Source organism: Humulus lupulus, chromosome 8 (genome assembly GCF_963169125.1).
Source record: "Humulus lupulus chromosome 8, drHumLupu1.1, whole genome shotgun sequence".
Lineage (NCBI taxonomy): Eukaryota > Viridiplantae > Streptophyta > Magnoliopsida > Rosales > Cannabaceae > Humulus > Humulus lupulus.
Window position 1 is genome coordinate 68,254,303 of NC_084800.1, and position 72,089 is coordinate 68,326,391.

General features: G+C 33.1%; 4 protein-coding genes across 5 annotated transcripts; 3 read left to right on the top strand and 1 right to left on the bottom strand.

Annotated features, from left to right (window-relative positions):
• The first annotated feature begins 1,138 nt into the window (after nucleotides 1-1,138).
• On the top strand, nucleotides 1,139-16,727 carry LOC133797664 (DNA gyrase subunit A, chloroplastic/mitochondrial). The gene is made up of 27 exons (XM_062235646.1): nucleotides 1,139-1,645; nucleotides 1,788-1,857; nucleotides 1,985-2,050; nucleotides 3,411-3,512; nucleotides 3,775-3,819; nucleotides 3,907-4,005; nucleotides 4,349-4,435; nucleotides 6,974-7,044; nucleotides 7,201-7,309; nucleotides 7,492-7,554; nucleotides 8,005-8,070; nucleotides 8,175-8,263; nucleotides 9,542-9,590; nucleotides 11,079-11,165; nucleotides 11,542-11,635; nucleotides 12,269-12,339; nucleotides 12,452-12,541; nucleotides 12,910-13,035; nucleotides 13,182-13,339; nucleotides 13,843-13,924; nucleotides 14,002-14,166; nucleotides 14,257-14,358; nucleotides 14,764-14,894; nucleotides 15,610-15,730; nucleotides 15,815-15,869; nucleotides 15,954-16,053; nucleotides 16,279-16,727. Exons 1-27 carry the CDS (start codon nucleotides 1,182-1,184, stop codon nucleotides 16,385-16,387), a joined length of 2,871 nt encoding a protein of 956 aa, XP_062091630.1. The 5' UTR covers nucleotides 1,139-1,181; the 3' UTR covers nucleotides 16,388-16,727.
• A 520-nt stretch (nucleotides 16,728-17,247) lies between these two features.
• LOC133797665 (uncharacterized) lies at nucleotides 17,248-19,899 on the bottom strand. Its single transcript, XM_062235647.1, has 4 exons — nucleotides 19,649-19,899; nucleotides 19,465-19,558; nucleotides 19,253-19,357; nucleotides 17,248-17,845 (listed from the first exon to the last, which is right to left on the bottom strand). The coding sequence occupies exons 1-4, from the start codon at nucleotides 19,807-19,809 to the stop codon at nucleotides 17,576-17,578; spliced, it is 630 nt and encodes a 209-aa protein (XP_062091631.1). The 5' UTR covers nucleotides 19,810-19,899; the 3' UTR covers nucleotides 17,248-17,575.
• Nucleotides 19,900-25,710: 5,811 nt separating this feature from the next.
• LOC133797667 (vacuolar protein sorting-associated protein 36) lies at nucleotides 25,711-30,832 on the top strand. Its single transcript, XM_062235648.1, has 8 exons — nucleotides 25,711-26,511; nucleotides 26,964-27,167; nucleotides 28,169-28,262; nucleotides 28,384-28,441; nucleotides 28,539-28,608; nucleotides 29,237-29,372; nucleotides 29,453-29,537; nucleotides 30,209-30,832. Exons 1-8 carry the CDS (start codon nucleotides 25,846-25,848, stop codon nucleotides 30,261-30,263), a joined length of 1,368 nt encoding a protein of 455 aa, XP_062091632.1. The 5' UTR covers nucleotides 25,711-25,845; the 3' UTR covers nucleotides 30,264-30,832.
• Nucleotides 30,833-33,542: 2,710 nt separating this feature from the next.
• On the top strand, nucleotides 33,543-38,249 carry LOC133797668 (uncharacterized). 2 transcript variants are annotated; one of them, XM_062235649.1, is made up of 8 exons: nucleotides 33,543-33,726; nucleotides 33,845-34,561; nucleotides 34,965-35,068; nucleotides 35,159-35,235; nucleotides 35,617-35,686; nucleotides 36,414-36,504; nucleotides 36,584-36,646; nucleotides 37,394-38,249. In XM_062235649.1, exons 1-8 carry the CDS (start codon nucleotides 33,628-33,630, stop codon nucleotides 37,982-37,984), a joined length of 1,812 nt encoding a protein of 603 aa, XP_062091633.1. In that variant the 5' UTR covers nucleotides 33,543-33,627; the 3' UTR covers nucleotides 37,985-38,249. The 2 variants fall into 2 exon arrangements, with proteins under 2 accessions (XP_062091633.1, XP_062091634.1); XM_062235650.1 differs by having other exon boundaries at nucleotides 33,848-34,561.
• Nucleotides 38,250-72,089: the final 33,840 nt, after the last annotated feature.

Sequence of the window (72,089 nt, forward strand, 5' to 3'; positions counted from 1 at the left end):
CGCAAGCTACGGAGGCTGCCAATACCGCGACTCGTGAAGCTAGGCAAGCTTCGAAAGCAGACCCTGTCGTCGATCTTGTAGAGGAGGTCATGAGAGGCAGCCAAGAGTAAAACTTTATTTGTTTACTCCTTGGGCTTGCGTGCCATTTCTTTTTGTTCTTGTTTTGGGGCAAAATGACTTTTGTGAAATCATTATTGTTTTTGCATCTCTTTGTGCCTAAAAAGTTCCACCATGTATTTAACCAATCACGAATGAATAATGAGTTGTCCCCTGTGATACCACTTAAAAGCTTCCAAGATTGCCATCAACCCAACCTTTGAAAGGGGGTTGGCTCGTGCATACCTAGTGTGTAAAATAACATATTAGACACCCCATATCATCCCTGATAACTGTCCCAAACCCCAACAATCCATGCTCGGTACTAAGTGCAACATCAACATTCATTTTGAACTTTGAATAGTTAGGCGACTTCCAAATACTACTAATATTGGACTGTTTATGCACTGCATCAACATGAATTCCGACCCCGTTGCTGCCAGTGTCGATTAGTTTGGTTTGGCTAATGGGTAATCCAACACGAGTCACTTAGAGCTTTCCTCATATTCAAACATAAAAAAACCAATTGCTTCACACACCTTGAATACATGCCTCAATGTCAACTTTAGCTAGCTGAAATAACCTTCTTGACACCACTTCCACTTCTTCAAACGTCACCCTTCTCCACTCCTATACCTTATCCCTCTCCATGGTGAATAGAGCCAACAGTAGGATGAAAATGGACAGTCAAAAATGGCATGAGAAATGTAGTATAATTTTTAATATTATATTACATGTATTTTCTTTCTAAAACGCCAAAACATAGTATTATCATCGCTTTTATTTATTTTTAGACAGGATTTTTTTTTTATTTTACAAAAAAAGATTACAAAAATTGTTCGCTCTCAAAATAATGTATTGCAAATAAGTTAAAAATTTGGCGCCCAAATTAAACAAAGTGAAGCCTATCCAAATTCAACTCTTTCTCATTTTCTTCCCTAGGGTTTTATAGCTTTTTTGTTTACTTTTATTTTTTCACGAGAGGGTTTTACCTGTTCAGACATAGATATTATATTTTCTAATTGTAAAGCTTTTAATTTAAAATAAATAAAAAAACTAATGGGATTCCTCTCTCTCACTCTCCTATGAGACCGTTCTCCGCCAAATCCCCACTTACACTACCACCACCACCACCACCACCGTCACCGCTTTCTTCAACAATGGCTTTCTCCTCCGGCCTTCGCTTCTCTTCCCTCCTCCGCTGCCGTCTCGCTTCTCCCGCCTTATCCTCATCTACTCACTTTTTCAGGCTCCGCCGCACCCTCCCGGACTTCCGATTCCTCTCTACTGCTCCTCCTTCACGGAGAGTCCGCCCCATCAAGTCCCGCCAGAGGGACGAGCCCGTCACAGATTCTTCTGGGTCCATGGGCCCGAATGGTAACGGCAGCGTTCTGCTCAAGGACGGGTCTGTAAATGATGGTAGGATTGTGCCCACTGAGCTCCACAAGGAAGCCACTGAGGCCTATATGTCTTACGCCATGTCGGTTTTGCTCGGCCGGGCTTTGCCGGATATTCGTGACGGTTTGAAGCCGGTTCACCGCCGGATACTGTGAGTTCTTTCTGGGTGTTGTTCTGTAGATAGTTGTATGTGTTTGTTGTGCTTACTTCACTCAACTGTACTCAAACACATTTGTGGAATTTGGTATTTGCTTTTATGTTTTTACCAACGTGAGATATTTCTCAAACTACAGGTATGCAATGCATGAATTGGGACTTGCATCGAAGAAACCATTCAAGAAATGTGCTAGAGTTGTTGGAGAGGTTAATAATATGAGATATTCTATATAAAAACCTCAACACGGACTCTTCCTAAGTCCCATTAGAATGGTATAGTGTTTTGTCTATCTTTTCTCTGTATTAGATGCAGCTAACATGTATCTTTTTGCAGGTTTTAGGTAAATTTCACCCGCATGGAGACACTGCTGTGTATGATTCTTTAGTGCGAATGGCTCAGGTAATTGTTCTCTTTATTTATTAGTTTACTTATGTGAAATGTAGGTGTTAGACTGGAGCAAGTCCATTAAGGAAGGATTAAAGATTACTATTCTTTTTATATTAGAAGGCATTGTCTATTGTGTAAGGAGGTCAGGTCAGACAAAGGAGAGTCAAAAAATTGTGGGATGAGTGAAAAATTAACCGATGTAGGACAGGGGGAAAGAAAAACAAGAGATGAAAAGGTCTGGCATATTTAAGAAGTATGAGAAAGGGATTGCTTAAGAAGTTCAGCTTGGACATGGGGGAGTCAAATTTTATTGGGATAATTGCAGCATGACCTTTAATAGAACATAGAAGTGACTGTCTTTTTAAGGTATCCAAACAGATACCATATCCATAAGTAAATTTTATCTACTTCGCTTTCCTACATTACAAAGTCAAGTTAGCATTGTATAATATTTCATTAAATGTCTGCCACATTGTTCAAGTGGTCTATGATATGCACACATAGAATATGTGTTTGTTTGTCTAATTTACTCTTTTGGGTTGGCATAGATGGAATTTGAATTGTGGTGCAAGAGAGAAATGATTTCGCTAGCTGATTAAATGCAACTAGTTTTTTTTTATGACCCTATATGAGATATTTTGCTTTTTGTTAGTAGCAGAGGAGAAGTAAAACCTATAGTATTTTTAAATATCGGTCGTAAACTAAATCCTCAAAATCAAAAAGTGCTTGATAGGACAAAATTTTAGTCTTCGGCTTTGATATTGAGAATAAAAAGGTTAAATTATTGATCATAAATTTTTTATTACACAGATTCAGTCACTCAAGTATCCATTTTTTCTTGAAAAGATTTTTGGAAAAGCTACAGTTATTAGCTATTGCTCAAAGCTTTTTTGAAATGTTAAAGCTGTTCTTAAGATTTATCCAAAAACTTTTAAGTGACTCCATACCTATAAGCCAAAAGCATCTTAGAACCATGCTTAACAAAAACTTTTATTAGAATGAGATGATCTCTAGTGATCATAGTTGTTTGATCCCTACCAGCTGTATTCATTCTCAAAATTATTGAGTGAAGATAAATCTCTCCAAGAAACACAAAGTTTCTTAATTATAACTCTGAAATGTACATTCAAAGCTTCTCGAAGAGCCATAAGCGCTAATTCAGTCTTTTCTGTTTATTATGTAGCTCTTGTGACAGTGCTCCAATCCACTTTTTCTATTTCCTTTTATAATTTTGTTTCGTTTATTTAAAGTGGATTAATTCCTTTTTTGGCGCTCCGATTCACTTCTCTGTTTCCTTTATAATGGTTTACTTACAATTGATTAATTCCTTATCTTTTGTTCTTTATAAGTACTTGAATTCTTACTTCTCCAGGATTTTTCCTTACGGTCCCCACTCATTCAAGGGCATGGCAATTTTGGCTCAATCGATGCTGATCCTGCTGCTGCAATGCGTTACACGGAGTGCAGATTAGATGTATGTTTGATATTTTAGTTTGTCTTGACTCATTATGTGTGTGCTCAATATGAAGAAAAAAATCTCTAAATTTGTACCTATTCCTCTGCTCTGCTTTCTCCTTGTGGTTTAAATTTCAAGTAAAATTATTATTTATCTTGTTGCTGTCAACAGATTTTCTTTCTTTTCTTGTGGTACATCATCATATATGATGTTGTTGTGAGTTTTCTGTTGGCAACTATGACTATTAGTAGTAGGCTTTTACTTATGCTTTGTTTTGCAGCCACTCACAGAAGCAATGTTACTGGTGGATTTAGAGCTTGATACAGTGAGTTGTATTTCTTACATTAATTTCACACAAGCTTATGAATCTAGTTTTATGTCATCTTCAACCACAAATGTTTATTTTCTACAGGTTGATTTTGTTCCAAATTTTGATAATTCACAAAAAGAACCATCACTTCTTCCTGCCCGGCTACCAACTTTATTGTTAAATGGTTCGTCTGGGATTGCGGTAATATTCTCTTAGTCAATTATCTTATACAGTTTACAGAATATTTGCAGATGTGGAGGGGTAATTGGATTCTACGGGCCAGGGTCAAATATTGGACTGCTTTTAAATACAAAAAAATTCAAAGATATATTGTTTTTGGATTTAGTTATGAACTAAAGTTATTGTTTATATATATGAAGAAGATCTATTGTCATCTTTTACTGTGGTAATGTTTTTGTTATACTAATCATATCAGCCCCTGTTTCTTATGGAAAATGAGAATCATACTAAAATGTGCTGCCATTTTTTTTTCTTCTTTCGTTTTGGCTATTTCTTATTCATACTTGGGTAAAATTAATTTCAGGTTGGCATGGCGACCAATATTCCTCCTCACAATCTTGGGGAGTTGGTTGATGTGCTTTGTGTGTTGATTCAAAACCCAGAAGCTACAGTAAGTATTAGTGTATATGAGTTCTTACATAATTCACTAACGGTTAAATTAGTTTTCATTTGCATTGTTATAATTTTAAATGGGTGTGGTTCACAAAGTTGTTGCAACAAGATATTTTTACGAAATCAACTTTGTGAAATAGCTTTATAAGGGTAGTCTTTTGAAATATTGCAAAGCAGAGGAAATTTAATTTTGTTTTATTAGTATCAATATCCTTTAATAGTATACATTCAACTTGATGGTATTACGTGGCAGCATTTTTTTAATAGGTTTATGTTGCAATATTAAAAATACTTTTTAAGTTTTTGGCTGAATTTCATTGTTTTTGTATGATAGACTGCATGTGACCAACAACCATATTTACATGCAAACTTATTAGATCTTAGTTTTCCAGCCCTACAAAAAGCTTAAGCTCAGAAGGATTACAAATATTAGGATTTTTATTCCAGCACATTCCCCTTCCACATACAAGTTTTGTTACATATTAGTTTTCCAGCTCTGTGAAAAGCTTAAGCTCAGAAGGATTACAAATATTAGGATTTTTATTCCAGCACATTCCCCTTTCACATACAAGTTTTGTTACATATCAGTTTTCCAACTTTGCGAAAAGCTTAAGCTTAAGCTTTTTAGGCGGTTGACCAATATTAGGATTTTTATTCCAGAGTACTTCCCTTTCACACCTGCACACAATAATGAAAAATCATGCTGACATTTAATATGAGAATATTTAGGGACAATGCCTGAAACGTATCGAAAGGCTTAACACATGGTGACAAATAGGTGTTTATTGCCTTGATGTCACACTTTTTAGGTTATATTCCAACCACTTTGCACACACACATGTTTTAAATTAAGTCTAGTACACAATTCTTATAAAATGAAAATTTAACTGATCCAATGTAATTTTCAAAATTGCAGATTAGATTGGTTATATTGGTTACACATGGTTGGTTAGTGTAATAAAGATTTTAGTAAAATTTTTTCAGCTGCAGTCTCCATTCTTTACATTTTGTAACATTTAGGTCTCAAAAGTTGATTTTGTACCAATTAGGTCATCATTTAGGGACCTAAATGCTATTTTTATTTCTTTTTTCTTTTAAAATACATAAAAAAATACACAATAAATGGAGAATTATTCTTAAAATATTTGGATACTTAATTTATGATAATAACAAACACAACATGAGAGAAAAAATATTTTCATAGAATTTTTAAAAATATTTAATAATTTTTATAAATTAAATTAATGTTTCATTAAAACAAATATTCTTATCTACATTATTGTTTTATAATTAATATTTATAACTATAGTATCTTGCTTATCTTGATATCATCAATTTTTATAATATTTATGCTTGTTTATTTCATACGCTTTTTTTTTGTAAATAATGCAACTTAATGGTGTATATAAAATCATTTATGTGCGTATATATATATATTTATATAATTAGTTATAAGTTGTATTATAGAAAAAATTTACAAAAAATAAATAAATATGTACATGTTAAGTATTGATAATTTCGTGATAGTTCAGTTATTAATATAAAAAAATATAGTTAAGAATTTTTTTAATGAAAAATTAATTTACTTTATAAAACTATTAGATAGTTTAATAGTTTTTAAAATGTCATGTTTGGTATTGTCATAAATTAAGTGGTCCAATTTCTTTTTTATGTATTTTGAAAGAAAAAAAAAATTGCATTTAGGTACCTAAATGATATAATTTGAAAAGGTTGGTGGCCTAATTGATACAAAATTAATCTTTGGGACTTAAGTGTTACAAAGTCTAAAGAATGAGGACTGTAGCTGAAAAAAAACCTTTTTAGTATTAATAGGTGTATAAAATCCAGTGTTGGACTATCTGCTATTAGCTTAAGATTTGGGTATAAACGATACACTCTTTGAGCTAAATATCTTTGACATTTTTATTTGGCAGTGATATTATCTTTAATGGATGACCATATTTTTGGAGAAAAATAATATGATCTTTTAGGATTTGGAATATGATTTCCTCTCCTTGGGGGATGGAGTAAAATATTGGGGGCTATTTGGATCTTTAAAACTAGGGAGGTTGAAGCACTATATTTTTCAGTGCTAAATAACCATTGGCACCTGTGGCTGTAACTTAAGATTATGTCTTATCATCTTTTTTATTGTTTTTTTTAATATTAAAATACAATTTTTCTTACAAAAAAATTGTTATATAAAAACTTTGATTTTCATCAAACAACCTTTCAAAGAGGTTACCTTGTATTAAGGACAATATTCGTCTCATCACGAAGCATACGCAAAAGCATTTTGAAGCACAAAATTTGTGCAAGGGGAAAGATGCTCACGATTTTTACAAGTTTTGTCTTTCTTTAAGGGCAGTCTTTTACTTGATATGAGGAACTAAAAAAGTTCTTTGTAGGGCATACAAAAAAAATAGTATCCACTACTTAGCACAGTCATTTCTCATGTATAGTAAGCAGTTAGTTCTAGTCACTTGTCGTTCAGTTTTGCTTTTGACCTTTAACATTTGGTTTCCCTTTTTGATAGCTGCAAGAATTGTTAGAATACATGCCAGGGCCTGACTTTCCAACTGGAGGATTGATCATGGGCAATATTGGGTAAGTTAGATATGAACTATTGTTGCTTAAATTAATTTTACATAAAAATATTCTAACCATACTAATTTTATGTGTTATTTTTTTTAATCTATTTATTTCTGTAGATATGAGCTTGCAATTCTTTTTTATGTTTTAATGTATGTTTAATCTGTTAAGCATCTTAGAGGCATACCGTACTGGGCGAGGACGTGTCGTAGTCAGAGGAAAAACTGATGTTGAATTGCTTGATTCTAGGACAAAGAGAACTGCAATTATCATAAAAGAGGTAATTGCTTTTTGTGATTTGTCTGGTTTGGCCATGCGTATTAAAATGTTTTTTTTTTTTTTTTGGGTCCTTAAGGGTATCTTATCCTCTTTTTTAAGTTTTATTGAGTTTTTGATCTTTTATAAAAGTTTTTGTTTCTTATAAAAAATTAAATTGCTATTTCGTTGCTGTGAATGATGCAGATACCTTACCTAACCAACAAATCTGCTCTAGTGGAAAAGATAGCTGAACTTGTGGAAAATAAGGTAAATCATATTTGTATGAAATTTTAGATGGTGAAATATAAATTTATTCTTTGTTGAAGGTACTTTGGTAGCTATTCAAGCTTTTTGTTGCAAATAATTGATTGACTGCTTTCTAGATTTCTGCGATTCATCCCTAGTTTGGCATTCATTTAATTTTTAGCTTCTTTTACTCTGTTTTCTATTTTTATTGTAATTGTTTATTTTTGTTTTGGAGGTCATATATCTCTCATGGAGTCGTGGGTATGATTCCTGTGCTTTTTGACTTTCACTATATATTTCTTATGCTAGAGATTTATGGCATGTGGTTGAAATGGATATTTAACTCTTACTATGACAGTGTTCCTTGGACATTATTTGTGGTTTATGGCTTTATTGTGTAGATAGACATTTTTGACATGCTTATGTTTTTTTGGTTGATATTTTTGTCTCTTTGATCTTTTCCCAAAACAGAATATAGATGGCATAAGTGATATCAGGGACGAAAGTGACCGAACTGGAATGCGCATTGTTATTGAGGTTAGAATACTTGTTGGTGTTGTGTTATTTTTCATTTCAACAACATAAAAACAATATTTAAGAAAGTTTCTATTGTTGAAAGTTTCCAAATTTATTTGTTTCAGCTCAAACGGGGATCAGACCCTTCAATTGTTCTAAACAATCTCTTCCGGCTTACATCTCTTCAGTCGAGTTTTAGCTGTAACATGGTGGGGTGAGTCATTTCTTTTTCACTATTAAATATGACTAAAAATTCAGGTTATTTACCTCTTGTTGCATTAGAATATCAGCTGTAAGTCACCCTAAAGAATGTAATGGTGACAGATGCTTGTATAATACTTGATTTTTGTGTTGTGTTGTGTTGTTTCGTTTTATTTATTTTACACTCTACAATTCTGTTTTTTCTTTATATTGAGAGGGGGGAGGGGTGGGTGGGTGGAAAGCAATCGAGAAAGTATATTAAAGATGAGGAAACAGGTCTCAGGCAACACGAAAACAAAATAGAAACTTAAACTATATTATTCCAGTTACAACAAATAGTGAACAATGAAAAGGACAGCTCCTAAATTGTTTAGTAGAAGAGACACCGAAGAATGCACTTTCTCCCACAGAAAGTCTTCATCTTAACCTCACTTTAAATCTTAAGAAATGCTGGTATTCTGTTCTAACCATGTACCCAGAAAATGTCCAAAACCAAGAATCTCCATAAAACCCTTATCCCTCCTCCCTCTTCCAAATCTGGAAACAGTAAGCTATGAGGGAAACTGAAAGAAGGGTAAGGCAAAGAGATCACAGATGTTATTTGCATTTAGCTCATCCTTTTATGATAGATTAAAATCCTGATATTGGGTGTTCTTCGGAAACGTACACTAGCCGAATGACTTTGATGGGTAACCTAGGGTGAGTTTACCAATCTGCAATCAATGAGGGATGAAAATAAATTAAAATGAAAAACAATTGTAATGGTAATTGGGCATTGGGTTAACTATTTTGGCCTGTGATGGGAGTAACTGTTTTGGTCTATATTAGTTCAATTTAATTTTTTGTCCAAAGTAAACAAAGCAATAGACAGGAGTAACTGGAATGACTTTGATGGGTAGCCTAGGGTGAGTTTACTGATCTGCAATCAATGAGGGATGAAAATAAATTGAAATGAAAAACAATTGTAATGGGAATTGGGCATTTATCAGGTGTTTACTTTACTTTTTTTGGCCTGTGATGGGAGTAAATGTTTTGGTCTATATTAGTTCAATTTAATTTTTTGTCCAAAGCAAACAAAAGAATAGGCAGGAGTAGCCCATTCTCTTAATAAAAAAAATCTAGTTATGTTTGTAACCTATTCAAAAGATATATTTTCTCTTCTTTTTTAATACAGCTACTTTTAAACCATTTTAAAAAAAATGAAAGTAAAAGCTACCATTTCTTTGCATTAATGAATGACACGTTGAATTTATTTACTCCAAGTCTTGTTTCACGGTGTATCTTTCTGCAGTATTCTCAATGGACAACCAAGACGAATGGGTCTGAAGGAATTGCTGGAGGTGACTACTTACCTAATATTTCTCTCTCTCTCTAGATATATGCGTGTGTGCGCACATGTGCAAGTATGTATTTAGGTATGTGCATGCATGCATATGTGTGTATATTTAAAGGTGAGCTGATGAATAGTCAAACACAAGGACACGTCTAATTTATGTACGCATATAATAAGTTGTGTTGTGAATGTTATTCATGTGAATTTTGCTTTCTTGCTTTTTTTTTTTTTGGTAATTATGATGGATATTTGGAATTGAGCTTGGAAAGCTGAGTTGGAGTGTGGCATGCTCAAAGGTGAAAAGCAAGAGTAACTAGAATTCAGTGTCAAGTCTTTCTTAAAACTAGGGATGTTTAATATTTAACGGATGCATCTTTGAGGACCATGTTATTTCTTGAAGATATCATGATTTCGCTTAAATCTTCAAGAATCATGTTGATGGACATTTAAACCGCTATTAGTGTCATTGAGGTGCTTTTACCACTCATTGCCTCTGAGTATGACCCATATTTGGATTGCATCCTTCAGTCCATCAACTTAGACCTATTTTAGACTTTAACATCTTTCAAATATTCCCGAGAAAGTAACTGAGAGAGATAGTAAAAGGCAAGCATGTGTAACTGATAAGAAATGCATGAAGGGATTGTTATTGATTGAACTGTCGTTTTTATTTGTGAGCCACATTTTCAAAGTGATATTCAATTTTTCAGATTATGGTCTTCAAGATTGTCATGGGCTCTTGATCAGAAAAAAGTTGTCCCTCGTAGTTTCCCTTTTTTAATTCTTCGTTTGGTTATGCTGCTGGACTCGAAAAACAATGTGTACATTATCACTAAAAACATTATTAGATGATTTAGATCATACCAATATTTGTTTGAAATTTGTTTATTTCTGTAGAATAAGTTGGATCTTGTGTATTTAAATTATATTTTTGTAGAGTTTGTTTGTGTGCTGCTATAAAAGTTGTTATAACAATTGTTTGTAACAACTTGTTCAAAATTTGTTTGCATTAATAGGTTCTCTGATCTTGTCTCACTTTTTGATTAATTTATTTGTTTTTCGAAGAAAAGACGTAATATTAATATCAAAATATACAATTTCTTGTTTTGATCTGGTGCAAAGTAAAAGGCGTTGGATGTGTTTGCCCTTTATTGTTGGGTTCTGTCTTGTGTCTATTAGAAAATTGATAGATTGATTTTGCATTGTTCTGTGGATAGATAAATACTTTTGTTGGTGGATCTAATAACTGCTGGTAGTGCACATTTTCTGCATAAATAGTATATATCAAAATATTGTGCTGGAATGCATATGCGAGTATTGAAAGATGTTCACAATCCTTACTGATGCTGATCACTTAAAGCTTTTTTCTCCAATAATGAGCTGCCATGTCATATTGTCTCTCAAATGTATACCTTAGTAGTTATGCTTTTGTTTATCTTTACACAAGTGTTATTATGCTTAGGTATGGTTAATAACCTTTCTAAATTATCTACAGGCATTCTTAGACTTCAGATGCTCTATTATTGAGAGACGTGCAAGGTTCAAGCTTTCCCAAGCACAGGATAGAAGACACATTGTTGCGGTATGTAACATTAGCTTAGTTTTTGGTTAAAATATGCCATTAATTTGCTATATAGGAAATAGTTTTTGGTTAAAATATTATACTGAAATATTATTAGGGAGTATCTTTGAATCAATGTGTCTGCACCCGTCTATCTTCATGAGTGTTGGAAGGTTAATTTTGGCTTGATCTTCTTTTTACGAGTACTGTTCATCTATGTATTTTCTCTGTTTCAAAAATATTAAAAAAAAAAATTCTATTAATTTACTGCAAAGTAATCCAATCCTTCAATGTTGAATTATTCTTGAAATAGGAGTCGGTAGTTTGGTTTTGGGTTCTCTAAAAAATTGTGGGAGAATACATCATTCTCACTCTGTTTTGATGTATATGCACATAGGGTATTGTTGTGGGGCTTGACAATTTGGATGGTGTAATTTGTATAATAAGAGAATCTTCGAGCAATGCAGTTGCATCAGCTGGTCTAAGAAATGGTAAGCTTTCCATCTTCTCACATTTCATATACAAGTTAGACAAATTAATTTTAAGAGATGAATATTGATAACTTTTCCCTTAATTTCGATGTATTTTATTTCCTCCTAGCTAGTTGTGTTGCATTATGGCACGGTGTTTTGATCTATTTTCATTTTGAGGTACTGGAAGTTTGCCTAGAGTTGTCAGCTTTATGGATTCCAGCCTTGTGTTCTATTGTGTATAATCTATTACCAGATATTTAAAAAAAAAATGTTGATTAAACAAATAATGAAAAGAAAAATCCCACCCACCCTGCCTGAAGAAAAAAAACTTACATTTGATCATAACAAATATTTTTTGTATAAAAATATTAGTTTACCATGCCTAGTGCAAGTTTTGATACAAAGGCCAAGTATATTATAGTAATTATACTGAAACCAATACCATATTGAATATTTCATTCTATGATTAATGCTAAAGAGAAGGTATAGCGACTTACAACATTGTAAGAGTAATTTCTGTTCTCATGCCAACTTCCATCAAGTTGAAGTGATGTGCAAATCCTAAAATATGCTTCAGTCTTCAGTGTATCCCTTTGCTTATTTTAGATTTTTATGCTGTTGAATTAACCTATATATTAATTTTTACTGCAGAGTTTAATCTTTCTGACAAACAAGCTGAAGCTATATTAGACATAAATTTAAGAAGACTTACACTTCTTGAGGTACGTATTAGTTGTTGCAGTGGATCTGTTCTTTGTTCGGATTCTTAAATCCCTTAAGGTCATAGTCATTGTTTGCTAGGACTTTATACTAATAAAAATGATTTCTTTGCAGAGGAAAAAGTTCGTCAGTGAAAGTGAATCCCTAAGGGAGCAAATTTCAAAATTAGAGGAGCTTTTGTCAAGCAAGAAGAATATATTAGAGGTATATATTATTGATTAAGCAACAAGTAATAAAATATTACTGCACATGTTATATCTAAAGAATTAGATTTTTTTTATAGACTTTAATGTGAAACATTTTGACAAATAATTCTCCCATGGACTTGTTTTCATTCTACGTTTCATATGATATTTTTCATTTGTAACCTTATCATTCTTTTGTCGACTATTTGGTAGAACTGTTAGGGTGATTGTTGTTTGAAGCATGGCTTCAATTTTTTTAAGCTTTCTTTCATTTTTAAGTATGTGCAAGCAGATTTAACCTTGTATTGTGAAACTTGACTTGTGGATTTATCAACTTTTGTGTGATAAATAAAGACATTACTGAACTTTTTGTTGATATTGTTTTAGATAATTGAAAAAGAAGCAATTGAGTTGAAGAACAAGTTTTCCAATCCAAGGCGATCAATAATAGAAGACTCTGATGGTGGTCAACTTGATGACATAGATGTTATTCCTAATGAAGAAATGTTACTGGTACATAAATAAGTTTCAAATGTTCATGACCTCTCCTTTTTGTACTCCCCCCCTAACATATTTTATTATCTCTGAAATTCATGGGATTTTTCTTTTCTCATTTAGTTATTTTATTTTTTAAAAAATTGTTGTTTCTATGTTTTTAGGGCTTCAGTGAAAAAGGTTATGTTAAGCGGATGAAGCCTAACACTTTTAATCTCCAAAATCGCGGGACAATTGGTAAATCTGTTGGGAAATTGAGGGTAAATGATACCATGTCTGACTTTATTGTTTGTCGAGCACATGACCATGTTCTGTACTTCAGGTATTTTGAGTTACTTATGGGTTATTTATTTCTTTGTTTATTTTTAGATTGCAGTTTCTCTCTTAGTTTTGTCTTATTGTTGTGTTGCTAGGGTTGTGTTTCTTTTTATCTTTGTATTTCCCAAGTTTTCCTGTTTGTTACCAAGGTTGTCCTCCATCATAAGCGAGGGCTTTCAATACACTTGGGAGGAGGTCACTCATGGACATGTGACCTTTCTCTCTTTTTCAAAATAAAAAATAAAAAATAATTTATTGATTTAAAAGAGAACAGTATAGAAGAAAATGTAGGTGTAGATGTTTACTTGTCACCTTTGTGGTTGGTTAGTATTTTATGTCTGATTCCAGTATTATGTTCGTCAACTTGTCATTAATTATATGTTTAACTCTTTATTTATATTTTGTATTGCTAATTTATGCGGTTAAATCTTTATTTCGATTTTGTAATGCTTACTATATCATAGTATCTTTAGTACATAGATTTATTACATTAAATAATTTTTGTAGTGATAAGGGAACAGTATACTCAGCTCGTGCATATAAAATTCCAGAATGCACTAGGACAGCTGCCGGAACACCATTGGTTCAGGTATTCACCTTATTTCCTTTTGTTTGTGTTGCTTCCCTGATATTATTAAATTAATTTATTGCCTTGGCTGGAGGCAGATCCTATCTTTGTCTGAAGGCGAAAGAATTACATCAGTTATTCCTGTCAGTGAGTTTTCTGAAGATCAGTTCTTACTGATGCTTTCAGCGAATGGATATATCAAGAAAGTATCTTTGAGCTCTTTCTCATCTATCAGGTCGACAGGAATCATAGCAATTCAATTGGTTTGTCCTGTTTCCTGTTTTAGTCATAGTTATCTTTTTGGGTATTTTCAAGATTGTTCTTTGGCTTATCCATAGTTATTAACTGGACAGGTTCCTGGAGACGAGCTAAAATGGGTTCGCTGTTGCTCAAATGATGACCTCGTTGCAATGGCTTCAATGAATGGTTTGGTCATTCTAAGTGCTTGTGATAATGTAGGTCATTTCATGTTCATATTACTTTGTGCGCAGTATATTTACACAATGGGATGCCATTAATAGCCAATATCAATAAATTACCCTTTTTTCTTTATCTCTGGAGTTTGGTTTATCATAATTGTTCCTCCCTCCAGTTTATTATTCTTCTCTTATAAAAAAAAGAAAGATAAAGTAGATGGGGGTAAGATTCTACTTAGTTGATTTCCCGGTGTTACTGAGGAGAACTAGAATCATTCTGCCATTTTCTAACCTTGAGTGTTTTTCTCTGCTTAGTCTGCTATGAAATCTTTCAAATGTACAGTAATTGGAGTGATTTTTGTTGCTGATATATATTTTTAATTCATTCATGGCCCTTGTCAATGGTTACAACTTTTGTATTTTGTTATTATTTTTCTTTAATAGATTCGAACACAAGGCAGAAATACAAGGGGTGGAGTGGCCATGAGACTTAAAAAAGGGGATAAGATGGCATGTGTGGACATTATACCTGCAGCAATGCGCAAAGACTTGGAAAGGGTGTCTCTTCAGAGCAAGTAATTTTCTCAATAATAATATGGGGTTTGATAAATTTGGTGACTTGTTAGCAGCACACCAACTTGAGCAATGTCCGAACTTGCCTTATTGGATCCCACTAAACTAGATGGGTTTTAATTGGAGCTCTCATTTTTGGTCTATATGATGTTCACCTAGATTATTCTGGGGAGAAAAGAAAGTCGTGTTTGTTGATGGCTATCTTCGTTTTGGCCGGGTATAAATGTCTCTTTTATTGCCTATTTTCTGTGGGATGTCAATGCCAAAAAAAAATGTCAACATAAAACAAGCATTCCCTTCATACGCTTGTTGCTATGTTGTGAGTGTTTCAAGGTAAGGATGGAAATAGTTAGGGATAATGAATGGGGCTTGAATCGATTGATTGAGATGGTTTAGATGCCTTCAATGTATAATACTTATGCATGCACTGATGACTGTTTGAAAATAGTTTTTCAATAAGAGTTGTTGCTAAAATTTCTAGGGAAGTTAAAAGTAACTTGGGTAATTGTGTTTCGAGGTAGGGTATGACTGTTAGGGATACAAGATATGACCTTAATGTTGCTGTATGTTTATAAAAGATTGAGTGCTGTATAAGGATTATCCAGTCAGCCGTTGAAATACTTGACTTTTGGTTCATCATAATAAGTTTTGTCTCTGTACTTCAGTTTCCATCATAGTATGATGTAATATTTTATTTGTGCTTGTTTTTATTTCCAGTCCTAAAGGTGTCAATGGTCCATGGTTGTTGTTCATATCTGAGAGTGGATATGGAAAGCGGGTTCCTTTGAGCAGCTTTCGTTCATCACCCTTAAATAGAGTGGGTTTGATAGGATACAAGGTATTCTTGACAGGATTCGAATCTTTTAATTAAGACCGAACAAATCTGTTCCTCTATTCTAATGGCTGTACTGCTTTGTTTCAGTTTGCTGCAGAGGACCGCTTAGCAGCAGTTTTTGTGGTTGGATTTTCATTGGCAGGTAAAAGTACCCTCTTTACGCGATATTTGATGTCAAGGAATGTGTAGTCTCTAAGTTTAATTTGTATCCATTGTAAAATAACAGAGGATGGTGAAAGTGATGAACAAGTGGTCTTAGTAAGTCAAAGTGGTACAGTCAACAGAATCAAGGTGCGGGATGTCTCTATACAATCTCGCTACGCAAGGTAAATCCAAATAAGCTTTTCTTTTGGTTTATTTATTTTTGTGATATGGCTTAAAGAGACTTGAATATTTCTCATTTGATTCTTTTAACCATAGCAGCCCATTTGGATTATATCATGATTTTTTAACCAGTATTGACATGTAAACTGTGGATCCATAATTAACGTGCAAAAATGTGATGTCTTCTTGTTATGTTAACAATTTGTAACTGGCGTTGTCTCTTCAAGGGGAGTTATTCTGATGCGGTTGGACCACGCTGGGAAGATTCAGTCAGCCTCATTGATCTCAGCAACAGAATCCGAGCCAGAGGAAGAAGTCGCGGCTATCTCGGTCTAGGTCTGCGCCGAACAATTTTGTTTTCTCGTTGATTAGAAGAAATTATCTTGATCCTCCTGGCCTTTGGGCGTTGTTCCCCACTATATAATATTTATGTAAATGGCCGTAGAGGATACAAAATAGGAGATTTATGTAGGCAGTAGCAGTACTGATGATGATATTGATTGCAGGCAAAGATGTACAGGTGATTTTTTTATTTTCGAGTTTGGAGACCATTATTTATTCTAGGATAGGGAAGTTAATTTTTCCCATGCGTGTTGTAATTTTTTGCCCCTTTTCCTCGCCCATTAACTCCAACCAGAAGATCCCATCAATCTATTCTACTTTGGCCTCTCTTAAACTATGTTGTCCTCACCTTTTCACTGACTTGTGTAGAGTTTACATACATGTGGATTTAAACATTGAGTGATGATAATAATATGTAGACTCTAGACATGCACCAAAATATTACTGGAAGGTTTTACAACCACTGCCAATCACATTTATTTATTTAAAATGATAATTGTTATATTAAAATTACTACTACAGTGCATATATCATTACTAATTAATATTATCACAAAATAACTTTATTTATAGTGTTACTCGCTTATAGTATGTGCCAATGATGACATTAATAAGTGTTATATTTTACAAATATTATAAATTTTTAGTAGAGACTGCGCATAAAACTACAATAAGCATAGTATAAGAGTTTTAAAAAAATGATTGTGTCATATATACTGGTATATCCACTCATATTGTCAAATTGAATACTCTCATCATAAAAAGTTACATACAATCTAACCAAAGCTAGTAAGTCTAGAGTAATTAGTATAATTTAATGGTATAACAAGTGCAAAAAATGATATACTAAGGCTATTTATTTAGGTATAAAAGAATAGTCGCATAAATTGAACTAAAGTATAAAATAGATCCACGAAAATTTCTCTTCGTTTTTGCCAAAAACCATTGGATCTTAACTACTCATCCAATTTCATAAATCAATTGAACGGATATTTGGGCTGTTTACAGTGGGAGAACTATGTAAAACAAGAACATGGGATAGGGAACGGCACACCAGTCACAAAAATAATACCATCTTTATAGTTATTAGCAAATTATACGTTTTTCTAGCTGTTACATTTTTGCAGGGCTGGTTTGGCAACTATGAGACTATCTCCTTAAGCAATCAAAATATGAAATTAACTCATTCAGATTCAAGGGCCACAATTTCATATCTGACCTCTTCCAAATGCTCGTTTATAGCAGTCACAGCATCCTGTACTCCTCTAATGGCCTCCTTTAGTTCTTTATCATACATAGCATCTGCTTCTGCCTCTTCAGTCCCAGCTTCTTCTGTAATCTCATGGACATGCACACACTCATGCTCCATTGGTTTCTCAAATTTGCAATCCGCGTGGCTCACCAAACGTTCTGATGGCCGACCAGCCTTCTTTAGTACCTGTAATGTGACCGTCTTTAAAAGTAAAATAATTTAATGTTAGCCGGGCAAGAGTAAATTCTGGAAAAATTGAGTTACAAGAAACAACATATGAGATTCCATTTGCATACAAGGTTACTATTCTAGAAGTCTGGTTGATGAGTGTAGAGTCATCTTAAAGAATTGAAAATGTAAAAGAAATCACTCTGCTACAGCCATAAGATCAACAATTATCCTCTGTAAACATGACATTTTTTTAAAATAGACAATAGCTTTTATTTAAACTCGTGAAATAAAAAGAACAATCCTAGCAGAAAAGGAAAAATAATCATTGAAATAACTGTAAATTTATGTATGTCTACTGTCTAAGCAGTTTAGAGATCGTTTATGGTCAGTAATCTCTATTGTTACACAATTTTCCATGCTGCTTCCAAATCATTATCTTACATGAACTTAGGGTCCCCAAGGAAACTCAGCTAAATGATTCAAACTAATGGAAAGGACTTTTGACTATCCAATATCAACAAAAGTAAACAATCTTTTTACTGATTTGATTTACCAGATATTGGATTGAACAATACAAACCAAAAGTACCCCTCCCAAGTAGACATAAGAAAACATCTTCATTCTTATTATATTGGTCTTTTGTTACTCTCGTTTTTGCTCAATAAACTATTCAATGCAAAAAAATTCTTCACGTATGGACAACTAGGTTGACTTATTTTCAACAATAACATCAGGAACAAGATTTCTTAAATGCTAGAGTTGCTCCATAATCTGCTTCTCAAGCACATAGAATGATCAGCAGCTTATCAGTAATCTCTCTATAGTAACTAAAAAACAAGCTTTCTGCTTTTAAATCTACATCCTTTGTAAAGAATCCTTCTGTCACAAAATCATCCACATAACTCATAATTGGCAGATTGAATTTTGCACTATTCAGCATGCTTTTTGGGAAAAAGGGAAAATAAGAGTCTTAACAAATGTCCATTTCTAATGATCTATCAGGTAAATCAACTATACATCTCATTAGAGAATCATACAAAAATTTCTAATTGGCACTTGACTCGAGACTATTAACTTTAATTATTTTCAGCCACAAGAGGGTTTTTTAAGAAGAACAAATACGCATGCACCTTGCTCTTGTCCAAGAAGGGCTTTTACTTGTTCTATTCTTTCCAAATATTATCATCTTCGTTAAATTATTTTCATTTAAATTGGGAATGAATGATAAGGAAAAGGGACCTATACAAAGGCAAAACCATAATGCAAAACGATATGGCTCTCTAAACGAAATTTCAATACATTCAAAATAGCAGAATAAGAAAAGGGAAGGCTTGTATTAGAGTTCTAAGATATAAATCCACAAAGAAAATAGCCAAGCAATTTTTAGAGTGTATTATAATAGTGGCAAAAAAGAAAAATAAAAGAGGCATTGGTTACCAAATTCAGTTTCTGTTTTTCCTGTTCTTGAACAGATCTCAAAAGCTTAGCTAAATCAACTCGATCGTACTCAGAATTCTGAAATAGGGACTCCATTTCAATGACCTGAACTCGAAAAAACACAGAAACCCGCTTCACAAACTTAAATACAGAATATAAACATATATTTATATGTGAATTTCAAAATTTGGGATTTGAATATGGATACCAACTTGTTTAGAGCAGTTATTGAACTCCAGTGTAATGTCACTGCAAAGCTGTTGATAGACCAATTCATTTCCCGAAATCATATACTCTGAAAATCCCCTGTATCAAAGAAATCTCTTCTTCAAAAAAGGAACGAAAAATGAGATGCACAAAGAAAAAAAAATGGTAAGCGCAGAAGGAAAGAGAAACCTTTTGAGGTTGGAATAGGCTTCGGCCCGACGCTGCTGAACGGCGAGAAATTTACGAAGCAAATTAACGATGGTTGTTGAGGTATCAGACGCGGAGGTGCCATGGCTACCATCTTCGGCCATGGGTTCACCTATTGATAATTTTTTTTCAAAATCTTCCATGTGTTGCTCTGCTCTGCCTCCTATTTTTTTTTTCTCTGATTTTTTCGTACTCGCTTCTTCTTATGCTTTTCAAGAACGTTTTTTTTTTTTTTTTGGGTATATTTGTACCTAAAAATTTATAAACTAGCTACACCCAACCAATAATAAGTTTACCCATTTTATTTATCAAATTATTTTTAGGGTTAATTGGTGGTGAAATATTTTGTGTCCAAAAATCTCAATCCTAAGTGTTTGTGTGTACATTAAACTTATCCTATATTACTTGATGGACATCATTTAGTATATAATTATTGGATCACTCCATTTAAATAATAAACTACATAAAAATATATAAAATTTCAAATAAACAAAATTGATAAATCAAATAATATATCACGAAACATCAGTGCAATAAATAGAATTCTTAATATTAATTAATTATCAAGTGTAAATAAGTTATGTTGTATTCTTTTAAGGAATTTTTTCCAAGTCACTATATTTAATTTGCGGTATAATATATCATTGATTTTTTTTAGATAATATTTAAATTTTATCTTGTTATATATAAATGTGATATATAATTTTATTAGCATGATATATACATTTTAATAGTGGTCTATAATTTTGATAGTATGATATATATATTTTTAGTAATAATTTTTTAAGTGTTGTTAGTATATTATTTTCCAACTCATAATATATTTTTTTGTTCTATGGTATATATTTTTTAGATGATATTTAATTTTTTTTTATATATATAATGGTTGTATATAATATTGTTTGCATTGTATATACAATTAAATAGTGATATATAATTTTGTTAGTATTATATATATATATTTTTTAATGGTGGTATATAATTTTGTTAACATGTTATATATATTTTTAGTAATATATATATATATTTTTTATTTTTCAAGTGTTGGTATATTGTTTTCTAAATCAGCATGTATGTATGTTTTTTTTGGTATGATATATTATTTTTTTAGATAATATTTATTTTATATATTGTTATATATAATTTTATTAGTATGCTATATTCATTTTAGTTGTGGTATATAGTAGCATGGTATATACATTTTTTTTGAGTAATAATATACTATTTTTTTTTTGTTAAAAAAAATTATAGTGAATATAATTTTATTATCTAGTATATTGATTTTTTTTATGATATATATTTAATAGCATGATATATTTATTTGTTGAACTATAATATATCAAATTAATATACTATGTTAGTTTACTCACATACCATATTTAAAAAAAAAAAAAAATCAATTGATATGAAATAACAATAACGAAATTTGATATATTATAGCATAAATAATACATATACCATGTTAATAATAGTTAACAAAACATGTAATCTTTATGTAATATTAACCATACAACTTTGATATACTATTCCACAAAAAATATATACATTAGTTGAAAAATGATATACCAACAAACCATAAAAAATGAAAAAAAAAATCAAAATAACTTTAAAATAAAAAATAATTAAACAAAACTAATATATATATACCATAATATTAAAATAATTATAATGTAATAGTATCGATATAATTTGCTAAATGACATATTTGATAACATTAAAGGTGGTTAGACTATTTTACTACAAAATTGAAAGCATGAACATTTATTTACTTTCACACACTATTAAAAACAAAACTACCTTAACAGTCAAAATAGTGCGCTATTACTACTCACCCCTACTGGTGTTAAGTTTCATCTCGGGTTAATTAAAGCTAAACTACCAAAATTTCATAATTTGTTACACTTAAATACTCAGACTTTTATTTAATATCAAAACAACCAAATAGTTAAAACTTTAATATAAATTAATTTGAAATTATGAAAAATAACTAAAATTAGATAAAAAAAATAGATATAACCAAAATTAATTATAAAATAAAAAATAATTTTAATTAAAAATTTTTAAGCAAAAATAATAGCTAAAACTTTTAACTAGAAAAAATGATTAAAACATATTTGTTAATTTTTAAAATACTTAAATCAGCTGAAAAAAAATTAAAACGAAAGAAACGAAATGAAACAAACTATAAGAAAATAAAAAATAAAAGAAATGACATAATCACATATATATTAATATAATTTTTATAAAACCGAGTTATTCCCACTTATACGATATTATATTTATAACAATAGTTGATAAGTTTAGCTATTGATATTTGTTTTTTTAATTAAAATAATTTTTTATTAAATGAAACTACTTTTAATTTTATAATTAATCTAAGTTATTTTATATATTTTTTTTAGTTATTTTTCATAATTTAATATCAAATCATATTAATTTTTTAATTGTTTGGATAGTTATGTTGTAAAAAAATTTAGGTATTTAATTATAACAAAGCATGAAATTTGAGTAGTTTAAAGGCAATTAAGCTTTTATAAGAACACAGTCTCTATTTATTAGACTGAGTCTTATTTCAAAATCAAGACACTCAAGCCTTTTTAAACATTTTAATATATATATGTTAGATTATTATTCCATGATGAAATTTTAAACTGTTGCTCCATTAATAAATAATTTCTAGGGTTTAAAGATACTCAATTTTAAAGATTTTTTTTTAATATAGGTATATTAGAGATTGGGTAAGTGGGATACACTTATAAAAGGGAATTAAGTTTAAAATTGTAATAATTTTTTTAAAAAGAAAAATGAGTGTGAATACAATATCCATTTCTTTTTTTAAGGCTAATTGAAGGGAAATTATTGTAATAACTCACAATTATATTTTTAATAACAAATCTCATTTTTCTAAAAAAATCCAAAATTATGAAACTTCTTAATTTTTTATGTTGAATAGACCATTCAAGGGATCATATTGCTAATTTCTCGCCCATACTCGAGTTACTAATACACATAATTGGTGATGTATGATATTATCTAATGTTAATGTCGCTAAACTTCACCAACATAGCATTCACAACAGTCATAGTCGATATACAGATAGCGTGTACCATAGACATTACTTAAATTAGTTGGTTCAATGCGAAGTAGCTATATCAATAAATGTATTATTCCATCAGGTTCACCTACTATTTTCTACTATAAATACTAGAATTTGAAATCATGTAGGGATGGACACCAATATTGTATTCAAGAGCATTTACTACTTGTACTCAACTTTTAAGTTTTAACAACTTCAATAAACTCATTTGTATTTACATTTGATCTTGACAGTCCAAGAAGCTTAAACAAGACTAAGTAAACGTAGATGGTTAGTGACATAACCACTATAAATCTCATCTATATTTGTTGACACATTTATTACTTTTTGATATTCTCTCCAAGCTTATGCACTAAAGTTTTCTTTCCTCGTAAAATCAGTAGTTGACCAAAAAAATGAGTCAACATACTAAACCAAGCCACCAAAACATTGCCCCAAAAATTACTCATCCAATAAAAGCATCTACAATGCAGTTGCTATTAAAATTGTTATGAATCATATGTGAGTCCTCATATAATAAATATGCCCACGAAAATTGTCGAACAGTGGCTGCGCTGCCATCCTTTATTTTTTATGAATGCATTTCCAATTATTTGGATGAGAGAGAAAATAATATATTAAAATTTTTGACAACAAAATAGATTGCCAGAGATGCCCTAAGAGAAGTAGTAGCCATTGTTGTACAAAACAAAAACAAAAACAAAACACTAAATAACACCAAAATAAAACCAAAACGCAGAACGCGGAAACATTCACACTCACCTTAGTGCTACTATACAAGATTCTTATGGAAAAATGATGATTACCTTTCTAAACTCAAAAATCTCAATACGAGGAAATGGAAGTTTTGACTATCTCTTTTGGTTTGTGTGTGACACTTGAACTAGTTATTCATTTGCACCAAATTGAAAGAGATCCTTTATTAATTAATAATTTTTGTTGGTGCTGGATTTGTTTTCAGTACTACTGTAAAATAGCAAGAGCTAAAATCAAGAAACATTACTGAGGTTGAGTTTTTATACAAGTTGTATGGTTGAAGATATTTCTACTACAATTTCTTCTTTTGCTATAAGGGAAGATTAATCATTATGGCAGTTTCAATCGGACTGCAAAATAGCAAATATAATGTTAAAAAAATACAAAATTAAATCCAACCCAACTTCATTTATCTTATAATTATGCTGTCAAGCTATAGTACCTTACCGTATTTAGTAAAGTACTATAGCAACGGCAAAAATAAAAAACAGTACTATTTTGCTTTTAATATTGATATTTAATAATAAATATATATGTATATTATTTTATGGGGGCTTCTTTAGTCCCTCACTTAGATTTGAAGGATTTAATCCTTCATGTATTTTTGAGCCATTGGATATAGGATGGACGGTTGGATTGTGGCTTTTGGGTCAAGCTATGCTAAAATACATATATATACCATTTGATACCCTTTTAGTTGAGAAATGAACCAACTACCGTTTTCCAAAAAAATATATATTGTTTATTTTTTACTAATTCCAAACACTCAAATATAGGCTCCAAAAATATATATCCCGATTTTAAAGTGATCTTATTAGAATAACTAGTTCAAGAAAAATTCATGAAGTTTTCAACTGAAACACCATGGTGGGACTAAGACTGGGATTGGGAACCCCAAAAATAAAAGGGTATTTTGTTCTCATTCTACTTAGAGCTACTACTTCTTTCAACAATAGCAACAACGTCAGCAAAGTGATACTGAATCATTGCACCACTCTCAAACAACTCCATCAACTTCACACTCACTCCATCGTCACTGGCCTCCTCTCTTCCTCTCATGCCCACTTATTGCTCACCACTTTCCTCTTCTCTGCAACTTCACTTTCTCACAACAATAACAATGGCGGATTGAGCTATGCCCTCTCTCTCTTCAACCTCATTCAAAACCCATCTACATATTCCTTCAACAACATCATGAGAGCCCACTCTTTTTTCTCCTCACTGCTACAGTTTCTCCTCCTCTTCTCCCGCATGCGCCGCCTCTCCCTCCCTCCTGACTTTCACACCTTCCCCTTCGTCCTCAACGTCTGCGCTCAGCTAGGCCCTGGAAATACCGACGCCATTTCCATCGCCTGAGCTCTTCACTCCCAATTCCTCAAGTTTGGTTTCAACGTAGATTATTTTGTCTCCAACACCCTCATCCGCATCTACCCCGTCAGCTATTGCCTCTCTGACGCGTATCAGGTATTCAATGAGGACCCTCAACACAGGCATAAAAAAATTATAACAACTTCAGTTTTCGTTACGTTATTTTAGTATACATTTGTCTAAGTCAATTATAATAGTTACTTAGTAGCAGTCAAATAGTTATGTGTCCACAATCGTAAATAAGTCTCAACTCTTACCTATATTTATTATAAAACCCTCAACTGTACTATTTATTGGACCTAAAATTACCTTTCTACCCCCCACTTACTAAAACAGTGCTAATTAAAAAATCACAACCGGTTATACAACCCGTTATACCAAGTCATAATACTCAAAAGTCAACATTTTTATACCAATGTAACTTTGACACTTGGGCCCCACATAAAGGAAGGGACGCCAGAATCATCCTTATTTTATATATAAGATAAAATAATAAATAATATATATATATATATTTTTGTGTAATTTTGGGTTTTGTGATTAAAATGTACAAAAAATATAATGATAAGATTTTTTAATTTTAATGTTGCTGTATATAATATTATGGGTATGGGTTGGAGATGACAGCAAAAACAAGAGATCTTTTCTTTCCAAAAATAAATTACATTTTCTAGTGCTATTTTATTGTTGCTTTTAGATAGTAAAGTCCCGAGCCGATTCAACGAGTCTGGGATTATGCACTACCGCTAGTGTACCGTAACTACCGTAGTCTCCCCTGTAATTTTACATTTAATGTTTTTAAAAATAAAATAAAATTGTCGCGTGTTATTTTGACTTCACAGGCCAAAGTTCAAAAAAGGTCTGTGATATGAAGTAAATTTTGTGTAAGCAGAATATGAAGACGAAGACGATCACGTACCTAAATTGCAGCAACATCTTGTGATCAATCTACCATTAAATGGCCGGGAATTGCCTCCCGCCGGCCGAGGTTACCGGAAGCGGCCGACCTGTCCTCCTTCCAGACGAAATCGAATCCTACCTCCTTTCCTCCGTCGACCTCGAATGCGAAGAACTCCCCAATTTCCCTATCCTCAAATCAGGTCTCCTCTCTCTCACAAACCACCGCCTTCTATGGCTCCCTGACTCCACCACCACCACCACCGCCGCCTCGCCCTCCGCCATTCCTCTTGCCGCCGTCACGCACATATTTTCTCCCAAGAAGTCACTCCGCGCCATGTGGTCCTCGCCGAGAATTCGCTTCCAGCTCTCGGTCTCATCCGATGGCCGGGTCATTGGTCTGGGTTCGGGTTCGGGTTCGGGTTCGAGATCGGTGGTGGCCACCTTAGTGGTGCGGGGGAAGGGAGATATCGACGCGTTTTTGGCCAAGTTCTGGGAGAGCTGGAGAGGTAGGGCGTGGCAGAGTCAGAGTCAGAGTGCGAGTTCGAGCTCTGTTTCGGGTCCCGCCTCCAGTTCTCAGTCTGGTTCGGGTTCTAGTGGGTTGTATTCTAGTGAAGGAACGGTGAGAATGGTGGGTGTGTCGGGGATACTGAGGAAAGAGCAAGAGATGTGGGAGAGTACTGATAAGAGCTTGCAGGATGCTTTTCAGGATTTGAATGCCCTTATGGTAATTACTATCGTTCTCTTTTGATTTGATTTTGTGAAAACTTGCCAAAATAACCATAATTTGACAGTGCTTGGGGTCTATTTCATTTACATGGTATTGAAGCTTTATAGACTAATAAAGAAGGTTGGTATGGCTTGTTGAGAATGGTGGGATATTAGAATTGATTGTATTGAAAGTTTTACACACTCAATTTTTACCTGCCTGCGAGAGAAAATAATTAAAAGTTTGAATAAAGTAGGTTATAATCTGCACTTTTGTGTTATTGGTTCGTCATATATGGAATCGAACATAGAACCCTTCAGACTGGGAGTAGACTCGGTTACTGCTAGGGTATTCCTGCAACTGCTATGTATCATGTAATTGTAATGGCACTCTGTATAATATAATTATTCTATATGAAAGTTTCTTCCGTACATCAGTTAGTAATGTTTTATGACCATATTCTATGACAGAGTAAGGCCAAAGAGATGGTGATGCTAGCAGAGAAGATGAGACAGAAGCTCTTGTCTGGCTCAAACTCTCAAACTGGCTCATCTAATGATGAGGAAATGGGCTCCAAACAAGAGATGCAAGATTGGATGTTGAGTATTGGTATTATTTCTCCTGTTACCAAAGAGTCTGCGGGCGCTTTGTACCACCAACAATTAGCTCGTCAGGTTGCCCTTACTCTTCTTTTGTTTTTCTTTCCTGGAAATTTTTACTACTTATGGTAGTAGCTTTTGTTTATCCTTATTGTTGATAGAAACAGAAAATATTACTTAGAATATAGCATGACTAGGATATCTAGGGGATTAAAATTTACTGAGAGGGATCACTGAATATTGTTCCGAGACAAAGTTATGAAGAAGACTGAAGTGTCCTTGAATTCTTCAGGAAAAAAGCCAAATTTAAAGTGAAATTGAATTTATTACCAAAACTAAGTTCCTTCTTTTTGTATAAATTTTCCATTAATATCATCCATGTCATCCTAAAACAATCATCATAACACAGCTCCATAATAATGTGCTTTCGTAATTGTTTGAAAACTTAATGCTGTTTAAGCAAGTAGAACTTCATCTTCAAGGAAAAACCATGATGTAATATTTATGGAACAAAGAAGTCCATAGCACCTTCTTTTTATTTTAGAAGAATACAAACTGTGGTATGTTTATATTGCTTATACTAATATGTCATTTGTTATAATTATAATGTTCCACAGATTTTATATTGACGACTTGCCACTTGCTTATGGATTTTGGTGACTTGTATTCTTATATCTCATAATATATGAATTGTTGAGCTTATAAATCATCACTTTTTGGAATGTATCTTATACCAAATAACCCTAAAGATAAGCAAGCAAAGAGAATATCTCAAAATATCCAAATTCATGGTTTGTTGTACCCATAGATAGTTCAATGTGAAGACAATTCAACATTAGCTTTAATGGATTTTAGATTTTTCAATCTCTCCTACTCACAGGTGTCACTGAAAAACTTTATGCCTGTGACATAAATTACTTTCTCATATGTACTCTTGGTAAATAGAAAAAATATTAGGTAAGCACTTCATGCCGATGTAATGTTGTGATCCTGGAAAATCTGACATTAATTGATACTGATTATTCAATCACATGTCTCATAGAAAAGGAATTTTTTTGTTTCTTTTTGTCATTCAGTTGGCAGATTTTGTCAAGATTCCTCTTGAGAAAAGTGGAGGAATGATTAATCTTATAGATATCTACTGTGTCTTCAATCGTGCCAGAGGAACAGGTTTTGTACCTATCTATGTATCTCTCTGTAAAAGTTAGGAGTCCTGATATTTATTTTTGAGAAATTGATATCTCATAAGCAGATGTACAAAGGTGAAACAATTTCTCTCTCTCTTTAACAGAATTGATCTCACCAGAGGATTTGCTGCAAGCATGTTCCCTCTGGGAGAAGTTTGACGTGTAAGTGGAACATTCAACTTATTTATGTTAAAATCACGGCCATATATATGAAGACAATATGGTTAAATCTTGATGTCATCTTGTTTCCTATTCACAGACCAGTAATGCTTCGCAAGTTTGATAGTGGAGTCAGGGTCATCCAGAACAAGTCCCATAGTGATGAGGAGGTGATTGCTCTCATTTTTATGAGCTTGTATTTTTAACTGCTACATTTCAAGACAGTTATATCATGTGTTTCTTTTTTCTCATCTTTTCCACATCATCAGTGGAAATGGTGGAATTTTGTAAGTTTCATGATTATCCATTAATGTTATGGTTGAGAAGATTTTTATTTTGATTAGGTATTTCTTCTTGTTTGGCTTTATAGCCAAAAACTAGTTGCTGTGTTTTAAACTGAATTCAGTTTGGCCTTAATTTGGAGTTTTTTTAATTAATTTATTTTTTTATCTGTTTTATATGATGAAACAAAGAAAGAGTGAATTCAGTTGTTTCTCCAGATTGATTTTTTTTCTTTCAAAAATGATGTAAAAAATGTATCATTTTCATTCTCCCTTAATGACGTATTTTAAACCTCTTTTGGTAGTCTCTATTTTTTTGATCTTTTCATCTTTACCTAATTGAAAGAAGATACGAGGTGGTCAGGCAAACTTAAGCTGGGAAAGAGATACTTCTTCAACATCTTAAATGTTTTCTTTTTATATTTTTGCAATATAAACTAAATAATTCTCTTGTCTGAAATCTCATAGCAATCATTTAAAGTAGCATGGTAATAGTTAGCTTTCTTGTTATGTGTAGGTTTTTGCTAGAATCAAGACCCTTGTGACAAAACCTGATGCTCTTCGAACTGGTATAAGTGCCAGTGATGCTGCAATGACCTTAGGTATTGCACCAGCCATGGCCAAGGAGCATCTTCTTAGTGCTGAAAGTAGAGGTATGCTTTTATGCTGTTCGTTTTATTATTCCATCGTAGTTGTGGTGGAAAAATGGGTTAATATTGGATGCCATTTTCAGGTATTCTGTGCAGAGATGTGAGTCCTGAGGGCTTCCGATTTTACGTAAACCTCTTCTACGAACTTGATCCAAATGACTTATACTTGTGAGTAAAATCTATCGTTAACTGGACAGGCCTGTGTTTTCATCAAATTGATAATCTGGTTCAGCTATTCCTTTTTTACTTTAACATGTTCTCAACTCTTAAATATCATCAACTAATTCAACAAATACTGTTAAGAATTTAGTCATCCTTATTTTTCAATATTGATACATTAACTTCTTGATGCTTTTCATGATAAATGCATAAATAAAATTGTATGTAACACTTATTTTTTGGTGCATTGGATCCAATAGACAAAACAATACGCAAAAGTATTATACTAGTAATACAGAAATTATGACAAGGTTTTTTTTTATTAAAATGCGTTTTATTTGTTTATAATTTAAAAGCATGCTCCAAGTGTTGTTTGTGGGGTTGTACTGTATGTACACATATTAGGAACATGTGGCTCCTAGCTCACTGGTGTTTGGGCAGGTTGGTTAGGTTAGTGATATAATTCCTACTTAGAGCTTTACTAATAGACAATCCATATTTTGCATTGCCTGGAAAGGAAATCTACATTCTCCTGGCAGATTATTTTTTATTGAGGAGGGCACAGACAGAGTCCTATGACTTTGTTGTATTTTGAGATGATAAATTCGTTGTGATGTACCACATATCACTGTTCTTAAGAATGTTTTAGTCACTGATTATGTATCTTTGTGTTTGGACAGAGTGAAGGATCATGGGGTCTATGCTACCTGGATAAAGGCCGTCTCTGCTTCTTGATGTGAGTTGTTTAACCTTCGACCCCCTTTTGAATAGTAGAAAAATACAATTTTTAAAAGACCTTGAACTCAAACCCAGCCAGTTTGGCCTAATTTATGCTTCAGTCCCCCCTTAAAATTTTCCAACATTCTTACTTGGGGTGATTTTGTACCCGAGAGGAATTGATCCCATTTTACACATTATGAACTCCAATGGTATAGGATTCTACCATAACGCAGCTTTCCAAAGCTAGCTTCTTCATATTGGTCATTTTTGCCTGGGGCTGGTACATGTCTATATGCGGCTCAATAAACCTGCAATTTGTTTTTTTTAAACTTCTTGTGGGAGAACTCCAGGCCGAATAAATATGTATTTCAATCTTATTGCTTTTATAGTAAGTTGTAACATAATAGAAAAAAAAAGTAGACATAATACCAATTTTGACATTGATCGACTTCATTATTGGGCAGCATAATACCAATTTAAGGCACCAAATAAAGAAGCATAATTGAGATGTCAAGTGGTATTTGTTTGGTTTGTATCAAAATTTGTAGCTTCCTCAATCTCCAATCTTCTAATGGTTGTTTATACTTTCTTGCTCTTCTTTTGCTTTTTCTTTCACCTTATTATAACATGTTTCAATTTTGGCTTCTACTGATTTTAGGTTCTTATTTGGGATCCATCTTTGGAGTAATTCAATATACGCCTTAAACAAATTTAACAGTGTTTCTTTTGTAAAATCCTGAATCCAATTAATAAGCAAAAAAGGTAAATGGCACCAATAGATACTTTACTAGGTTATCATATGGGTCTCTAAATTGTTTTCTAAAATGTTGCACAGTATTTTGGAAAAAAAATTAGCTCTTAAATTTTAATTGAATATAAAATTCGACTCTGTATTTTTTTTAATGATAATGTTTTATAAATCCACCAAAGATAACTCTATGTATTTTGGTCATTTTTTTAAATGAAAGGTTATTTTATTACTAATATAATTTTAATATTATTTAGGTCTATAAGTCTATGCAATGTATAAAACTATGAAGATGATAAGGTTTGTTTACCCCACTATTATCTAACCCTAATAAAGTACCGTATTTTTAATCATCTTATTAGTGATAGTATTGTTCTTGCTTATGAAAATGATATATGCCATAAGAAAACTAGGAAGAAACTAGACATGTCCAAAGCATATGACAGACTTGAATGACTATTCTTTAAATTTTTACTTGTTAAGCTTGGTTTCAATTGGTTTCAATTCGAGTCAGGATTATGAATTGTGTTGAGTATGGTAGTTATAATAAATTCCTTGCAGGTAAAGTTATACGGCCAGAGCTCGTCTTGAGTCAAGGCGGGCTAGGCCCACGCCTTGGGCCCATTAGCCTAATGACCCATTTTTTTTTTAAATTCTTTTGAAAAATACTATAAACGTTTAGAAACTTCATACAAAAAGGGTCTCTAATTTTTAATATTTCTTAGGGTCTAATCCTATACAGGGCCGGCCATGGTTATACCGCAACGAGGTTTACATCAAGGGGACTCTTTATCCCCATTCCTATTTATTTCTACTAATTATGAGTGAAAGATTGTCCATACTATTAGAACAAGTTACAAGCTGACCAATTACTGAAGGCTTTCTCACTTTGTAAAAAGAACACTATCTGTTTGACATCTTCTGTTAGTCGATTGATTGTTTACTAGTATTGGAAGTTACCCTGAATTTATATGCACATCTTTGAAAAACATATGAAAGAGTATCTGGCCAAAAGATTAACTATGGTAAGTTATATTACAGTACAATTGATTGGTATTTCATATTCATTACAAAATAAAGTTAGATTCTTTAACAAGTGTTTGGTGGAAGAAGTGATGGAGCTTGCATTTGCTTAGAAAAGTCAAGATTTCTCTTAGGATAATAAGTCGTGAGATTTTTCTTAAAATGTGTCATTTGTCCTATTAATTGCTTTTACAATGATTTTCCTTGTGATCACACACACTTTTTGTTGTTGAAGTTACTATGATTTTCCATGTAGGACTGCTAAACATGTGGTAAAATGGTCAATTAAATATTTACAAAAATAGAGGATGGATCAACAAAGAATAAAAGAGTTGCTCGAAAAAAACTCTTAAATATTCTCATATTGTTCTCACTTCGAAGTTCAAACTTGTTCAAATTAACTTTTATAGGGAAGTAGTGAATGTTGGTGCCCTTGTTCGTGTCCAATTTTTTCCTTCTTTATCCAAATGTTTTATTGGTCTTTTTGAGCCCCAAACATGCTAAAGGTGTTACTTTTTTTTACTAGCCTCCAATAGCTAAATGAAATTAGACTTGCTCTATGTTAAGGACCTTTCATTTTCTTTGTCACAATGGAGTTTCTTTGATAAAATAATATTTATCACTTGTTGTAATCTTTTTGAGGTGTAACTTTATCTAAGTTTGCATTTAATGTTTATTAGGAGTGTAATTAGTTGGTGAAAATTCTTCAGCCAATAAAGGTTTATGATGGTTTAGTAAAAAGTAAAATTAAATTAATTTATAATATTTTTATTATTTGATAATAAAACTAAAATAAAAGTAAACAAATTAAATAAAATGGTATGAGATTTTAAAATATCTATTATTTAATTTTAAAGTATAAAAAATAAATTAATCAATAAATTATCATTTTATTTTTTATAACAAGAGTGTGGGTTGTAATCGACCGATCCAATACAAGTTTGAAAATATTTGTATTTATTTAGATTTGTGTTCATTGGAAAGAGGTTTAACATTTTTTTTTTAAAAATATCATTTTTAATAGACGAGGTAAAATATATTATTCTCTAAAATATGTAACAAAAAAAATAGTAAAAATAGCCTTTCAATAAGTAAAGTGAAATTGAGCTAGTTTATATGTTTTTTACCTTAATGGATAATGAATAGTATTTTTTTTACATGTAGGGAAATTAAGTTATAAATATTTTATAATTTTTTGTATATATATTTGTGTGATATTATTATATTTAATTATTTCATTTTTAAAATTAATAAAATATAGAGAAAAATATAATATTTAAATGATGTACTGAAAAATATTATGTTGTAATGTAAAAAATTGAGATAAAATAAATAAGTATATATTTTGGTAAGATATTTTAAGTATTTGTTACCAACATTACGGGTAAAGATAAAAAACAAAAAGTTATAGAGTAGTGCTACAATTGTAATGAATTTAAGTATTTTTATTTTTTTTATTTGTAATGTTACAATTTTCTTTTTGAGGTAATACTATTACAATTTTATAACATTATAATCACGCTTCAAAACATTCACGAAGGGAGTGCCGTAGCTTAGCTTCCGTTACAGTTACAGAGCTTAAACCCTAGCTTCGTTTCAAAAACCCTAATGCTCACCGAACTCTCATGTTCTCAAATGCTTCCTCTCTTCAATTCCTTTCCTAATCATTCCAACCAAATGCAAAACTCCGCTCAACCTTCTCAACAGGTAACTCTCTCTCTCTCTCTCTCTCTCTCTCTCTCTCTTTCCAATTTCATTATGTAAAATATATGTATGATTAAAGCCATCTCTTCCCAATTTCTTGATTCTGATTTTTATGAAACAGCAGGTCATGGCGTCTCAATCTCAGTTAGGTTTAAACAATGCTCAAATTCCTAACCCTTTTAATAGTTCTTGTATTCCTAACGGGCCTACTTCCATGGCAACTCAACCTGGCTTCATGAATGCACCTAACAATCATTACCCTTCTCAAAATAATCATCTGGGTGCGCCCCAATCAGGTAACCCTAATGGCCCTTTGCCTCAACAAGGTAATCCTCATGTTGGATTCGGTCCACAGAGTAGTGTAAACCATATGAACTCGCTTGCCACGTTCCCTATTCGCGGGCAAGGTTTTGCGCCGGGTAACATGTCAAATTTGCCGCATTTTAGTCAGAATATGGGTTTGCCCTTTGGACAATTCTGTATGCCAAATCATTTGCAGAATATGAATCAATTTCTGCCAATGCAAATGCAAATGCAAATGCAAATGCAAAATCTTTCTCAGTTTGTTCCCCAGAATACATACGGGGTTATGAACCAAGCACTTCAGCCCACAATTCCTCAAAATCCTGCCTTTTTGACAAGTCCACAATATGGTAATATGCACTATAATCAGATTGTACAGCAAGTTAACCAGAATCAGCACAACTTGTCTCTGCCTGTGATGGATGTAAATACGTTGAAACCACCACCTGTAGCGAATCAACAATTGCAAGGAAACTCATCTATGGAGCAAACTAATAACTTGCAATCTCCAGGTTCAGGATTCAAGGGAACACAGGTATGCTTTTATTTATTTACTTTCTTTCGAGTCTTTAGCTTATCTTCTTTGGCAAAAAATTAATACTGTTTTGTCGTTTATATAGTTTTATCCAATGTTATTAAGTATTGACCTATTAATGAGCAGTCAGTTTGTGTTAGTTAGAATTAAGTAGGTGACTTTGCTCTTGTATGAGCTATCATAAATAATGTTATTTTGATCCATTGCTCGTTGGGGCAGTTTTCAAGAGTTTTTTTTACTTTGTTCTTTCATCCTTTGAAGTGGCCCTAGAATCTTTAGGATTACTGCTTTTAAATATGTTTCAACATCTTTTACTATTCCCTTTCTTCCTTTTATTTTCAAATTAGTTGTCACCAATGATTTCTATGCCACTGAATAGCAAAATCTGTGTTTATGGTTGCAGAGAAATTATTCACAAAGCGGCGGTGGCCTCAATCCTTCCAATGGGATAAATCCATCGAGTAGAAACTTCAACAGGAATACAAAAAGAGGGATGCCTCATGGCGGGTAGATTATTTTATACTGATTTATGATATGTTTGCTTTCTCATTTTAATGAGTTACTTGTGATTTACAATGGAGTTAAAATTTTATGTAGATCTCAGAATTCTCAGTTTCATCATATGAAACATGGAAACAAAAAGTTTGGATCTCCTAATGCTCACAAAGGAAGAGGTTTGTGGGATTTACTTTTCTCACAAGTTTTGCTTTCTTTCTTAATCCAGTTAGGCAGATAATGAGAAGCAACAGAAAGTAGTAATGTGATTAGATTCCTTCATTTGGGTTCCTTTGATTAACTCTGTAATACATTGTACAAATACCATGAGTGTTGTTTATCACAAAGCTTCCTTCATTTTAGTTAAAGAAACAGAAAATGCCAAAAAAATTGCTACTACTACGACTACTACATCTACAATTACTTGATGTTGATGCGGTTTGGGGATTTTTGTAAAAGTCTGCACTTGTTTATTATAACAGTACTTAGTTTGGATTACTAAACCTATCTGCTTCAATGTGGTTAAGATATTCTAACCTTAACATATCTCATACATGCAGGGTCAAATAATGAGAAGGCTGGAAGGTTTGGAACTGGCAACTCTCTGAACCAAGGGAAGGAACAAAGAAGGTAATATATCGCCTATCGGTGCTTTTAAGAGAAAAGACAAAGGATTGTAGGTCACTTTACAATCTGAAATTTATGTTTTCATGCTTTAAGATGCTAAACTTTTTGTGTTATGAATTGTGAATTGTGAACTTCTCTTCAGTAACATTTCAGAAAACTATGTCTATCAGTTTATGATCCAGTATCATTTCATTTAAATTTTGTTACTTGCTAAAAGCAAATTTGATGGAATGTGATAGTGGTTTTGAAAGGTGTCAGTCATTGTGATTTGATTCCAAATCCTTTGTTTAGAGAACCCGTAATATCGTCTTGCTATATATGCTAAATAGGATGAAACCCACTTTTCAATTAAAAATAATTAATTTGAAATGGTGAATCTGTTTTCCATGCTAACACTATTATTTATGAAGATTGACTATTTTGTTTATTCACTGCAACCATGATTACGTATGAGGGCAAAAGGTCTAGGAAATGATTAATTCAATCAAAATTACTGACCTGTTGCCATTTATCACCAAAGGATGTAAATCTTGCCTAAAGAAGAAAATCTACTCCCAATTTAAATTCTGAACATCAAATTAAATGTATTGCTCTTGCTTTATCAATTTCTCTGTATTTTGCACGTTTTTGTTTTCATTGTTCATTCTTATATTTAGATTCTACCTGTTCATATTCTTATAATTGTAACATCAGAATTAACTTTTGTTTTTTTCTTATCACAAATGTGAAGATCTCTTCCTTTAACGTATTCGGAAGAAGAAATTCGAAAGTGGTGTGAAGAACGTAGAAAGAACTATCCATCCAAGAGAAACATAGAGAAGGTCTGGTTTCTAATCACTATCTACATCCTAAAGTTGCCTTTTTTAATGGGGGTTTTAATAATTTCTTCCCCAATTGCAGAAGCTAACCAAAAAGCAGCTAGACAAAGAAAGTTTTGAGCGAGAGGCTGAGCTACGTCGAGCGGTACATTGACTGCTTCTCTCCGTGTCTGCTTTATTTATTTATTTTTCTTAGGCTGTTTTGTCCTCTATTCATTTACTCAGCCTGTCCATGTTCTGCAATTAAGATAGAATTGCTCTTAATCTTCTTGAAAGTTAGGAACAAGAATTGAGTGTACATGTCACTTCTGATGATAATCTTCTCATCAATCTCTAGTCATCTAGTCAATCTCAGTTATCAAATTCTCAACTCCACATTTTAATGGCCAGTACATTAGAGACTACACTACTCGAACCTTTATACTTTGATGAACTTTAAGCCATTTTGATATATTTGTCACTTTCATTAGATGTTCATTACAAATATTTATCATTGAAAAAAAGGATTAGAGGCACCACATTAGAAGCCGCCTCAGAATGTACTCAACTACTGATGACCAAATTACAGGACTATAGTTTGTTTCAGATGTGGAATGTGGTACAAGAATGCCGAACATTCCACAATGTGAAAGACTGGTTTCAGTTGAGAAACTTGGAGACTGGACTATGCTGTATCATCTCTGTGTCCTTTGATTCATGTAGTTGGTCAAGTCACTGAGTTAACGTTGGGTAGCGCCATGTATTATGAATTTTCTTCAGTAAATGTTGATTTTGTATCTGTTCACTTGTTTCAGTTTCTACTTGGTTTGAGTAATTTTCGCGATTTCATTTGCCTTCGCGTAAATACGTAAATACTTTGTGGACTTCTAATTTGTAGGATTATTTTTTGCAGCAACTCAAGGAGATTCTAGCTAAGCAAGCTGAATTGGGAGTTGAAGTTGCAGAAATACCGGGGTGCTCTTTTTCAAATCCAAAGCAGCAAGAGCAGGGAAAAGAAGAGAATGGGAGACCACAGAATAAGGGAAGATTTCCCAACAAATTTGATAAAAGAGGGAGATATGATAAAAGAGAACGGTATCCTAAGAAGCGAAGGATGAATAATAATTTTAATAATAATAATAATAATGCTTCTTCGAATGATCCTTTGTTGAGCAAGAGGAAACCAACATTATTGGAGAAACTTCTCAGTGCAGACATAACAAGAGATAAGAGCTACTTGCTGCAGGCTTTTAGGTTCATGGTAGCAAATTCTTTCTTCAAAGATGGAGCTGATAAACCTTTGACATTTCCTTCTGTGATAGCCAAGGAAAAGTCCGGGGAGGACGACATTGTTGTAGAGGTGTGTCCCCATGCCGAGAAAGATGTTTTTGAAGGTGGTAATAGGATTGTTGTTGAAAAGACTATTGAAGATGGTGATGGTGATGGTGATGGTAGCAGTGGTGAAGATGAGAAGGAGGAAGAAGAGGGTGAGATCATTAACTGAATTCTCAATTGTATTGTATTATATTATAAGCTTTTCTTTTTTGTGATTAGCTTCGTAAAATTTTGTAATTTGTGGAAGAATTGCGTTTTTCAGAAAAAGCCATACCAAATGTACCAAAAGCACATTACGAAGCATATTAGCTAACCCATCTCCATAGAAATTTTGAAGTACATAGAATGGAGTACTCTTCGTATTTTGTAGACTTAAGTTAAACTGCAAGCTTGGTTTGACCCCAAGTGGAAATAGTATTTTACTTTGGTTTTTCCTTTGCATGTACTTTATTTTACAATTGACATGTATCATATAATGAAAACTACAAAATATTTTAGGTTGCAATTGACATTAATAATATTTTATATTAAAAAAAAAACAAAACTACTCCCATCATTACGGCTCCAACTTAGAATTCAAATAAAAGTTTACAATTTCCTCGTATTTTTTGCTTTAGCTTTAAGCATATTTTGAATTAGAAATTTACTTAAAATTGAGAAATTGTAGGTAAGAGTTTGCAATGGTAAAACTCTAAAACAAAAGGGCTAGCACCAAATTACAAAGGAACATTTTGTTATGATGCATAAATTTTGTATCAAATTGAAAATTATAAAGCATTTTGGATTTTTTTTTTTCATATAATATTAGCTTTCAATCTTCTAGAAACAAAGCATTAATAAAAATAGGTCATTAATGGTATGCCACAATTTTCTCACATAGGTTAGATATGTTATGTAAATATTTCTTAAATTCATTCAAAAAGTCTTATTAATCATTGTTCACCTCTATGGTCTTAGTTTCCAATCTAGCACTTATAATGCAACCGACAAAGACTTATTAATTTGTTATTGGTTTTGGAAAATCCTCCTTTCATTTTCTACCAATCAATATTTATAAATTATTTTCACACAAAAATAATGATCCAATCAGTCTACATTCTAGATAGCATTGCATTACAACCCCAAAATAATTAATATATATAACATAATATCTAAATTAGTAGGTTGAAATTATATTTCAAAACTTCTTGAATGGACTTCTACTTCGTAATATATTATCACAGTAAACGTGTGTTTTTTAATTATGAAAAAAATAAACAGATCTACTCGTAATTGTACTTAAATAAAAATGTTGTTAATTTATTTATATATATAAAGAACCGGATATGTGTCCGAAATTAAGGTTGAAAATTACAAAGAGTGGCCCCCTCCCCAAAATTTAGAAGAAAAAATAATTCATGTGGTTTTCTTTTACATATAATAATTCCTGATTTTTTTCAAAATTATGTAATTAGCTCCTTCATTATTATTATTTTTGGCTCCTTCGAAGTAAATTCATCATCTCTTGACAATTTTTTTTTTGTTGGAATAGATTGTATCACTATTCAAAATAAAAGTACAATTAAGAGGAATGAAAATATACAACTTAAAAAGTTTAGCGTCTAACCAAATGATATCCTATAAACTAATCTACAAGCTGTATTGTAAAACAATGCAACTAACATGAGAAAGATATGCCATCAGAAATTTAGACAAAAAAACTTGGTGAAAAAAAAACTAAAAGACCACAACCTTGAACTGACCGTCCCACCAATATGTTGATGAAAATATACATGTACATCAAACAACAAAATATAAATAAAAGAGTTATTCTATTACGAAGGAAAAAGAAAAAAAAGGGAATGATTTCCCTATAGTTAGAAACTAAATTTATTATTTCCATTTGTAAAGTCTAAAAAAATACTTCAATACAATAATATGATTAATATATACATCATTACTGTAATAATATTTATAAAACCTAAAATTTAACTAAATAGAAATAGAAAACACCCCAAAATAAGAAATAGTTATTAAGAAAATTAGCTTATAACCCTATCTCAGGAGCCATATTTGAATAGACTAAAACTGAAAGATTTTCCTTATCTATCTATTGTGATGATAACATACATACATATTTTCAAAATGGATTTATATGACATAAGTGGATTAGATTTGTAACACTACAATTAGAGTACGTAATGAATGATTGTGATTATACGTATGCTTTGAATATTCCATGATAAAATATAAAAGAAAAAAACAAACTGTTATGACAACACAATATCCATCTACTCACACAATTATATAATTATTACAAATATTAAAGTACGTAAAGCCAAGTAGAATGAATCATTTGAAATAACATGAAATTTAAGAAGAGAGAGAGAGAGAGTTATTTATTTCTACATTGGAAACTTTATTTTCAAAATTGATTACTCTTTCTTACGTTACCATACTAGTAGTATAGTACTACCAAATTTATTTATTTTTGAATAGGTACTGTTTTACTCACTGACAAACAGCTAGATTCAACTTCCCATGTTCAGAGAAACGAGAACCCATTAAATGGGAGAAAATAACTTCATAGTCATAGATGACACATGACATGAATGAACACCAATAATGCACCACTAGATCATGAAAAAATAATATATTAGCTAGCTTTTTTATCATCATGTCATGGGTGACTCGTCATAGTTAGAAAATGCCAACTTGGTGATAGAAAATGTTATATAAAACAAGCAAAAGAACTATTTTTGGATAGTATTGTAATAGGATCAAAATTGAGTAAAAAAAAAGATAAAATAATTGAATAGTTATAAGAATATATGCAACTTTTTTATGGTACTTTGCATAGTTGCATGTACTTAGTTGAAGGTACTCACCCATTCAAGTGGGGAAAGTTGCAATCTTTAGTATGATTATTAATTATATTTTTGGAAAGAGTGCAATGGAAAAAGAAAATGTATTTTGATCTAAATAAAATTAAAGGAAATGTTTTTAAAAAATATATATTTGGGACTACATTAATTGGTGGAAATTTTGAGTGTTTGTCTGTTATTTATGCTCTTTTTGGTTATTTGTTGTGTCTTGAAAGTAATTTGTTATGAAAAGGAAGTAATGCCTACCAACTATTGAGCATGACTTTTTTTACAGCTTGATATGGTGAATTGGAAGAGAGAAGGGATTATTTAGGAGTGTGGAATAAGTTTATTTTTGTTTAATGAGAAAGAAGGGAATCAAGAGAAGGAAATGGTAACTTTCTTAAAAGAAAAGTAACAGAATGAAAAAAGTTTGGGCCTATAAAAAATAATTCATCTATATATAGGTCGGTTGTTATTTTTTTTAATAATTATAATAATGACTAATTTATTTTAAATAGTAAAAAAAATATTATTTTCTTTCCTTCCTCTTATTTATGCCAAATAACTTTAAAGAAATATCAAATCTATTATCTTATTCTACTTTTTATATTTCATATTCAATCTATTCTTAGTTATTTCCATCATTCTTACCAAACAAAATAATCACAAATGACATTACAAATTATTGGATCATAGTCATGCCTTTCCCTCAACCTTTCTTTCTTTAGTTTAGGTCATTCTCTCAACCTTTTTCCTTCAATTCTAAAATGTAGGACCCAAAAATTCTTAAAATACCATACAAAAAAAAAACTATTAATTTTATCATAAAATCATAGCTATCTCTACACCAAGTTTTATATATAACTATTATAATATTATATATTCGTTAGAACAGAGATAAAGTACATCCAACAATTGTATATGAAAAACGGTATAAAAATTATTTATTTACGGACGAGACAAAATTGGTACCTATATATCAAGAAAAATAAAAATAAGATCACTATTCATTAAATTTAAGACGCCATTTAATGATTAAGATAACTTGTTTTATACACATGTAATTTGTTATAATACAAGTTAAAATTTTAATTATCAAACTTAATTTTTTTTTAAAATTAAATCAAAATACACGTATGTAAAATATTAACCTTTTCCTTTGCGAGGGAAGCAAAAATAGCAAGAACAGTACATAGTAGTGGAGAAATTACACTAACACATTATGGTGCCTTTTTTTTTTTAGTTTAAACTTTTGAAAGTATTAGTGTAAATATTTTTAATTTAGGGTTGTAATTATAATTTTTATATAAAAATAAGGGTGTGGATGTAATTTGGGCTTTCTTAATACATGTTGGCTAAAACTTCCAACTATGCCGGGGACAAATTATGTATATCGGTTTATTTATTTATAATTTGTTTTCAACGTGAAAAAGCATAAGGCCATCTCCAACTCATTACCTTATTATGGTGTTGCACCAATACCAAAATTAAAGAATCTTAACACTATATTTTTTTTCCATTCCAATCACAACACCAAAAGTTACACCAAAAATTATATTATTTATTATTATATTATTTTTTAATAAAATAAAATATTCTTTTTATTATTATATTATTTTATAGTTTATTTATTTAATTAATCAATTAAGTAAAAATATCATTATTAATTTTATTTTTTTATAGTGTAGAGTAAGAATTTTCACACAAATTAAAATAAATTATATAAAAAATTAATTATGAAATATTTGAAATTTTATTTAAAAAATTAAATTATATGTATATTTATAATTTAAAAAATCCAACATAAAATATAGACTCAAATAATACTCATATGTTTATATATATAAATATATATATAAGATTTATCTTTATTAAAAAATATATATATATGCCGTGTGAACAGTGCACGGCATATATGCCGTGTCACTGTTCATTCACGGCTAAATGGAGGAGAGATTGCAGTTGGGTTGGAGACTAAAATACCATTATACGGCATATAAATGCCGTAATGCAGTTGAGTTGCATATGCTCTAAAGAAGTAACATCTCTACACAAATAATAAATAAGAAAAAAAATAACAACTAATAAAAAATGAAATAAATGATCATAAATAGTTCTAACCACCTACTCTCCATTTACTAATTAGTCTATTGGCAGACTAATTAATCTATATATGTAATAGTTGTTATTTTATTGTTTACATTAATATTGCATACACTTTTTGTTTAGATTAATTAGGAGTCAAACAATTTTTTTTTTATTTGAAACTCGAAAAAAAAAACCCAATATATACATATATGGAAGTAGGTGGCATATATCTTGTCATTTCATTTTTTAGGCTCATATATATCATATAATAGTAATAGACGTATATTTGTACTAAATAAATATAATATGAAATCCATTGTTAAAAAAAATACATATTTTGGGGGAATTTTGAAACAAAAAGTGATGTATTTGTTGTTTTTTATTAAAGAAAATTAATGAATATCTAATAAATCATTTTACTTTTCAAGTTGTATAAATTTTCATTGTTGATTCTATGTAGAAGTACAAATATTTGTCATTATTAATTATATATACGCATCTAATTTTTATTTATGTATTACAAATTATATTAAAATTACAATAACAATAAAAAGAAAGTGAAATTAGTGAGGAGAGAGAATAGCTTTAAAATGTCAAATATGATTAATAATTTAATAAATAAATTAAATTGTCGAGTTCTTCTAAGATTTATTGTGTTCATTTAATTTTTGAGTGAAGAGAAGAAGAAATACAATAGAACAAAACTCTAGGCTAGGCTAGGGTTACTGAGAAGTAAAGTAAAAGTAATTAATGGAATACTGATCAGTAAAGTTAAAATGCATTAATTACTTCTTTTATTAATATTATTTCCTTATTAAAGTTTAACAAATTAATTTAATTTATATGGGTAACCTACTACTTTTTTTTTGTGGTTGCTTGAGAAACAAGGTAACCAGTTTAAGCAATGGATTTAAATAATAAAATAAATAAATAAATAAAATTTGAATAATGAATGATTCGGATTTTACACGTTTATTACAAATGAAAGATCCAGACAGCTATCGTGAGCAGTGTATATTTGACTAAGGAGATTTTATTATTATTATTATTATTACTATTTTATAAAATTTATTTAATATTTGACTAATATGTTAGGGAATAATTTAATACCTGAATGCCATCAGATCTATTGTCATTAGAGCACTCACATTGGGTGCTCTGCTATATTTTTAAAATACCTCATCAAAATACATTTTTTTTTATTTTATCTCCAAGTTTTACATTATATCATATATTAGCTTCTTTATATATTTATTTACATCATTTAAATATTATATCTTTAAACATATTTTATTACTTAAAGTAAAATAAAATAATTGAAAAAGAAAAAAAACTAATAAATATATACTAAATAGAGAGAGAAAAGTTATAAAAAAAATATTAAAATATTATATAAATGATATGTAAATATTATGTAAATGTAGATATGGATTAATTGGAATTTGTGCATAGCTATTATAAATATATGTATAAAGGAGCTGATGTAAGATGTTTTTATGAGTTTTAGCTAAATATTATAAAGAAAATGTAGTATAAAATATATCACAAAAACATACATTTTTATAATTTACCTCAAAACTTTTACATTATACCATACATCTGCTTCTTTACATTATTTATATATTATATTTTTAAAAATATTTTATTTATTTTAAGAAATAAAATAATTAAACATAATAGTATCACACTCATATATATACAAAAGTTTATAAAAAAATAATAAAATATTTATAGCTTGATGAATAGTATTTTACTACATATAAAGAAATACTATTCATTTAGATAAAAAAATATAATTTTACATCATCCAATGGAAGACTACTTAATTATTTTTTCTCTATATTATAAAGAATAACACATTTTAACTCATCCAATGTGAGTGCTCTTAAATAAAAAAAAAAAAAAAAAGTGTCGGTAAATACCAATCATTTTGTTTTCCTGGGATTTATTAAGATTACAAAATTTATTTATTTAATTATTTTTTCAAACAAATATTTATCACAATTTTTAGTTAAGTGTTATTATAAGATTCTAACCTATTAAGATTATTTACAATAAGATGAGTATATATTTTTTATGACTTAAAATTTGATTAAGATATGTAGTAATTAGTAAAAATCTTTAAAGCCCCACCTCAAATTTTAGTTATTTAACATATTATTAAATTTTTTGTCAATTTTTTTAATTAAATATTTTAATATAATTAACATACAAGTCCCTTCTAAAAATGTAAATTCGTAAATAGCAATTCTTTAATGAAAAATCTAGCTCGGTCACTGTTGACACATTTAATCACTTGCAAAAAATCTTGTCTTCAATAACAAATTTTTTGAAGCCATTTATGTTCGATTTTATCATATGACATCTATAATATACAAAAAAAAAATTGTTTATTATTATTTTAAATTTAACTTAAATGTCAATCTAATAGGAACATAACAGGAATTCTGCAACGTAATTTCGTAATTATTATTATCTACTCATATTAACACTAAAAAAATAAGATTTTTAATATCAATAAGATAAAGATGAAAGCAATCTCAATCTTGTGCCGTCTCATTTACATCTTTATAAACACTTAAAACTTATTCTAAAAAAAAATTAATTTTGACTTCTAATGTGATATATGATGTAAAATAAATTTTAATTTAAGATAAGATAATTATTTCAAATTATAATAAGTTTAAAAATGTTGACATACCCAATTGGATCCTTGTGCAAGCCCCCACTCAAACAAATAAGAGCTTATACCTGTTTAGACCTTGTGTTTTGTCTCATTACCTGTTTAGATCATGTATTTTGACAAATTATTTTTTGGACCATATATTTTCTAAAATAGTTCAAATAGACCCTTAAACTCGATTTTGATCAAAGTTTTTTGAATTAAAATCACAAATAATTCATCAAACTAACAACTAAGAATAAAAATATAGTCATTCGGCCTAAGAACTGTGTTGTTATACTCAATTTTTTGTTCATCAAAATCAGATTTAGGGGTCTATTTGAATCATTTTACAAAACACAGGGTCTAAAAAATAATTTATCAAAACACAGAGTCCAAACAGGTAATAAGGCAAAACACAGGGTCTCAAACTTGAAACAATCTTTTTAATTTCCACCACTTAAACTAAACTATAAAATATAAAACTAACATACAGTTAAAATTTAAGAAGAAAATAATAATCTTGGTTATTACAAACTACTATTAGTTTTGATTAATTTTTGTAAATCATAATATTGACATATTTTATAGAAATATCTTTTTATTTAAAAGATCATTTTTACTTTCCCTTTCTTGTGATTTTCGGAATATCACTTTCCAATTCTTGTGATTTTTAGAATATTTAGATTCATTATTTAGCTTGATTTGATCACAATATGATTATAAATGGAAGATGTATCTTGTTTATATAAAGCAAATATTCTGCACTTACACAAAATCATTTATGGAATATTTGTCTTTAATTTTTCGTGCAGCTCAAGATAATAAAATTCAGGAAATTAAATCTTTGATGTAATTAATCATTATATCTATCTTGAGAAATTTGATCTGACACGTGTATTAGCTGTCCTCACCAAAATCGTATCTGTCGGATCTGAATCTTCTAAAAAAGAAAATTATTCATTAATCAAGAATATCTTCAAATATTCTTTTTTTTATTAGGAGATTCTTTATCGACCTTTATGAGCACGAAATAGACTCTATAAATAGGTCTCTAAGGCATTGAGAAAAAATGTACTCGTTGGTGCATAATTTGTGAGTGTGTTGTAATATTTGTGAGAGTTCCTTATTTGTATTCAAGATCATAGTATTCACGTGATCTTGTAGAAAAATAAGTGTTTAGTTTTTGTAGTGAGTTTATACTACGTTCATGAGTGAATACATATTGTAATTTAAGCACAACTTTTATAGTCTTCGGGAGAGGAATTTTACAAGCCTTGCATCGGGAGGAAGCAAGCACTCGCTGGCCATTGAAGGGAGTTCAAGTGATTGAGCGTTTCAATCAAGATCAGATTAGTGAAGAGAAGTACAACAAAGTTGCGGCAAATCTCAAGAATGAGCCTTGTTTTGTTTAAGTCAATATTTTGTACTCGTGATTCTTTATTAATTTGTTTTATTATCTGGGCGTGGTGCCAATGAATAGGTTATCCGAAAGAGTTTCTGAACCTTATAAAAATTTGTTGTGTTCTTTATTGTTTTTGCACTGTCTTTTTACTGTGTCCAGTTTCTGTCATGATAGAACTGAAATCTATCTAAACATTTAATTACCATTTTGCACTTTAATTAATTCACATGGTTTAATCAATTTGATAATTACTAAAAACGAAATTTCAATTTTAGTAAGAAATTTTATTGACTTTGATCACAACCCCAATAACCATTCGATTATGAAATCGTAAGTTAAAAAGCTTAAGGGCAAAATATATCTATCTCATATAAAGTTAAAAACCCTAAAGTAATTATTTATTTAGTATTGATTTACTTCTCTAGTAAGAAACATTTATGGAGAATAATAGACACATTTTTTTTTCCCCAATTCAAATAATAATAAAAACAACAACATCTAAAAGAAAAGCAAAAAAATAAAAATAAAAATGATGCTCGAAAAAGAACCAAATTAGTTAAATGAAGAAAGAAGAAAGTTACAACAGAAACAAGTGTAATACCATATTATTATATTTCCTTAAATATGGTAATATAACTATTAAGTTTTAATGAGAGAATAGAAACAAGAGTAATGATATGTTTACACATATTTATGTGGCACATTTATAAGTGTCAAATAAGTTTGTATAATGTTTTTATGTAAATTTGGTATGCATATATCATTACTTATAAAATATATTTAATGTAGACTATCTTATATTAGATTAATTTTCAATATCAAATCTCAAACATTAAAGATTAAGAAAACATTATGTTAACACTAAAACATTCAAAGTGTATGTTAGAATATTTATTTATATGGTATATAGAATTAATTATGTTACAATTAATTGATTTAAATTCATTTAATATATTAAAGTCAATATTTTATTTATTGACAAATATTTTAATTAATGGTCAACATTATTTGTTACCCGATTTTGCATATCTCAACTGATTGAGAGAATATCTCAATCTGTGGCAGAGACATTGATGGAATGTCACACCCTATAAATATAGGGCATTAGTCCCCAAGCTCGCTGCTCATTTTTCTGTCTTTTAGTAATGCCATCTAAAAGAGTTAGTGAAAGTTTGGAAGCTCGTGCACTCGTTCTAATTTCTCTTCTTTTCTTTTGTAGATCTAAAGCTTATAGATCGAGATTGTCAATAGCAATGGCTGGAGGTACATATATTCGATCATCTAAATTTTATGTAACATTCCACATTAGTATTGTTATGCATAATCTAACATTTGGTATCAAGAGCCAAGTTTATCTCTACCTTGGTATTTTTGTATGCATATATACATATATATTTTTATGATTTATATATGCATATGTCTTTATATATACATATATATATATATTGTTGAATGGTTGAAATTTTTGGATAATTAATTCACATTTTGTTTCTCCATTTTAGTTGAATTAGAAATCCTTTAGTAAATATTTATGATAATTTGTTATATGTGAAACTAGTCTAAAAATAATAGCAGCAAATTTTTTTGAAATCCCACACATTCATGGGCGAATGATTACAATTTTGGTTTTTTTGTATCAAATTGTTTTTCAACTTTAATATTATTAGAATTCTTTTAGTATAAGCTTTCTAATGTTTTTGTTGCATGAAAACGAGTTTTAAACTCATACTTAAAGTTTGCAACTTTGAAATCCATTAATTACCGATTATATTTTTTTAAATTGGAGGCCACTTTTGAGTTGTTGTTTATGCATAATGATTCAATGAATCACTTGAGAAACATTTTTTTTAAGTAATCTGGGAAAAAAGAACTCGCAAATTGACGTCAGGATCATGTTTTCCAGTCGAGTCATTCCACTGGACCCATTTTCTGCAACCGGGTCAAATCGACCGGATAGAGGTTGAAGAAGGTTTTTCCACCATGTAGCACAAAACGACTTGTCGTTTCTTCAAGTCACACGGCACAATGTCGTTTTCCTGATGCAAAATTAAAAAAAAAAATTCTTAAAAAATTCCAAAAATTACCTTTTTTGATTTATTTTTGGAATTTCTTTATTTTCTTGATTTTAATGCTAATTTAGACAATACATTTCATTTTTTTATTTTTTCCAATTTATTTAAAACATATAATTTTGGTAATTTATGTGTTATTTGGAAATTAATTAAAATGTGCAAATATTTGATTTTGGTATATTTATTGTATGATATAGTTATTTTATCCATGCAATATTAAATAATTGTGCTATTTTAAGAATGTAATTATAATGTTGTTTTACAATTAAGTTTGTGCAATTATTTTATTAATTCACTAAATCAATAAATAATTTTATTGTCTTATTTAGCATGTATTTTTTTGCCATTAAAGTGTATATATGAAATTATTGTATTTATTTCCTACATATTATTATGCTAATTTGTATGATTATTTTGTTATTATTCATGCAAAATTTATTCTTAGTATAATTATATTCAATTTTATATGTATGACTTTATAATTTTAAATAAGTTTATATTTCATTATTGTGCAATATATATTAAGATTGTATTCAAACATTAAGATATGTTGAATAATATTTAGCACATTGATATTCATAAAATGTTCACATTAATATTCATAAAATATTCAGGGTGAATAAAATTATGAATAATACATAAACAATTTTGTGGTTGACATAAGAACGCATGAAATTGAGACAAATGCTCAATCTAGAAATATTTTTAATGATCTCCGGACGACCACACTAGGAGCACTACTCTCTATGATTACCTATTATGTTATAACGAAATTGTTCTTAGGTCTTCATAGAGCCTAAAACATAATATCTAGTGAACCATATAATTTTAAATAATTAGGGAGTAGCCACAACATCTTTAATTATATAAAATTGTATATTGATATGAAAGTATCACATAATGGACATAAATTGTGATTGATTATATAAGTATAATAATTTTACTCCATAGGGATTTTATTATATTTATATAATTAATTTTCTTAATTTACCCACATGAGTTATGATAATTAATTTAATAGTTTTATCATAAAATTTAATTTAGATAGAAATATCAAACCTTGATTTATCCCAAATAATTTGTTTGAATAATCTATCATAATGTACATCCAATTTTATTAAATAAAAAATTTAGCCCACATACAAATTTTGTTTAATAAAATTTCATCTTTCAGCATGTTATACATTGGTATAACATGACTTCATTAAGCCTCAATCTTTAGAAATATAAATTTGTAATCCTATTCATGCAGCTTCTTCATATTCCTATAGTTTCGCTGAAATCTTTACTGAAATTCCTGAGCTTAGGGGTGATAATTTCAAATTTTGGAAGGAATGATGTAACGTCCCAAATTCCTTAATATGGCTTAGTGCCTGGATTAGGGGGTCAAGAGGGCAATACTTTGTTAAATGTATTATTATATGATTATATGTATGATTATGTGCGTTGTATTATTATATGATTGTGTTTGCATATATGTGGGTTGTTTCTTATAAGGAGGGCATTTTCGTAATTTTAGCCCATTGATGGAGTATTTGTATATTTTTGTGCATGTATGTGATATATGGGTGATACCACATTATTGTGTGGTTATATTTGAGCTATTCGACATGAGACGATCCTATGAAGCAAGTTAGCGGTTTAGCCATAACGGGGTCAATTACCGGGCTCGGGGTGAGCCTAGGGGTAATTTGGTACTTAGTACATTATCGGGATTGAGCGGGTAATGGGAAATAATTTGGTAATTATTTAAGGATATTGGAAGTAATGGGAATTGTGAGACGTTAATAATGATTAACGGGGTAGGTGGAAAATGACCAAACTGCCCTTGGGTGGCTTTGAGGAAGTAGGTTGGCCCTAGGGGCATTTTAGTCATTTTAGGCTATTTGATAGACTTGACCAAGGTGAAGGTTGTAGAAAGAACTAAGGAAAACATGGCTCTCTCTCTCTCTCTTCTCTCTCGACCATTCTCTTCCTCTCTCGGTTGGATTTTTGAAGCTAGGTTTAAGGGAACTGAAGCTAAGTTTGAGCTAGGTTCTTGATTGGGTGAAGCTTAGGGATAATTTAGTGATTGAGGTAATGGTTCTAAGCTTGAACTTTGAAGTTTTTCCTCTGTTTTTATGTTGTTTATAAGCTTGAAAGTTTGATTATGGAAGTGGGTTTTTGGTAGTGTTTTGAGGGTTTTAAAGCTTGGGTTTTATTGCTGGTTTGGTGATAATGTTGTGTTGAGTCCTGGTTTTGATTTTGGGATTGATTGGAAGTGTTTTTGTGGTGAGTTTTGAGCTGAGGAAAATAGGGGTGCTGGGTTCGCGGGGTCAAGTCGCGGCTCTGTCCTGATGGCACGCTGCGACCCTCAAGGGCAAGTCGCGACCCACCCCTAGCACCCAGACAAGGGGCTTTCTGTCTGGGAGGCACTCCGCGACCCTCGTGGGTAGGTCGCGGCCCACACGGTTCTTTTTGGCCAGGCCACGTTTTAAGAGTGGGTTTTCAAACCTTAAGGCTTGGGTTCGAATCTACTACTCGGTTTGGTAGAGTTCAAGTTCTCGGGGGCTAGGACTTGGTCCAGGAACCTTTAATTACCCATTATTGATGATATTTCATATTTGGTTATGATTAGGTTACCGCTTAGGGCTCAAGGTCAGGATCGTGCTCAATGGTCGTTCTTAATCTATTTTACGCTCAAGCCTGAAGTAAGAAAACTGCACCCATTATGTGACATACATGATTATGGATGAAGCATGTTGAGTGCTCTATATATGGATATTTTTTGAATTATGAATGCTTGGTTGCATTGTTTACTTGAGAAACGCACTGACTTATTAGTCAGAAACGACAATAGTGCTGAGCGTTGGTCGTAAAGCTCTGACTTATCAGTCAGGAACGACAATAGTGCTGAGCATTGGTCGTATGACATTGATTTATGAGTCAAGAGCGGCAATAGTGCATCGATTGCTGGTCGGTACGATTAGATCTAATCAACAGAGTGTTATACGCTCGTCCGACCTTATGGTCGAAGAAAGCTAAAGCGATTGACTAGTTCCATGGCCAGTTACTCAAAGCTAGGGCTAAAAGGTCCAGGGTGACTTGATGGTCACATGCCTAGGGCAAAGGACCCCAGGATGACTCCACGATCATCTATTCAGGGCAAAGGACCCCAGGATGACTCGACAGTCATCTATATAGGGCAATGGACCCCAGGATGACTCCATGGTCATCTATTCAGGGAACATGACCCCCGGATGACTCCATGGTCATCTGATTAGGGCTGCGAACCCCAGAATGATTCCATGATCATTTATTGATACTTGTATGCATGCAATAATAAGTTTTCTTGCTGAGCCTTGGCTCACAGGTGCTATGTGGTGCAGGTAAAGGGAAAGAAAAGCTTACCCAGCCTTGAGTGGAGAGCTTAGGTGGCGACGTGTACATATGCGGCCGCTTGACCACCACAACCAATGTATTTCTTAGGGGAACTAGGGTTTAACCCTATTTTTGCCGCTTAGGTCGGCAAATTGTAAATTTTGAATTGTAATGACCATTTTGGATTGTAAACAACTTTGTAAACACTATTATGGGATCCCATGTACAATTTAACTTTTTTAATAAAATATCCATTCTTTTTTACTGAAATTTTAACCCTGGCCATTAATAACACTTAGATGCATGTTTATTGAAACACCTTACTTTCTTAGAGTCGTTACTTAGTGAGTTTAAAACGTGCAATTAGCTCGCTAATCGAGGTTTTAGGTTAAAAGTGTGGCTAAACTGTAGTAAAAGTCATTTAATTTGTAAATGTGGTCATTCATTGAAATTATAAAGTGTTATACATTTGTGATCCCAAAAGACTGTTCAGAAAATACTTTACATCTCAAAATACATTTAAAGTCGACTAGACGACAATTTCAAGTCTATACATTGCATTTTCCCAAAATAACCCTAGTTGTGACAACTAGGTAGGCCGAACGTGTACATGTCGCTTCACGCTCTCCGTACTCATGGTTGGTCGATGTAACATCCCAAATTTCCTAATAAGGCCTAGTGCCTGGATTAGGGGACCGGGAGGCAATAATTGAGTTAATATGTGAATTATATTATAATATAATCATGCTTGTATTTTAAAGATATTAAATATGTGTATGTGGTCCCATTTCTTATAAGAAGGGTATATTAGTAATTTGACCCGTTAGGGGTATAAATGCAATTATGAGTTTGTGTGATTGAGACCACATTATTATGTGGATATATTTGAGTTACTCGACGAGAGGCGGTCCCGATGAGCAAGTTAGCGAAAAAGTCACAACGGGGTCTAAATACCCGGTTCGGGTTATTTTAGTAATTTAGTACATTGCCGGGAATTAGTGGGTAATGGGAGTTTATTGGTAATTGTATGAGAATAATGGAAGTAGCGGGAATTATAGGATGCAAATTGTGGATAGCGGGATTTAAGGAAAATGGCCAAAATTTCCCTTGTGAACACTTTAGGAATAAGATAAGGGCAAGGGGGGCAACTTAGTCATTTCTACTGTGGTTTAAGACTTAGATGGCTGGGATATTCTCAGAAAGTTTGAGAAGTTACATGAAAAATAATTCAACAGCTCCCTTTCTCTCTTTCACGTTCTCTAGGTGCCATAGAAGCTTGAGGAGGTTTTTTTGGAAAATTGAGGAGTAAAGCTTGGGATCAAGGTGTTAGGCTTGGGGGAAAATCAGAGGCTAGGTTCAAGGGTTTCATCACAGTTAAGGTAAGAGTTCTGAACTGAAATTGCTTGGTTAACTTTGCTGAATATTTAGAGAAAATATGTTTATGCATGCTTGATAATTGAAGGGATAGGTTTGGGTAAATTTGATGTGTTTCACTATGATAATTGGTTGGGTTTGATTGGTAAAAATGATTATATGAGTTTGGGAATTGAATTGGAGGAGTGGGATGGAATTGGATAAGTTTTAGTTGGATTTGGTTGAAGAAAAACCCTGAAAATTCTGGGTTCGTGGTGTTGAGCCGCGGCCTGCGAAGAGGATTTTGGAGCCAGCAGGGCTCGGATGTAGGGGTGGGCCGCGTCGCCTCAGGGGCGTGTCACGACGCGTGCTGGTTTCCAGGGAGGCTGAGCCTCTGGAATCAGAGGGGGGCCGCAGCTTGGCTGTGAGGAGCCGCGACTCTTAAGGGGAAAATTGACCTTAATGGGATTTTTAGGTTGGAAACTTAACCGTTTGGGCTCGGGGTCGATCCTACTTCCTTGTTAAGTGGAATTCGATGTCGCGAGGGCTAAGAGTTGGTCTGGAAGTTGTTATTTACTTGTTATTGATGGGAACTTCCTTATCGCAGTTGTGATTAGGTTTTCGCTAAGGGCTTGAATGAGGGATCGTACTCAGAGGATTGTCGCTAATAACCTGCATACGAACCAAAGGTAAGAAAACTGCACCTGTTATGTGAATGCATGATTAGAGCATAGTGAAGGTGATGAACATGATTATAATTATGTTATGAATGTCTGATTAGATACACTGTAATGTGCATAATTATGATTATGCTTATGACTATTGAGTGAATGTGTTATAATGCATGGTATGACTGTTTGATAAGTATGCTAAGTGGAACATGAGACTGTTTGTTATGACTGTGATGCTTAGTTAATAAACTAGGGTATCAATAGGATGATAAATGGGGATCAACTTATTAGTTGAGAATATGATGGGCTCTGGGAGATTCTCAATGGTTGAAAATTCCAAAGCTTCAACTCATAAGTTGGAGGCATGTGGTGGCTTGACTTATAAGTCAAGGGCATAAGGAACGTAGTTTATAAGCTAAGATTGGCATAATGCACGTGGAGTGCAGGCCACCATGGCTAGGCCACCCTGGGAGTGCAACATGCACTTGACTGGCTCAGATGCCAACAACTTGAAAGAAAGTGCGACATGCACTTGTGTGACTCTATGGTCTCCAATTGTTGATTAAGTTTTCTTGCTGAGTCTTCTGGCTCACAGATGCTTTGTGGTGTAGGTAAAGGTAAAGAGAAGCTCAACCAGCCATGAGTCGGAGGGCATTAGCAGTGGTATGTACATATGCAGTCCGATTGACCACCACGGCCGAGATGCTTAGAGGAACTAGGGTTAAACCCAGCTTTTGCCGCTTAGGACAGCTTAATATGTAATCTGAGTTTCGTAACAGGCTTTTAAACTAATGTTTTTGGGATCCCATGTAAGGAACTGGTTGTTAACTTAATGGAAATGTTTATGAAATGATCAAAAGATCTTAATATCCAAACCTTAGTAGCTTAATCACTTGTTTAGTCTAAATGACTTGTTAGTAAGTCCGGCACTGGTTTCAAAACACACCTGGTAATGGAACCTAATTAGCAGGGTGTTACAATGTGGTATCAGAGCAGCCAAGGTTTAAGGGTTCCTTATGTTGGACTGGGCATGTACATTCACTGCTAAGGACAAGCTCGACTCTGGGTTGGGTAACTATTAATATAGTTATGTGTATATTTGCTTAAATGAGTTATGTGTGCTTTATCTGCTAGTTTGAATAAGAAGCATGAGCTATTCTGATAGGGCCTGGCCCTTGACTACTGCATGTAGGTTGAGAACGTGTTTATTAGCACGATAGATATTTGAAAAGCTGTAGGATTGCTTATTAGCGTCATTGAACTTTATGGATGTCAGAAACGCTTATTAGCGCCATTGTATGTGTACCTTGGATAGAGGACGCTTATTAGCGCTGTAGTATGCTTCAGGAAAAATGTTTATTAACATTGTTAGGTGGTTATGCATGCCAAATAATATGCTTATTAGCATTTTGTTTTGATGATGCCATGAAATTTCTCTGCTTATTAGCATGATTATTGAGTATGAGTTATTGGGATGCTTATTAACATTGTCAATGCATGTGGATGCTTATTCGATCAGGTTTGAACTGTGGGTTGATGTGAGATATCGTTATTACTGCCTAATAAGCCGAGTCATTGATTATAGATAGACTTGGAAGTATGCTTCCAGGGCAATCTAGTGAGCCAGCCAGCGCTGGAAATCAGGCCGAAAGTAATGATCAGAGTCAGAACACTCCGCCAGCCCCTGAGAATTGGCAACAGGTGCTTGCAGACTTGCAAGCTCAGTTACAGAGGCAGAATGGGGAGATATTACAATTGAGGCAACAACAGGTTCCAGCTGGAAACGTTGCCTCAGGGGCCCCATCTGCTGCTTCAGTACCGGAAGTACAGCAGCAGACATAGTTGGAGAACCGTTGGGAATTGGTATACGAGCGGTTCAGGAAGCAACACCCTCCGGTATTTGAGGGTGGCGCAGATCCACTCAAGGTAGAGCAGTGGATGGCTATGATTACGTCCATCTTGGACTTCATTAGAATCATGGGCAATGAAAGGGTGGCCTGTGCCACTTACATGTTTCGGGAGGATGCCCGAATCTGGTGGGAGGTGGTGTCCTAGACTAGAAATGTAACTACTATGGGTTGGGAAGAGTTTAAAACCATCTTCAATGAAAAGTATTACAATGAGGCCGTTAAAGCTGCAAAGGCCGAGGAGTTTAGTAAACTTTTGCAAGGGAATATGTCAGTGACTGAGTATGCCCTACAATTTAACAGATTAGCCAAGTTTGCTCCAGACTTGGTGCCCACTGATGGGACAAGGAAGGAAAGATTTCTTCAGGGGCTACAACCTATGATAGCCCGGGATGTCAGAATTACCACTGTACCTGGAGTGACAACTTATGCTCAGGTAGTGGAGAGAGCCCTTACTGCAGAGCGTGCTGAGAATAAGATCTGGTGTGATAATGCAGCCAGGAGAGAAATGAGGAGGACCGGACCTCCCTTCTCTGGAGTTGGTAGGGGCAGAGGCCCTAGTGATCAGAAAAGAAAGACCCCAAATACTAGTTTGGCTCCTAGACTTGATAGGAGGCCACAGGGTGCGCAGATTGGCCGCCAGGGCGGCAATGAGAACTGGAAGACATATCCATAGTGTGTCAGGTGCAAGAGACGTCATTTGGGTGAATGTCGGGCGAAGGCCTGTTTTGTATGCGGACTTGTGGGGCATCTGAAGAAGGATTGCCCAAGATTGAAGAAAGAAGAACTTAAGAAGCCAGATAGCGCGACTTCGGCTCGAGTATTTGCACTGACACAAGCTGAGGCTGAGGCTAGGCCTTTAGTGGTCATAGGTCAGCTTTCTAGTGCTAGCATATCTTATTATGTGTTGATTGATTCTGGTGCTACACAATCATATATGTCTAGTAGGATTGTTGATAGTTTGTGTAGGCCCTGTGAGTTTTATGCTGGGGGATTTGGGACATTGTTACCCACTGGGGAGTTGGTGGTTTCCAGGAGGTGGGTTAGGTCTTTACCAGTGATGGTAGATGGTAGAGAGCTATCAGTTGATTTGTTAGAGTTAGCCATGACCGATTTTGACATGATTTTGGGGATGGATTGGTTAACTAGATATGGAGCGACCATTGACTGTAAAAATAAGATGGTAACTTTTGAACCTGAGGGTGAGGAACCTTTTGTATTTGTTGGCACTGTGCATGGACCCCGAATGCCTATGATTTCGTTACTGAGGGCTAGGGACCTACTACGGGAAGGCTGCATAGGTTTCTTAGCCAGTGTGGTGGATACCACGCAGGTCATGCCAGTGGGACCATCAGAGACTAGGTTGGTCTGTGAATTTCTGGATGTGTTTCCAGAGGATCTACCGGGGTTGCCGCCGCACCGAGAGATTGACTTTGTTATTGAGCTGGCACCTGGGGCGGAGCCAGTGTCTAGGGCACCTTATAGAATGCCCCAGCTAAGCTGAGGGAACTCAAGGTACAGTTATAGGAGTTGTTGGATTTGGGTTTTATTAGACCCAGTTTCTCACCATGGGGTGCACCGGTGTTATTTGTGAAGAAGAAGGATGGTTCACTAAGGATGTGTATAGACTATAGAGAACTGAATAAGTTGACTATCAAGAACAAGTATCCCCTACCGAGGATAGATGATTTATTTGATCAACTTCAAGGTAAAATGGTGTTCTCAAAGATAGATCTTTAATCTGGTTATCATCAGTTGAGAATGAAGGACGAAGGTATACCCAAGACAACTTTCCGTACTAAATATGGGCACTATGAGTTTCTCGTTATGTCATTTGGTTTGACCAATGCTCCGGCAGCTTTTATGGACCTAAAGAACAGAGTGTTTAAGGACTATCTGGACCAATTTGTGATCGTCTTTATTGATTATATCTTGATTTACTCACAGACAGAGGAGGAGCATGAACAATATCTCAGGTTAGTCTTGCAGAGACTGAGAGAACACAAGTTATTTGCAAAGTTTAAGAAGTGTGAGTTCTGGTTACCGCAAGTGACATTTTTGGGCCATATTGTTAGTAGAGATGGGATCAAGGTGGATCCATCCAAGGTTGAGGCTATGAAGAATTGGCCAAGGCCAAGGAATGCCTCAGAGATTAGAAGCTTCCTTGGGTTGGCAGGCTATTACAGGAAATTCGTGGAAGGATTTTCCAGAATATCATCTCCACTGACAGAATTAACACGTAAGAACCAGAAGTTTACATGGTCAGATAGATGTGAGAATATCTTCTAGGAGTTAAAGCAACATTTGATTACTGCTCCAGTCTTGAGTCTTCCGACTAGTCAGGGGAAATATATGGTTTACTGTGATGCCTCAAGGCAGGGATTAGGTTGTGTCCTTATGCAGGCAGAGAAGGTGATTGCCTATGCATCACGACAGTTAAAGGATTATGAGCAAAGGTATCCAACTCATGATTTGGAGAAGGTATGGAGGCATTACCTTTATGGGGAGAAGTGTGAGATATATACAGACCACAAGAGCCTCAAGTATTTCTTTACGCAGAAGGATTTGAATATGAGGCAGAGGCGGTGGTTGGAGCTGGTGAAGGACTATGATTGCGATATCCTCTATCATCCACGTAAAGCCAATGTAGTGGCTGATGCCCTAAATCGGAGAGGTCCAGGGCAGTTGTATAGTGTGAGACAGATATCCAGGGAATTAGCTGAGGATATGACCAGGGCAGGGATTGAATTAGCAGTGGGCCAGTTAGCCAACATTACCCTGCAGTCTACTCTCCTAGAGAGGATAAAGGAGAGTCAATTACAAGAGCCCCAGTTGGTGTAGGTTAGAGATGAGGTTCTAGCTGGAGTAGCTAGGGATTATTCTATATCTGATAGGGGCCTACTAAGATACAAGGGTCGGATTTGTGTTCCGATGGATGTTGTTATTAGACGAGAGATTCTGGATGAATCTCATACCACCCCGTATTCCTTGCATCCGGTACCACCAAGATGTATCAGGACTTAAGAACTTTGTACTGGTGGCCGGGGATGAAGGGTGATGTAACTGAATATGTAGCCAAGTGTCTGACGTGTCAGCAGATCAAAGTTGAACATCAGAGACCTGCATGATTATTACAGCCCTTAGACATTCCAGAGTGGAAGTGGGAAGACATCGCAATGGATTTTATGGTGGGCTTGCCTAAGACAGTGGGTCAGCATGATTCAGTGTGGGTAATAGTGGACAGATACACTAAATCAGCTCACTTTCTACCAGTGAGGACAACTTATAACGTTGACCAGTATGCGGATCTCTATGTTAAAGAGGTGGTACGTCTTCATGGAGCTCCGAGATCGATCGTGTCAGATCGAGATCCTACTTTTACTTCCAAGTTCTGGGGAAGTTTGCAGAAGGCAATGGGCACGCAACTGAAGTTTAGTACAACGTATCATCCCCAGACCGATGGTCAATCTAAGAGGACTATCTAGATACTGGAGGACATGCTGAGAGCATGTGTATTGGATTTTGAGGGGTCTTGGAGTAAGTATTTACCCCTGATAGAGTTTTCCTACAACAACAGCTATCATGCGACCATAGGAGTGTCTCCTTATGAGATGCGGTATGGTAGGAAGTGCAGATCACCCATTCATTGAGATGAGTTGGGTGAGCGCAGATATTTGGGTCCTGAGGCAGTTCAGAGGACCAATGAAGCTATAGAGAAGATCAGAGCTCGGATGCTCGCATCGCAGAGTAGACAAAGGAGTTATGCGAATCCAAAGCGTAGGAACGTGGAGTTCCAGGTGGGAGACTATGTCTTCCTTAGAGTCTCACCGTTCAAAGGGGTGAAAAGATTTGGCAAGAAGGGCAAGCTGAGCCCTAGGTTTGTAGGACCATTTGAGATCCTGGAAAGGATTGGTCAGGTAGCCTATATGTTGGCATTACCTCCGGCGTTGTCAGCTGTGCACAACGTGTTTCATATCTCGATGCTACGGAAGTATGTTTCTGATGAGACTCACGTGCTGAGTTATGATGATCTGGAGCTGCAGTCAGATTTGTCCTTCGAGGAGCAGCCAGTCCAGATATTAGAAAAAAAGGACAAGGTCCTAAGGAATAAAGTTATACCTTTGGTGAAGGTATTATGGAGGAACAGCAAGGTCAAGGAGGCGACCTGGGAGTTGGCGTCAACTATGCGGGATCAGTATCCCAAGCTGTTCAAGTAAAATTTCGAGGACAAAATTCCTATAAGGAGGGGATAGTTGTAACATAGAGCACCCGTGAGTCGAAGCCCAACAAGAAAACTCACATAAATAATCAACATATGCATATCTATCAATCAGCATATAACAAAGCAGCCAACAGGCTAAACATATAGCGGCCGTACCGTCCCAGGCGCTTTACCAGGCTCTGGGTTCACAGTCTACACCGTGAAGAAGACTCATGCATCTGTGAAGGGTCTCACCCTAGCGGCTTGCACTCTGCATGCTCAACGCCGCTCCCGGCCCTTGCCGTACATGGCCTTGCACTCCACATGCTTAACGTCGTTCCCGGCCCCTTGCAGTACCCAGCTTCCTACCGTTCTCGGCCTTCACCGTTCCCGACCTTTGCCGTTCATTCACAAGTATGCAATACATAGCATATAATCAAGAAATACTTAAACAAATACAAAACATAAATAATAGGGATGCGCCCTGCAATTCAATCACATAGGGTTGTGCCCCACAATACAAACTATAGGGTCACGCCTTGCTCTACGGGTACAATAGTTTTCTTATCTGTGTCCCGAGCTTGTTGAGCACTGAAATTCCGAGCACAGTCCTCTAACCTGAGACTCGCTGAAAACCTAGTCACAACACACAAGTAATGCTCTCGTTACTAACCAATTCATAATTGTACCCCAGAACCAATCCCGTGCTCTCGGGACCTCCCATTTCCGCACACAAGGTGGCGAAAGCGTCCCCCGAGCCCCCTGGGCCAAGGCCCTAAAAACAGAAAATCCAACACCCTGAAAATGGCCTAGCGCCGCGGCACAACCATACAGGGGCCGCGATGCCCAGCAGGGACTCCTTATCCAGACTCTTCCCAGCGCTGCGATACAGAAGAACAGGGCCGCGATGCTCATACGTGAACCCAGAAAACAGGGTTTTTCCCACTATTTTTCCCGAGCTAAAACTTCCCCAAATCATTACCCAAGTACACCCAAGTTCCAATTCGATCCGAAACTTCAAATAAACAGTATAACAACTCATAAACACCAAAAATACACCCGAACATCCATCCTAGCTCAAAATCACATAGTGGTTTAAAATTCCACAGAAACTTAAACCACACCAGAAAATTCACTTCAGAAATCAATGAAATTCTTACCTTAAGTAGAAATTCGACCCTGAGCTGCTTTCAAATCCAGTTCCAAGCTTAAATTACCAGACTCCTAAGCTTAACCTTGCCAAAACTTCATCTCAACAACCCACAAAGTAAAACACAAATCAGCTCCCAGTCACAACACTTCCTAGCAGAATTCAACAAAAATTTGAATTAAAAACTTACCCCTGATCCTGAACTCTTGAATTTCTGGCCTAAGATCCTTCAAAAATCCAACACCACAGAGAGAGAGAGAGAGAACCGAATGGGAGAGAGCTGAGAGAAATTTGGTTATTTTCCTTCCTTTCCTCTGTTTTGTCTAAGTGTTTCTAGAGTCCCTAGCTTCCAAATTATATATATCATTTTGCCAAAATGACTGAATTGCCCCTTGAAGTTAGTCTAAGTCCTCAAATTCCACCAAGAGTAATTTAGTCATTTGCCGAATCCCGCTAAGTCCTCGAGTACTCCTACAAATCCCCGTTAATCCCTGCATACTAAATAATTACTAAATTACTATCCGTTACTCAATAAATCCCAAACTCATATTATATACCCAAAATACCCCTAGGCTCCTCCCGAACTAGGTATTCGACCCTGTTGTGGCTTTCTAGCTAAACTGCTCCCTAGGACTGTCTCAGATAGTCCATCATATATATATCACCATTCACTCGTGGTGTCAATCACAATATTCGTAAATAAAGCATTTATGCCCTCAACGGGATGAAATTACAAATACACCCCTAACAACCAAATGGGTCCCACATGCATATTTAATTTACCTAAACATGCAATTCTACTCACATAATCATCAAATTCACATACTAACATAATAAATCAATTATTGCCCTCCAGGCACGCTAATCAATGCCCTAAGCCTTATTAGCAAATTTGGTACGCTACATTTATGGCCTAAAGACTCGTTTAGCAAGTTAAACACTATTTAAAGTACATAGTGTGACGGTCCTGGCTATCCAGGGCGTTACAAAAAATTTCTTCTTCACTTAGGCTGCGCTGACATGGACTACGCAATTAGGAATGGCGAACCTGTTCATTATTTTCAAGACCCCTATGGGAATGCGTAGATCGGTGGAGCAACCCGAGAAAGTCAAAGACTTGATCAAAATGATCGATGAACAGTTTGACACTTCGGACAAACCACTTTACAAAAACCTCATCCACCAGTTCTCATCAACAAAGCTCACTGGTATCAAGTGAGTTTGATAACATATCTCAAAGATGATGGACATTTTCTGCTCAACTGAAAAAGCGCGATGTTGTCATTCCTTAAATTTCTTGGCTCACTACATCCTTAACAATCTTTCACCTCAATACAGGTCTTTCAAAATTTCCTACAACACACATAAGGATAAATGGAGTATCAATGAACTGATAACCATGTGTGCTCAAGAAGAAGCAAGACTTCTACAAGAAGAAGGTGATAGTGCTCACATGACCACCCAAGGAAAGAAACGCAAACTATCCAAGAAGGACAACGGGAAAAATAAAGTGTCTCCCCAAGGCGAAATAAAGAAGGATTCCATCAAGTGTTTTTTCTGCAAAAAGAAGGGACATGCGAAAAAGAAATGCTCCAAGTTCAAGAAATGGATGGACGACAAAGGCAATCCAATTTCCTTCGTAAGTTATGAATCTAATATGGCTAATGTTAATATTAACACATGGTGGATTGATGCTGGATCAACAATTCACATTTCAAATTCCTTGCAGGGTTTACAAAACCTAAGGAAGCTAGTGGGAAGTGAGCAACGCATCCTATCCAGAAACAAGATTGGCTCACATGTGGAAGCTATTGGAACCTACCATTGTAATAACCAAGGTTATTATTTTCTTATAAGCTCATTAAATATGATCTTAGGTTAGATTTAGTTATGACTTGAGTTGTGGAATAAAGATTGCTTTAAGCTTAAATTATTTAAGTTATGATTTTATGACTTAGAAATAATTATAGTTTGGGTAATTATAATTATTTTAGCATATGATTAAATTAGTGTATAGTTTTATTAAGTATTAAATGCACATGTTATTTGATATATTTAGAAGTGAACATGTGGCATTAAACTAAGTCCAAGTATTAGAATTAAAATGAAAACCAAAATAGCTTAGTCTTAGGTTTGGCTCTAAAATAGGAAAGATTTGACTTTTTAAAAATTTTAAAGACAGGAAAGATTAGATCTATTTGAATTAAGTGACTATGTGTCAAGTAGAGTTAGATAAATGAGGATTTAAAAGATTTAATTTAAGTAATCAAATAACTAAGTAGAGATAATACTGTGATGGTTGAACTAAGAGCTAGATAAGTAAATGCAGTTTTCGTAACTTTAGGGTTCTATAACTTCAGACCTAGTTTTGACCTATTTATATTATGATTTTGGAAAAATAGTATTTCTAAAAAGTTGTAGATAATTTAATTAAATATCCAACAATATAAAAATGGCCTAAATCAGACTTCTACAACTCTAGTTACGTTAATTTTACTGCAGAAGGGTCCAGAGTTACGAGATATAGGATAGTAGTTTGGACTTTGACTAAAGTTTGAACTAAATGGAGACTATGTGGCATACTTGGAGATGATGTAGCAACAAGAAGGGAGTAAGACTAGGCTGGATAAAACAATATAGTGGAGGGAAGGTTTGATTTTTAAAATTTAAGTTGAATAGTGTGGAGAAAAGTAAGAAAAGGAGTTGGGGTTTGAAGCCTATAACTAGAGACTTACCCTTCACCATTTTTCTCACACTCAAAAGCTCTCAAAAACCTCTCATATCAAAATCCATAATCCCAAAAGCTCTCTCTATTTTTCCATAAACACTCTACATAGCCATAGCCATAGTCGAAACACTAGTCCTTATAGTGCTCGAGATATTTTTCTTCTATTTTCTTTATTTTGCCTTAAATACTATTGCATTTCTAAACCCTATTATAGCTGAAATCAAAGTATTTCCTTTCTAAACCCTATTATAGCTGAGGTAATAAAGGGAACACTTCTGCGGATGGGACGCCTCGTAGACCGAGCCAACACGCTAGCCCCTAGCGCAATGACCATTAGGTTGTTTGCTGACCTTTCAAGACCTAATGCCGTCAATGCGCTAGTGGCAAGGGGACACGTGCACCCTTTGTAATGAACCGGGGCTCTGGTAAACGAACCCGAATCCTGGTAAACGGTCCAGGCCACTTGGAGTCAGCCCAGGATATCTTGTCCCCCAAATCTTCAACGATGCTTTTTCGATGCAAAATCGATGGTGTTTCGATTCAAAATCGATGATGTGTCGATGTTGTTGCGATGCAATCATGAAAACTTAATTTTTTGCCAAAACGATACTTTTTCGATGCAATTTCGTTGCTTTGCATTGAAATTTGATGAAAATTTTGGAAGATCATATTTTTTCACTCAAATATCTGTTTCAGATGATTTTTTTTTAAAATTTTTGTATTTTTTTGAGATCTAAAAAATTAGAATGAGAGAGAGTGAGAGAATGATAGATGTTAGAAGGAGGGAGTTTAGATTAAGAGAAAAAAATAAAAGTTTGAATGTTAAGAATATTTTTGTGTGTTGTTATATATTTAGGATAATAACTTAAGTTGGCGTAAAAAAAAATTTACTAAATGATCTTGCATACGACATAGATGATTCATGATCATAGAATTCTGCTTTTATAATTTAAACGCATGTACAATTGGTTCCATATATACAGAATAATATCATATACTGTACATATGATAGTCCAAGAAAGGGGCTGCCAAGTCAAAGTTAATTTGACTGATATAAAATTCCAAGTCAAGGAGTCATTTTTGTAACTTTCTCCCAAAATACTTGCAACTACAATCATTGGGTTTTTGACTCTTATTTTACGCTCATTAATTTTCAAATTGGACAAAGCCACGACTCACAAAGCTTCAGTCTAATTGTGTGGAAATTATTATAAATGTGTAGATAATATTTTTTTTTTATGGTTTTAATAATTTTTTATTATTTTTAATGTTAATTTTAATGGTATATTTTTATATTTAACAGAATAATTTTATATTCAATGGTATTTTACAAATATTTAAACTTAAATAAAATAAAATAAATAATTAAAAAATTAAAATAAGATATTTTTGAGATATTTTATAATGATAATTTTTAAAAAATAAAAAATAATTAAAAAAAATTAAAATATGATATTTTTTTAGATATTTTACAATAATAATTATTTAAAAATAATAAATAATTAAAAAATTAAAATAATATATATTTGAGATATTTTGCAATAATGATTATTTAAAAATAATAAAATTATTTTAAAAACTTAAATAAAATTTAATTAAACTTGTTATTACACCCAGATTTCGAGCCCTAAGAATTGTGATCTCGAAAGCTGGATTAATTAGGAATGGGCTCGTAATGTCTGGAACACGTGTCCGCAACCTAGGCACCGGACCTACAAGCAGCGGGCAGCCTCGAAGATGGTAGCCTCGAAACCATTACAAGCTCGAAAGACAGACATCAAAACACGTTTGTTCTCAGATGGCCTCGGATTAGGGGCTCCGAGCCTGACATAAGTATGAGCTCGAAGTCGCATGATCTCCGGGAAATGTCATAGCTCGAAAGTCAGTAAGAAACCTGGGTGGGAACATCACTGACAATGTAGATTGATAACTCTGAATATCCTAGTGAGTCATTTTGGAGAGACGCGGTCTACATTGATTGTTGTAAATCCCCTATAATAAAGGGATATTTATTATTCAGTTATACGCCCCCTGATCTTCAGGGGACGTTTCCTTGTATATAGGATTACAGGCTTTAATGCCATTAAATTTATTTACATATACAGAATAACTTCCCGAAACATGTGGGATAGTATTATGAAATTTCCTCTATAAATAGAGAGGCCATGCACCATGAAAAGGGACTGAATTTTTGTAATCTTGGGAAAAACTCTGGAGAATTCATTCTTAAAGAATTTCCAGAAATCATCTTAAGTTCTAATAACAAAGACTCGTGGACTAGGCAGAGTTAACTGTTGAACCACGTAAAAAATCTCATTTGTGTTATCATATTTTTCTTGGCCATAACCAATTATTGTTTTCGTGCTCCTATTTCACTGTTGACGAAAAACGGCGTCAACAAAACTTAAACTCACTTAGTAGAATAATATCATATTAAATATATAATATAATATACTGTCAATTAGTAACAAATTGTTTTTTTTTTTTAAATAACAAGAAACTTAAATTTAAAATACATGTATAATATTTTTTTTTTTGGTAAATCAGCAGTGAATTTCATTACTCCAATAACCAATTACAAGCAAACAGCACCCTCCAAAAAGGGACTGAAAACAAACTTCTTAGATCTGTACATTGATTACACTATATTTATAATACAGTATACCATTCTATGTCCTTTGCAGAAACTTTTTTTGGCCAGACACTTTGAATTCTATTCTTACTAGCTACTTTAATCTGTTGTACAATGCTTTTTGGATTGTCAAGGGAGGAAAGCCAAATTCTTTCGTTTCTGGCTCTCCATAAGTGATACATCAGTGCAACAATAATAGCTGAAATAGCCATTTTCCTGAACTTTGTTGTCTTCATTCTTCCAATCAACCGCAAAATACTAGGCAGCTGACAAGAAGAAATCCCCCAGTGCATCCAGCTCTTAATCTGTTGAAGACAATCGCTAGTAAATGGACATTCAAAGAATAAGTGAGCAATTGTTTCATCTTCCACTGTACAAAACTGACATCTAGCATCAGGGAGGACATTAAACCGATACAACCTTTCTTTAGTTTTCAACCTGTCTTGGATAGCAAGCCATAGTACGAAGCTATGCTTTGGGGTATTCAATCTACATGTATAATATTTAATATTATATTAAACATATAATATATAATTGTTACTCCCAAATTCAAAAACTAGAACAAATATAAACTTAAACAAAAATAAATCAATTATTTAATTAAAATTTGGTATTTATTTGAAATTTATATGACATTAATATAAATTTAATAAAAATAATTAATAAATTCTATAAATAAAACTAAGTAAACGTGTATATTACACGTTGTTTGTATCTAGTATGTATTATATATGTATGGTTATGAATACTTCTTGTATCATCTACTCGTATATATATATTCTATGTAAAAATAAGTGGCTTAGTTTTAAAGTTATAAATATGATGATTCAAATATATATTTAATTTTATTATTTTTTAATTATCATATAAATTTTAAATAAATAAATAATATCATAAAAATAAATAAAATATGTTTAATATAATGTATGATATAAATGTATTAAAAAATTAGGGCAAAACATTATCTATAATTTTAATAAAAACCGATTCATTTTTTTCTTCAATACATAATAGAATGAATTATAGTTCTATAGTACATATAAATATTTATATCAATAATAATCTCTACATATATGACATTTAAATATAATATTGACATATATATATATATTTACATGGCTACATAACACATATATAAATTACAATAATATTTAAAAAGAAAATAATAATATAATAAAATAAGAATAGAAAAAGTCATAGTGTAGACAATAGTATACATCCATAAACTATTTTTAGTTTCTAATGTAACTTGTAATGTATTTTGGTGAATTTGATGAAGAAAAATTGTTCCAATCATTTGATAAAAAATAAAATGTCACACAAATTTATAAGATAAAAAAAATGATAAATATGACTTTATTATTTTTAAATAAATATGATTTAATTATTTAAATTATCATAAATATCTTAGAAATATCCTATTTTAATTTATATATTTTTGTTGAAGTTTATGTAGTTGTTAATATAATATATTAATGATAATAGATTATATTATGTTATATGTTTAATATGATTTTATTTTAATACGTGAAGTTTAAGTTTAAGTTTAATTAACTTTTATTTAAGTTATAAAACATATGGTTTTATTAATTTTAAATAATTTTCATTGTAAAATATCTTAAAAATATCATATTTTAATTTGTTTAATTAATAATTTATTTAATTTGATTTAAGTTTAAAACATGTTTACAATCTACCGTTAAATATAAGAATATTCTGTTCTACATAAGAATATTCTGTTAAAGTTAACGAAAAAAATAAAAAACCGCTAAAACAAAAAAAATTCATTATCTACACACTTATTATATAGAAGAGGTATATATTTATACATACTAGATATAAGTAACGTACACGTTTCTTTAGTTTTATTTATATAATTTATTAATTATTTTTATTAAATTTATATTAATGACATATAAATTTCAAATAAATATCATATTTTAATTAAATAATTTATTTATTTTTGTTTAGTTTTATGTTTGTTCTAGTTTTTGAATTTGGGAGTGACGAGAAAAGATTATATATAATATATTTAATGTAAGATTAAATATTATATGTGAATTTTAAATTTAATTTTATTGCTAGTTTTTAAAAAACAAACAATTTGTTGCTAATTGATAGTAGATTATATTATATGTTTAATATGATAGTATTCTAATAAGTGAGTATAAGTTTAATTAAATTTTATTTAAGTTATAAAACGCATGATTTTATTATTTTTAAATAATAATCATTTTAAAATATCTCAAAAATATCATATTTTAATATATATATATTTATATATATGAAAGATTTTTTAATTGTTACTACCCATACATGTGTACTAACAATTATGATGATGTGACAACATAATGACTTGATATAGCAAGTCACCAATAGGAAAATATTTTTTTTCTACATTAATTTCGAATTTAGTTATTTTTTTTGCCATAATTATTGTTATATCCAACCAATGAGAGACACTAGTTATATTTAGAAATTGACATGCATTTGAAAAATGAAAATTTTATAGTATTATATTTTCATAGTAAATCAAAATTTATTTTTAGAAATATTAATTAACAACTATAAATATGTGTCATTGATCTTAATTCAATGGTTAATATTAAAGTAATCATCCATAGTAGTAACAATTAATAATGCAGCCTTATATATATATATGTTATACCCAGATTTCGAGCCATAGTAAATATGACCTCGAAAGCTGAGTTCGCATTAAAATGGTCTCGTGAAGGTTAGGGAACGTTCTACGATTATAAGTCGAGCCTCCAAAGTATGATACATGACCTCGAGTGTAGTGACCTCGAAATGATCTCGATCTCGAAAGATAGCTTTGAGAGCCCCTCATCTTCGGGAACAACTTCGGAGCAGGGATCTCGAGCTCGATATGCCATCTCGAAAGAAATGTTAGCTCGGGAGATGTCAGTGGCTCGCACAATGACGTGAAACCTGGGACGCTGAAGCCTTGGAGATACGCTATGATCACCTTGAATATCTACAAGTATTGTAAATATGGGATGTAATCCTCATTTATTGATGTAAATCCCCAAGAATCGTGGGATATTATTTAGTCAGTTATGCGTTTCCTGATCTTTGGGGAACGTTTCCTTTTATATCTGATTATTGGCATTTAAGGCCATTTATTTTTATTCACAAAAGAGTAACTACCCAAAATATGTGGGATAGTATTCTGCATCCTTCTCTATAAATGGAGAAGGCATGCACCATTGTAAAGGACCGAAACTCTGATCCTTGAGAGAAAACTCTGAAGAATTCATGCTTAAGAATTTTCAGAGATAATCTTGAGATTAATAACAGAGACTCGTGGACTAGGCAGATTTAACTGCTGAACCACGTAAAAACCGTGTGTCTGATTCGTTTGTTTGTTTTAGCTATTGTCTTTAATTGTTTATGTGCTCTCTTCTTTTATCTGCTGACGAAAAACGGCGTCAACAGTTTGGTGCTTTCATTGAGAGCCTCAAGCATCCATCCCAGAGAGATTCATGGCTGCAAACAATCAGAACACTCCTGAAGAAAATTACCCAAGGCGTCCTGGAAAGCAACCGATGGAGAACCTGGATGCTGAAGAAAGGAGTGGGTCCTCTGATTCCCGGGGACCACCTCCACAACCAAGGGATGAGGACATGTATTATAACCCTGAGCGTTATGTCCCTATTGTAGAATTGGAGAATCGGCAGCTGAAACAACTGCTGGCAGATGCCAACAAACGTAACGAGGAGTTGACTAGGATAGCCGCGGAAGCGCAGGTGGCTCAGCCCCCGCTTCCGCGCGAAGACCAAGTCCCTCCTCCAAGGGACGTGCACGTTCCTCCCCGGAGGCCCCGTGGGCGTCCACGACAAAATGCTACCGCAAGGAGGCCAGCGCAACCTCCAACACCAACAGAGCCATCTGCTCCTTCTAGGCCTCAAAGGAGTACCCGAGCTCGGGTCCCGCCTAATCCACCTGTGGAAGTGCTTGCAGGAACTGAGAACAATCGAGCCCCTGCCGAGGCTCGGACTCAGGTTCCTGGTAGTGCACCAAACGCAACTGGCCCATCTCGGGCAAATTCTGGACCCTCCAGACCGAGGCAAGGACGGCAACCACCGTCACCTATACGGTTTCCTCCGTCTCCCATAAGATATCCTTCACCTCCCTGCAGGAACGCTCAACCTGATCGAGATCAGGATCAAGGGCGTACAGGGGAAAGACAAGGAAACAGGGAGACGTTCCAGGGGCGGAAAGGCGCGCCATCCGAGAGAACACAGACGTCCCGATCTCGCACTGCAGAGACGAGGCGTCGTAGAAAGGATCCACCACGAAATGACCGATCGATGAGTTTCACCAGTGATGAGTCCGGAGAAACTAGGTCTGTCAGTAAACACGACCGGGGTCGTAAAAATACTGGAAATCACAAGAGCCATCCCGACCTACGCAATCACCTGAATCAGAGCAGGGGAAAGGGAGATCAGACAAACCCGGATCTTAGGAATCATCTGAATGGGCGTAGAGATCCCTCACGGAGATGCGAGCCTGGGATCGCGATTAATGACTATCAATTCCAAACACCTTCTAAGGACCCAGTACAAGAAAGGATCGATCAGCTCGAAAAAGCCTTTAGGCTTTTGAAGAATGAACGAGGGAACGGTCGATATGAGGACTCAGATGAGGAGCTCGAGCCATTTGCTCCCAATATTTCTAACACTCAGTTCCCCCAAGGGTTCCGGATTCCTCACGTCCCAGCGTTTGAAGGAAAAACCGACCCATGCAGCCATCTGAGTACATTCAACACTATCATGAGAGCTAGTAACGTGGGTTACGAGTTCAGATGTATGTTGTTTCCGACATCATTGGCCGGGCCTGCCAAGAGTTGGTTCGAGAAGTACAAGAGACATTCTATAACTTCGTGGGATCAATTGTCTAAAGACTTCAAGAAGCAGTTCCGAGCTATGGTGGGAGTCAGACCCGAAGCATCCACTTTGACTAACGTCCGACAACAACCGGGCGAAACACTAAAGAGCTACCTGACAAGATTTAATCTAGAGGTCGCCCGAGCTCGAGACGTGGATGACAGTGGGCATTTGATGGCCATTCGAGCTGGTGTTTTTCCCGGGAGTGCCCTTTGGGATGACATGCAAGGGAAACCGGTGAGGTCGATAACCGAGTTTAACAGACGGGCGCAGAGATTTGTCAATGTAGAGG

What these genes read in the sequence shown, in the direction of transcription:
- LOC133797664 (XM_062235646.1), top strand. Translation starts at nt 1,182, where the DNA reads ATGAGACCGTTCTCCGCCAAATCCCCACTTACACTACCACCACCACCA. An exon ending in GTCTGAAGGAATTGCTGGAG is followed by an intron (nt 9,591 to 11,078) that starts GTGACTACTTAC and finishes AATTATCTACAG; the next exon opens with GCATTCTTAGACTTCAGATG. An exon ending in CCGGAACACCATTGGTTCAG is followed by an intron (nt 13,925 to 14,001) that starts GTATTCACCTTA and finishes GGCTGGAGGCAG; the next exon opens with ATCCTATCTTTGTCTGAAGG.
- LOC133797665 (XM_062235647.1), bottom strand. Translation starts at nt 19,809, where the DNA reads ATGGAAGATTTTGAAAAAAAATTATCAATAGGTGAACCCATGGCCGAA. An exon ending in TCAATAACTGCTCTAAACAA is followed by an intron (nt 19,358 to 19,464) that starts GTTGGTATCCAT and finishes TTTCGAGTTCAG; the next exon opens with GTCATTGAAATGGAGTCCCT. An exon ending in AAAAACAGAAACTGAATTTG is followed by an intron (nt 17,846 to 19,252) that starts GTAACCAATGCC and finishes TTACTTTTAAAG; the next exon opens with ACGGTCACATTACAGGTACT.
- LOC133797667 (XM_062235648.1), top strand. Translation starts at nt 25,846, where the DNA reads ATGGCCGGGAATTGCCTCCCGCCGGCCGAGGTTACCGGAAGCGGCCGA. An exon ending in AGTCCCATAGTGATGAGGAG is followed by an intron (nt 28,609 to 29,236) that starts GTGATTGCTCTC and finishes TGTTATGTGTAG; the next exon opens with GTTTTTGCTAGAATCAAGAC. An exon ending in GATCCAAATGACTTATACTT is followed by an intron (nt 29,538 to 30,208) that starts GTGAGTAAAATC and finishes GTGTTTGGACAG; the next exon opens with AGTGAAGGATCATGGGGTCT.
- LOC133797668 (XM_062235649.1), top strand. Translation starts at nt 33,628, where the DNA reads ATGCTCACCGAACTCTCATGTTCTCAAATGCTTCCTCTCTTCAATTCC. An exon ending in TAATGCTCACAAAGGAAGAG is followed by an intron (nt 35,236 to 35,616) that starts GTTTGTGGGATT and finishes TCATACATGCAG; the next exon opens with GGTCAAATAATGAGAAGGCT. An exon ending in AGGCTGAGCTACGTCGAGCG is followed by an intron (nt 36,647 to 37,393) that starts GTACATTGACTG and finishes TATTTTTTGCAG; the next exon opens with CAACTCAAGGAGATTCTAGC.